Here is a 72,089-nt window from a genome sequence, read left to right on the forward strand (position 1 = left end):
TGAATTATACATAAAGGGAATAGTTTGTAGATTATTCTTGCCTGTGTCCACTTGTGTGTACTGTACAGTTTAGGCCTTAATATATTTGGAGTCCTTTTTCTTTTATTGTTGAGAAGCTGAATGAATACCTTCCTCCCCAGTAATATTTGTTCAATTTTATTTATATGTAAAAACTGAAATATGGAAGGATAGTTTCCAGTTCTGTGTCCCTAAGAAATACACATGAATATTTTATGGATCTGTTTCTAATATTCTGCATAGTTTCAGCAAGATGAAGTAGAGTGATATAAAAAATATCTGATTTTATCATCAGAGTGAAAATCTCTAAAATGGACCCAAAGAGAACATTGGCATAGATTGAAGGAAATTGACTTTATTTCCATCACTCCTGCCTCTTATATTTTCCTTCCACTTGGCTGAGTCAAGGGCCAAGAATCAAAGCCACAATCTCCCCAGGTTTCTGGGTGATGGGAGAGGGCAGAATTATGGAGGAGATGAGCAGAGGAGAAAACAGGTCAGCTCAAGACTCATTCTGTCACCCAGAATTCCTTCCAATGACACCTCCAGGTGACATTATGCATCCCATTTAATGTATCAGAGCTACCAATTCCTTCTCTGTAAAATGGAATTCATAATTACCATTTAAAGATGGCTGTGAAATAATTAATTAATTAATTAATTAATTAATTAATCAATTAAGATGGCTGCAGTTGGAGCATCTGGGTGGCTCAGTAGGTTGAGCATTGGACTCTTGACTTCAACTCAGACCTTGATTTCAAGGTCATGAGATCCAGCCCCACAGCAGGGAGTCTACCTGAAGATATTCTCTCCCTCTTCTCTCCTTCTTCTCTTCTCTTCCTCCCCTCACCTCACTCATGCTCTCTCTCTCTCTAAAATAAATATATAGGGGCACCTGAGTGGCTCAGTGGTTGAGCATCTGCCTTTGGCTCAGGGCATAATCCTGGGGTCCTGGAATCAAGTCCTGCGTCCGGCTCCCTGCAGAGTGCCTGCTTCTCCCTCTGCCTATGTCTGCGCCTCTCTCTATGTGCCTTTCCTGAATAAATAAATAAAATCTTTCTTAAAAAATAAGATAAAATAATATATAAATCTTTTTAAAAAAGAAAAATGGCTGTGATATGGACATACAGGTGTTTAGAGGTTGATATATTAATAAAATTAAATTATTATGAGACATCTGTTTGGCACCACTACATCAGTCAGAAATGGGACAATTCCTCATTTAGTTTGTTGAAAACACAGAAATTCCTCTCTTCAAATGAAGGAAAATGTAGAGTTAAATGTATTCTCAATTGGAGAAGAAGTGCTTCTATCTAAGAATTGATCGAAATACAACTTCTTAAACTGATGTAAAAGATTATATATTTGCTTCAAAGGATAGTATTAAAGTTTTATGCTAGAAATGAATTCCTGAGGAAAAGAAGAAAAAAAACTATGTCAATAGGCTCTTATTTGGAGGGGCCTGAAATCCCTCACACTATACAATTATCATTAATTTTATGTTAATAGTGTTTGTTAACTTAAGTTTCTACTATTACATGTGCTTTGTGGATTTTTGAGTTGAGGGATTAGCTCTGGCCTATCGCCCTTAATTGGATATTGTCTAATTATTAATATTCATTTTTCCAGAGATATTTGCTTCACAGAATTAAAAAAGTTGATGAGTCAACAGTAGCTACTATTCCCCTCTGATTTATAGGCATAAAAGAATATGTAATTCAAATATGACCCTCATAAACAACCCCAGTATCATTATTATAAAACAAAGCTCAATGCTCTTCTTCCAGTTCTTACTTTTCAGAATATTGAGTAAAATAGAATTACTGACTCAATAAATCTCAGGAATTCTTTTGGCAAATGTATGGCTTACTGTGGATTCAACTGTCTATCAATACTTCTATGTTAAAATTTTTCAATATTAAAATTTGAGTAGGAAGGGAAGGAGCTGTTTTTCTTTGCTTAATGGAGAAGGCAATTTTATTGAAGAAAATTATCCCTCCCTAACCAAAATATAGATGGGCTATCCTCAGTAAAGAAGAAATACTCCCTCCAAAAAAGACCAGCCCTATAGAAATTCACAGCCTTTGGTCAGAACTGATTAAAAAAAGAAGATGAAAGAAAGAATTGGTAGTTTGAGCAGAAATCTTCAGAGTAGACAGGAAAGAAGAAAATAAGGGAGGAAAATCAAGCAGAAGAAAATCAAAATAGTCAAGATGAATGATGGACAAATATTAGGGAGAATCTTATCCATGGAAAAGCAAATGTACATGTCTCTCTACATCTATATATCTCATTGTCCATGATCAAATACAGTAAAAAAGAAAAAAAGGTAGAAAGAAAGATTTCTCTCTTGATAGAAATACTGTGCCTGATTTTTATTTTCACGTGGTTTAAGTGAGGGTCTGTGAATTTCTGAGATCAGTTACTTAGAGGAAGAAGATAACTTCATAAATTCTCACCGATAAGATAAAAAGAAGACAGGTCTTTTACAACTTTGTTGCAGGAGGTTTCAATATGATTTTTTTAAGTAACTTTTTAAAAAGCTAGAAAAAAATCTAATAATGATGGAACAAGTCAATTTACAAATTGAAATATAAATATAGAGAGGAAATATTTTTAATAACTTCTATTTATTCATGAGGGACACACACACAGAGAGAGAGAGAGAGAGAGGGAGGGAGAAACAAGGGCAGAGGGAGAAGGCTCCCTGGAGGGAGCCTGATGTGGGACTCAATTCCCGATCCTGGGATCATGCCCTGAGCCAAAGGCAGATGCTCAACTACTGAGCCACCCAGGCATCCCTAGAGAGGAAATATTGGTGAGGCTTTCTATTAAGATACATGTTAAAAAAAATTATCTTTCACCATGAATTGTTTTACTCTATGTGCAAATTCATTTCTCTATGGGAAAACTACCTGCTGTCAAGTCCAGTTATGTTCGCAGTTTTCCTCAAATGTATACCAAGAGCTCCTTGTCATCTGTGAGAGACCAGGAGCAAGTGACAACAAATATGGGATTCAGAGCTAGGATTACAACTTTCTTGTAACAGAGGGAGTGAAATTCCCCCAAACATTTAGAGTTATTGAAAGTCTTTTAACAATATGTCCATCAACTGTGTAGTGACACATCTCCAGACATACATATTTAAAGAGCTCATAACCTGTCTCTTGGGACCTTATATACATGTATCTGTAATTCATAATTTCCTAACTTTGTGATTTGGGATCTGGACCCTTTAGAAGCTGAAAAGTGGAAGTCTAAGAAATTAACAATCATCTTAGTAAAAACTTTCATCACTGAAAATCTACATTTGAATTTATAGAGATGGAGTTGAATCTTTTTTGTAGTCAGAGGAAACACAACCTTACACACTCCTCATGGAGGCTTGAGGATATAGGTTCTCCTGGAGTCATATATGTGGATCTGTGGCTTAGTTCCTGAGTGCTCCCTGCCCCAGCTCTGTCACAGATTACGAAAGAGAGAGAGAGATGAATTTTCTTCCCACCTGATGGGAGCACCTATAAATAGATTTATATCAACCCAAAATTTGGATTTACAGAAAACAGTTTTCTATTTCATGACTCCATTTGGCCTGACAGTAGGTAAGAACCAGCTCTTGCTAAAAGAGTTAGCCTAATGGGTTATGAATAATAAATCTTAAGTTACTAGAACTAGAACTTCTTATTCTTAGGTATCTGAAGACCAGTACAGGTTCTGGTAATCTCTCAGTAATAATCCAGTTTTTTTCACTTATGCTGACCTCATTGGTGTCCTAGAATGGCCTTTTATGATAATCATGTACTCTATGAATATCAGTTCAAAAATAATGATCCAAACATTAACACGACAGACAGTGGTGTTTTCTTTTTAATATTAAATGTTTTTAAAAAGCATATGAATCTAATGTTAGAAGAAAATATGATATTATATATATTGTCTCTGGTGACTTATCTTGAAAATGTATACAGCAGTATGAGATTTTAAACACAAATATTAACTAAAAGGACATTTTTGTTTTACATTCTAAAATTGCAGATAACATATAACTCATTTAATTTTTTGAAAACCAAATAACCATGATGCCTGTAACTAATGTTTTTGATTAATAAAACACTACAATACCTGTAACCTAAATTTGTTTGTAAATGTCTTGAGATATACAAAATATCATAAATAAAAATTATTTGGTTTTTCAGAGAATTATTTCAAAAGACTTTGCCCACATTCAGAGATAGTAGATTATTGGAGCCCATGGATTCCAGTTGATTTAATTTGTATATAAGTTTACTTATTACACATCTACTCAATAGTGCGGTCTAGAGAGTTACATTTTTAATCTATGGCTTGTTCCATAGCCTCTTCTTTATTATGAATACTTTTTATTCATGATGAGATTTTATAAATATTAATAATATTGAAACAAAAATTTCTCAGTACAAACTATCCTCTAGTGGGTCTTTCCAGGTACTTTTCAACAGCATTCTTTGTCCCCAAGCAGACAGATGACATCCTCCCATGGCATAGTTAGAAGGGTCCTGCACTTCTATCCATTATCTGTTTAGTACAAGGCTGAATAGCAAAGTGATTCAGAGAAAAACTCTGGAAGCAGTTTGCAATTTCCTTGCCGGCACAATAAGGGTAATAATAGAACCTATCTTAAAGTATTGTTTTGAGGATTAAATGAGTTAATATAACCAATTTTAGAACAGTGTCTGACAAATCAAAAATACTTTGTAAGTATTCATGATTATAATTATTTCTAGTGGCAGAGGACCCATATATTCCAGAATCTATTTGCTTAGAAGGTTCACATGTGATGGTTAAGAATGGGAATTCTGGGGGCTCCTGAGTGGCTCAGTTAGTTAAGTGTCCAAGTATTGGTTTTAAATGTCCAACTCTTGGCCCTGATGTCATGGCTGGTGAAATGGAGCCCAGCATCAGATTCTGCACTCAAGCGGGAGTCTCCTTGAATATCCTCTCCCTCTGCCCCTTCCCCTGATCCCCCCTGCCCCTCTCTCTCTCTAAAATACACAAGTAAATCTTTAAAAAAGAAAAGAAAAGAAACTTTGCAGCTAAACTGTTTTGATCCAACTCTACTTCCACCCTTATGAGCTGTGTGATCTTGGCAAGGAAGTTACTTATATCTTTGAGAAAATGCCTCAGTTTCCCCTTGGGTAAAATGATATCAATTACAATACTTACCTTACAGAATTGCTACAGGATTAAGTAAACTGTTAAACTTAAACAGTGCCCAGGGGCACCTGGGTAGCTCAATGGTTAAGCATCTGCCTTTGGCTCAGGTCGTGATCCTAGGATCCAGGATTGAGTCCCATATCAGGCTCCCTCTGCCTATGTCTCTGCCTCTGTGTGTCTCTTATGAATAAACAAAATAAAATAAAATAAAAAAATAGTGCCCCAAACGTGATAAAAGCTGAGTAAATATTACCTGCTACACCAGAAACATTAGCATTATTACTGTCACTGTTTTTAATTTTTACCAACTCTGCATCTTTCACTTAAATTCTTATTTTCCAGGGCAGCATTCATTCACCAGGTCAGCTCTCCCTAACTTTTGCCTACTCTTACCATGGTTCTAATTTTACATTTCTGTCTAAGACACTCTCATAAATATGTCTCTCATGAAGCTCCATAAAGGTGGGGGGTAGGGCTGGTCTTTGCTCACCATTTTCCCCAAATTTTGAGGGTGTGGTATATGGTCAGCCCTCAATAAATCTCAGAGAATGAGTTATGTCTAATTTCAACGATTCGTCTTGCTAATGCAAACACAGAGCTTGTAAAATAAATGAAGTGGTGCCAAGGAGGGCATGGGGATTACAAAGTCAGAATTTGCCCTAGGCTTGAAGGTTGCATGGCCTTTATTATCCTAATATGGTTTATCTTTGTATACTACAGGCCCTGAACCAGCTACAACTCATTGCCTTCTGTGCCCAGTTCCAAGAACACGAATCTTCCTACTAAGATGGGACTCACCCTCTCCTCCTGTTCAAAGTCCACACCACCCCCATATATGGTCCAGCTTCATTTCCGCTCAGGTACCTCTTGACTAATCCCAGAACCCCTGTGGCTGCATCATTTTGCCTCATGTTACAAGTTCAGGTCCCTCCAGGATCCATCTACCCTTTCTCTGTACACAGTCCTATGACCTCTCCCATCTCCAGAGCGCTGCCCTATTTCTAGGATCTCACTGCAGCCTGCAGGGGCAGATCAACAGATTAGAAAATCCAGCTTAATTGAAATTGTGAACCTTGTCAAATTCAAATAACAGAGCTAGGCAGAAACGCTAGCCTCTTTCCACCCAGCAAAATAAACCAAGGTTAAGTAATTAAGCTAAAAGGTTTTTTTTTTTTTTTTTATAAAACCACAATAGAGAGGAAGGGAAAGAAAATATTTATTGAAATATTGTTCAGCAGAGGAGCAAGGAGAACAGGCACCTCATTTTCATGAGCATCCAATGTGCAGTAGGCATAAAATCATACAGTTAAATTACAGAATACCAACACTTTAAATCATGCATACATACATACAAACAAGATGTTTAAAAAATAAATGTAACCTTATTTCAAATCGTCAGTGCTTCCCTCCAGAATAAATTTAACAATTTAGTCCTTAAAACCTTGGCAGAGTTTCTATAAAAGTACATGCAATTTTAGTCTCGATTTCAGATACTAAATATATAAACTATATTTAAAATGTCTATACAGCTCCTCCTCAACCTACGATGGGGTTACATCCTGATAAACGCACCCTAACTGGAAAATATCCTAGGTGGAAAATGCACTTAATACACTTAACCTCCCAAAAATCACAGCTTAGCCCACCTGCCTTCAATGTGCTCAGTTACACTAGCCTGCACTTGAGCACGATCATCCAACAGAAAGCCTATTTTGTTGACAATAAAGTGTTGACTATCTCATGTAACTTAGTGAATCTCATACTAAGAGTGAGAAGCCCAACAGAGGTACCAGTGCAGGAGGGCTACCAGTGTGCCCAGTTGTTTACTCCCATGGTTGCCAGCTGACAGGGAGCCCTTCTGCCCAGCATCATGAAAGAGGATCCAACCACATGTTGCCAGCCAGGGAAAAGATCGAAATTCAAAATCCCAAGTGTGGTTTCTACTGAATGCATGTCGCTTTTGCACCATTGTGAAGTCCAAAGATCATAAATGGAACCATCATAGGTCGGGGACCATCTGTATTTTAAACATTATAGCACTGCTTACTATCACAAGTAAACCAAATGTGACATTATACTCAAAACAGGTTATTTGGCGCCCATTGGTCACACTTGCATTGTTTGGCCAGATTTAACATCACTAGTATTACTATTTTACAAACCAAGTTAAAAAAAAATCCAGACAATTTGAAATATCTGCAACAACCTGGCTGACTGAGCACGCAAACTTGCTTTTGCCTGATAAGTCTAAGTTGTTGGTATAGAAGGTTCTTTTGTTTTTTGTTTTTTTTTTTTCCATAAATGTTTCCTCTTGTTTCTCTCTAAGACATGATTTTTACCATGGTCCAGAGCTCTGGGCTGTGGGTGACAATCTAGACTAACATAAGAGGACAAGGAAACTGTGATGAGAAATCTGTGATGAATAGCAGTGAAAGATAAAGTTCAAACCCACTGCAATTCTTCCTCTTAACAATAATTAATTGAAATAGTTTAAACAGACACTGACATAGAAAAGGAAGTGAATTTTGGAGTATGTATGAAAAATATAGATTATTGACTCAGGAGACCATAATGGCCCTTTCATTATCTTCAGGAGTTATTGTATGAAAACACTTTTGGAAAGTTTTTTAAATGAAAATTATTGACCTGATAGACCACAATAGTTCCAAAGAGGGCATTAGTATCCATTTTTAAGCAAGTATTTATATTGTTTAAAACCATTACTGGCATTTGTGCAAAAATCTCTTCAACTCTAGTGCAGAGGCTGCCTGAGAAAGTGGCCCAGTAATATCCATTTAGAAAAAAAAAAAGTCAAACTCACTCTTCCTTATCTCTTCAAAGCAATGAAACTATATACTTTAATAGATTTATTTCTCATTAAATTATATTGGATGCTTTGTTTCCTTTGATTTAGATCTTTTCTAATGTAATCAAATGCCAAAAATAATGTTGAGTGGGCTTTTTTGGTAAGAAAATTAAATTGATCTGCCCATTAACTTGTTGAGTGGTTAGATTTGGTCTTTGTGGTAGCAGATTATATCTGCCATCAATTACTTAGAGCTGGAGGAGATTGAAAGTTATTTTTAATATGAGTGCTGGCCATTGCTATGTGGACAAAACCATATATGCTTCATGTTTTATGGGTTATATGTCCACTCCCCTGAAGTAACAGAGCAACTCAGAGTTACACCGCTGGGTTCCTACTGTGTAGTACAAATGGGACTGTGTGTGCTCCTGGTATTTGACAAGTATGAAATGCTGGTGACTTGAAAAACAGAGTGCTGAAAGCCACATGATATCCCTGTCACTCAAACGTGGTCTGATCTCAAGATCTATTACCTGCTTACTAGACTGTGAGGCCCTTAGATTCAGGTTTATGTCTTTATTAGCTTGCATTCTTTGACTGCAAGCATCAGCAATGATCTCTGGCTAAATGAAGGGAAAAAGAGAAGTTAATAGGAGAATGAGAAGGTACTTACAGAGAGGACAAAATAGAAGGCAGAAAGAGCAGGTTTGCAACAATCAGGAATCAAGAAACAATGGAAAGTTTCAGAGACAGGTCATACTCAAGGACTGTACCCTCTTTCCTCCCTGCCTCCAACGTTGGAATGAAGGGACCAGTTCTAACCAATTTTTGGTCAGGATACTCCTGCCCTCAAAACTTATCACTACGGGAGAGAGAGTCCAGCTGGCTACTTTTATTTCCTATGTCGACACGTTGCACACTCCAGTGTGATGAAAAGGAAGATCCTCTGTGTAACGTTTGGCTTCTGGGGTGGGACAGAATCTTTTATTTATCACCCAGACAAGGTTTCCAACAGAGGGAAGGTAATGTCCCAAAAGGAAATCAAGGGGTTCTTACAAAGGGGAATGGATACTAGGTGGCTAGGAATGTCCACACATAGTAGATACTCAATAAGTATTTTCTAAATGAATGAACAAGGGAGAGGATGAAAGGATGAACAGTTGCGAAGGAGACATAACAACTCTTACTTCCTTCTAGGGTGGTCAAAAGCAAGTCAGATAATGATCACAGGCATTCAAATATGCCTGATGATGGGCACAGAGGTGTTTTCATAGTTTTCGGTGAAGCTAATATGTGAGCCCTTCTTCTAATTTTCTTTCATTATGAAATCAGAGAAAATTGTGAGTTTATAACATTGATTCCTGAATATGTTAAAAATGAAGCAGACTCATAATAGAAATACGTTTGAAAGAAGGCCTATAGCTTTTGTTGAAAATGTTAATGTCACTCACAAAATTAGGAACTATGTTTTCCCATCACATTCACATAAAGTAAGCTAATATTTTTTCTTTCTTTGTTTAATAACAATAGTAAAATAAAACCTGGCATTTATTGATACTGCTGTTATTAAAATTTTACTTATGGGGGCAACAGCCTGTCTCAGTCAGTTAAGCAATCAACTCTTGGTCTTGGCTCAGGTCATGATCTCAGGGTTATGAGATGGAGCCTTATGTCAGGCTCGTGCTCAGCTGACACTCTGCTGGAGATTCTCTCTCTTCTTCTCCCTCTGCCCTTCCTGGTTTTGCTCTCTCTCACTCTCTCTCTCTCTCAAATAAATAAATCTTTAAAAATAAAATAATACTTGTGAAAAAACACATCTTTTAAAATATTTATATTTCCTCATTGCTGCAATGTCTTAAAGTCTCTTTCTCATACTGGTTGTAATACCTAGGTTTAAGAATCATGGAAAAACTGGTGCCTACATCATATAAGGCACTGTCAATGCTCAAATCACTGCTCAACTAGTAAGATGTGATGAAAATATTTGGAATGTACAGTATCAGGCAGAAAATTTGCATCTAAATATGTGACATACTTATGTGGCAGCTTATTTAATAGAATTTCTACTATGTCCTAAATACTTCTTCAGGAAAAACAAGATGTAAGTTAAAATGCTAAAGAAAGAGAGAGAGAGAGAGAGAGAGAGAGAGAGAGAAATTTAAAATATTTGATAGGAAAGTTAGAAATACCATGGGAAAGGAATGAATATAGGATTTTACTGACCACACATCATATCTCCACAGGGAACATCACAGAAGTCCGGTATGGTTTCCTAACCTTAAGAACTTCATCTTCTGGGGTGCCAGGGTGGCTTGGTTGGTTAAGCATCTGCCTTCAGCTCAGGTCATGATCCTGGGGTCCTGGGGTCCTGGGATCGAGCTCTGTGTGGAGCTCTCCACTTAACAGGGAGTCTGCTTCCCCTTCTCCCTCTGTGATCTCTCTGGCTTTCACGGTCTCAAATAAATAAATAAACAAATCTTTAAAAAAAAAAAAAACTTTCCTCTTCTGAGAATTTTTTTGGTCCCTTTTCAGTGAGATGAAATTCTATTCCTGCTGTAAAATTTTTATTCTGTTCCTATATGAAGGTATCAGATATCATTGTCACATGCAACTGTTCAAGTCCTCCTTGATTCCATTCTGTCCCCACTACTAAGCACTCCATTACTGTTTTGGCTACTTTTTGCATTCTTAAAACATTTCTTCTTCTCCACCATTCTTCCTTCATTCATGCCTTCTGCATCTCTCCCTACATGGCTGCATCCTCTCCTTTATAGTCTCATTTCCTCATTTGCAAATGCAAATTTGCAATGGGACTACCTTGGCAGCAGAGTGATCTAGATTATCTCATTCCATAAACCTTTTGATTCTATCTATAAGCAAAGAGGTAAAACAAGTGAAATATCTGGGATCCACCAAGCAAAAGTACTTAATATTTTGGCAGTATAAGCAGCACTTCTCCATTTATGTAAATGGTCATCTGTTTCTTCCACTCATACGTAGAGAGGTCTTAAGGGTGAACTTTAAGACATCACACTCTTGTTTTATTCTTTTCATCTATGATCTAGATTTAATAATTATAATTTTTCTGCCATATTTACTTTGCCTGCTGTATTTGTTGAAGTATTTATTTTTATTGGAGTTCAATTTGCCAACATACAGCATATCACCCAGTGCTCATCCCACCCTCTTGTTTTAAATGCATCAGTGGATTTCTAGTGCCCCTACCATCAAGTCCCAGTTACCTGGATGCCTCAGGCAAGTCAGCTGGTCCCATCCCCACCTCCAACGCTCACTCCATACTCAGGGCCCACTGGAGGACTTTCAGAGCTCCCAACATTCACTCCTGAGCCTGGTGCCTGTCAGTGTTCCCCTTGAGGATTTTTATAGGATGGGAATTGGTCAAACACATGCTGTGACAAGACAAGAAAAAGCCACAAACTCTTGGATCAAGGAATTTGTGCACAAGACCATTCTCGTTGACTCCTGTCAGTTCTGTCACTCATCTGGCACTACACTGTTTCCATTGATCTGGGGACTGGAAAGCTGGGTACTCATTGATGTGCTCCCAATTCTCTTAAATTCTAGAACCTAAATTAATGTGAGTTCCTAGTGTGGGCAACATGTCACTTTCTAATGGCATTTTCTTCATAGAGCAAGTTAAATCAGCAATTGAACAACAGTGTTAGGTGCTGTGGGGGCCAAGGAAGTAGACAAGGTAAGATCCCTTATGTTAAGTAGTTTAAACTTAATTTATGGGACTACCTTGGCAGCAGAGTGATCTAGATTATCTCATTCTGTAAACCTTTTGATTCTATCTATAAGCAAAGAGGTAAAACAAGTGAAATATCTGGGATCCACCAAGCAAAAGTACTTAATATTTTAGCAGTATAAGCAGCACTTCTCCATTTATGTAAATGGTCATCTGTTTCTTCCACTCATATGTAGAGAGGTCTTGAGGGTGAACTTTAAGAAAATGATAGTTTAAAATATGAGTACTTACTCCTCTGATAGAGGACCTGGTTTCTATTTTCTCCTAAATCAACAAGCTTTTCAAAAATTGAGAAAATGTAATTTCTGAGAAATGTTACTGAACTTTCTGACTTATATGCAAGAAAAACAAAACAAAACAAAACAAAAAAAATTTGACATCTATCAGGGTTTTAAACCCAGGTAATAGGTAATAGCAGCTTTTTGCTCAGCCAAACTATTATAAGTTCTTTGCTAGAAGTCTCTTTCATGCTGAATAAGTACATGCATTTTCAGATTTTCAGGTTTCTTTCAATAAAACTGTTTGAGAATTGAAAAATAGAGCTCCTTAGTTGTGGTTCAGAATTAATTGTTCACACAAGGCTTGGACTATATTTGCATGAATTTCTTTTTATTTGGGGGCCAGTGCAGCTATTATTCATTTCTAAAAAATAATATTTCCCCATCTTGTAAAATATAAAAACAGGTTTAATCAGAAACTTCAATTTTTTTAGAATAATCACAATCTTCATTGATTCATTTCCCTAAAAACTGACAAAAACAGTTCAGTGTTTTCTGTTCAGTGCTAATGCAGCAAAGTGCAAATTTTGATAGGATATAGAGGAAACAGTTCTGTTTCAAGAAGATCTCATTAAAAGCCACCTGCTGCCTTAATAATGATGGTATAATTAAAATGCTATCCCCAAATTTGGTATTGCTTAGACATTATGGACAGAAAGAGAAAGCTGATTGAAACTACCTAATTTGAAACTAAGGTAGCAATTTGTAGAAAGAGTGTCCTGAATGAGTTTGACGAATGCAATAGGAAAATACCAAAGGTGCATCTGATTTGGAAAGGAAATGGATGTATTCAACCTGGGAGCACTGGCCCTGGCATGACCCACCAGAACACTGCTCTATTTGCCCTACTTCAGCCCCCCCTTGAACAGGAGACTTACCTTTATTTTAATTTTTATTCTAAATCTACTAATATATTTCTAGAAAGGATTTTTTCTTAGAAGAACCGAATTGGCTGTGTCCCAAGATAATCATTTCAATAACAAAGCTGTGGAGCTGTGGAACGGGAATAAATTAGGAATTAAATAGGGGAATCGTGGGAGAACTTGTCCCAGATGAACAACTGCATGAAAACTTCAATGAAGCCAACATTTCCTCTGTATGAAAGTGACAGACCTGATAAATAACGCAGAAACAATAATCAACAGATTGACAAATCAACTAATGTGATATTTATTAAGTGCAAGGAACTGTTTTGAATGCAGTGAGTGTACAGAGATTACTTTTTCCAACTATCTAAAAGTCTTCCTGCCTCCCCAGGTGACTCCCATAAGCCCATAGATGTTTCAAGGCTATAGCAAGGACCTCTCTGACTTTCTTGGCTCACACAGCCCTGTCATGTCCTGTTTGTTCACATTGGTTCTTTTCTGCCTATAAACATGATGAACTAGCTCTCATAAAGACAAAAACCAAACACCAACCATCTAACTCCTCTCATGTAGCCTGCAGTGAGCCTCCAGCAGCTCCTTCCCCCCCTCCCTCCTCCAAATCTCTCCCTCTTCCCCTCTTTCTCCTTCTCCACCACTGTATTCTTCAAGGAAAACTTGGCCTCCACTCTTACCAGACCAGACCACTGTGACCAACTCCATTACTGTCCTTTAACTGATCACTAACAGTCTTTATGTTATGAACCTTGATAATGCACGTTAACAATTCCTTTTGCTTCTGAGACAGTTCTCTGCCCATTCATTCTTGGCTTTCTCTGAGAATTCCTCTTCAGGATGTTGTCTTCCATCCATTGCCCTTCTTCCAACTCACACACCCTAGTCTCATGGCCTTAATTTTTACTCGTATAAGCTGATGACCTCCTCAGTCCCTACTCCAGACATGATATCGTTCAGAGCTTCTGACTCCTGCTCCACTTCCTGGCTCTGACACTAGGGTGTCCCACAGGTCCAGATCCAGTCTCGTGTTCAAATCCACATTCTTCCTCCCCATCCTTCCTATTCCCTACCCACTATTCCTTAACAACATTGTCTCCCCAGAAACCAAAACTATGATGTCATCTTAAACTCACCATTCTCTCTACCTTACATTTAGTTAATTTCTAAATTCAACTAATTTTCCCCTTTATACATATCTCAAATTATAATCTCCTTTCCCCACCCTCACACAAACTTTAAATGTTGAAGTTGCACAAACTCAGAGTTAAGCTATATCTCATGCAATACACTCTCCCAGGAGAACCTTATCCCAGTACACAACTGTAAATTTATACACAGCTTGGAGATGGCCAAATTTATTTCCTCATCCCAGTCCTCTCTTCCTTGCTTCAGGTCCAGATCTCTGAACTAACTCCTTGACTCTATGTGGAAGTCTTATGATCATGTCCAACCTGTTTAAGCTCATTTTTAAATAGTTAGCAATGGCTAAGACTACCAGCTATCCCCAGGACCCTACATCTTCTTCTGCTCTTGCACAATACTAACTCTTTTGAACCATAGCTGGCTACTTGACCACCAGAATTAACACATTTCTCAACCATCCTCACAGCCACATAATCATGTGCCTAACTCAGGTCCCACCGGACTATGTTAGTTAGAGTTCTCCACAAAACAGGTGGTGGTATATGTGTGTAGACAGACAGATGATAGAAAGATGGATGGATGAATGGATGAATGGATGGATAGATAGATAGATAGATAGATAGATAGATAGATAGATGAGACAGATTGATTTTTAAGGAATTGGTTCACCTCATTGTGGAGACTGGTAACTCTAAAATCTGGCAGGTTGGAAACCCAAGGAAGAGTTGATGTTATTACAGCCCAAGTCCAAAAGCAGAATTTCCTCATCATTGGGGAAAATTAGTCTTTTTTAAATTAAGGCTTTTCAGTTGATTGGATGAGGCCCACTCACATTATGGAGGATACTCTGCTTTGCTTAAAGCCTACTGACTTAAATGTTAATCTCATCCAAAAAATATCTTCATAGTAACATGTAGACTAGAGTTTGGCCATATATCTGGGTATTATGTACTAGCCAAGTTGACACATAAAATTAACCGTCATAGGGATACAAGCAGAAGTCGTATATACAACTTCTAGGAAATGTCCTTAAAGGGAAGGATGCTCCTTTCTCCCCTCACTTTTTCTTTCCTGCTGGTAGGAATATGGATGTAATAGCATAGTAATAGCAGCCAAGTAGTCCACAAGGTGACCTTGAGAACAAAAACCACACGTGTGATATAACAAGATAGAAAGAATATGAGTTCCTTACACCATGGAGGGCCACACTAGCCCACATCAGCCTGAAAATGTTTTGAATATGAGGAATACATTTGTTGCTTGTTAAGAGGGTCTTCTGTTATTTCCACCTAAAATCAATCGTGATTTATAATTTCCTTAACCTACTTCTCCTCCATTGTTTTTCTTCGGGTAGATCATGGCATCAATGTGTATCAGGTTGTAGGAGCAAGAAAATATGGACATTCTTGCTACCAATTTGTCCTTTATAACTCTCCTCACACCCAGAGAACTGCCAAGTTCCACCACTGTTGTCACCCCCTTCCAAGCCACCATCGACTCATTATATTAATGAAATAACTTTCTTATTAGTCTCCTAAAAATTACTCTGCCTCCTTCTCCATCTGCATGTGTAACCAGGGTTCTCTTTTCAAGACATAATTTGGCCCATGTCACTTTCTTGCTTGAAACTCTTCAATGGCTTCTCAAGAATTATAAACCCTTCCAAATCTTTGACTGACAGTTCTGGGTGATCTACCTCCACCCAGCTGTTTTACTTTCATCCCATACTTTTGCTCGTTTACTAAACTCCAGTAAAACATGGATAGGAGTCCCCTCCTCTTCACCTTCTTGCACTTGGTGCATGTTGTTGCCTCTGAGTGACTTCCCTTCCTTCTCCTCTGAACACGCCATTGAATTCTTCAAGACTCAACTCAAGTTGTCTTCTCCAGGGCCTCCATCCAGTTTGGAAAAAGTGACTCTACTTTGTGCTCCCACGGAAGTCCCCCTGTAATCCTATCATTATGATATTATACTAATAATGACAGCCAATATTAACCAAAGGTCTATTATGTGCTATGCACTTTTCTAAGTACTTTACAAATGTTTACTCATTTAAGGAAACAGTATTCTCATTTTCAAGAAAAGGAAACTGAGGTACGAGGAGCTTAAGTGATTTGCCCAAGGCCACATAAGCAGCCTGACCCCAGAGCCCATCCTATTAATGGTCAGGCTGCACAAAACACATTAATGTATGCAGACTGAGTCTATGATTATATGGCTCTTCTATTTGCTCTCTTCTTCCATATTACTATAAACTCCTTTAGGGCAGAGCCCACTTCTAACATACCTTTGTATCTCTATCACCTATGGAACAGTGGTAGGTCATAGTACGTGCTTAATAAACATTTCTTGAACTAAATGGAAAACCAAGTCCCTGGACTCAAGCAAAGAGCAAGATATCCATTTATGAAAGATGAAAAAGTTATTATGTGCTTAATTCTCAGTACACCTTTTCCTTTTTTCCTTTTATGACAGTCTCATGCATATGTTAACAAAATATGGTCCAAACATCATCCCAGTGAGGCAGATGCCAAATGATTAGCCTTTGGTATTCCTGGAAGCAGCATTTTGCTTTGATAATCTATAGTCATTTTTCAGGTAACTGATGTTGAGTGGGAATGTGTTGGGGCAGAGGTGGTCTTCACCATTTCAATCACTGTCAAAAGGGAAATTCAGGGCAACTAACAGATATATATCCCTTGTCTTCTGCTGGCGCTGTGAAAATTGATCTCTGAAATGCTTTGACTCCAGGTGAAAGTAGCTGTATGTCATAAAAGCAGCCTCGCAAAAATCTTTGCGCCCAGTGTAAGTGACAATTTTCGGTGGGCCAGTAGAAAGAAAACTTATCCTTATTTTATGATCGTTAGCCATTGGAGTAGAAAGCAAGCTGGAGAAAGTTTTATTTATGTTGTGATCACTCACTCACCTGGATTACTTCTTTATCTTGTACATATTTCTATGATTTCATGCATCATCAATTCACACATTTTCTTCCCTTCCAGATTTTAAGAAGCTCCATGGGAACAGGGATGATGCCCAGGGAAGTTCCCGGCATGTTGAAGGTACTTAATACATACCTGAATGGAGATTGATGGATTGGATACATCCAGTTACTCAGGATCAGCCTGAGGGGTTCAGTTTTGTTTTAGACAATAAGCAGTTTTCTCAACCACTGAGATTATATTGGGAGGGAGACATTGAATTAGGAGTCTTGATAGCAAGTCTGATGTTTAGAGTAGAATTCACATGCTCACATTCTAGAGTTCATTCTAAACTGAATCTAGAAGTAGATGAAGTAGAATTTGGTGGGCACCTATCCCAGGTAAGGTCTTGTGCCAAGCTTTAGGTATTAACAAAGATTAATACCTTGTTCTCGTGTGTCAAGAAACACACTATCCCTGGACACAAAATTTAGGAGAGTACCAAAAATCCTCACTAATCATGATAAGTTACGGTTTAATGCAATATTTTTAAAAATCAAAATTCATGTTCAAATAGATGATTAACAAAATATCAACGTTTTAAAAAAAGACAAGATCAGTTATAGGTTTGTATCAAGCCATATTGGAGCCTGAGGCAAAAAGAAAAATCAGTAATGCATATTCGGTGTTTATTTTAAAATGTTGACGTCCTGCTTATTATGGATTTTTTGCATTTTTAAAATTTTTTCTAAATATTGCATTAAAATAATTCTTTTGAGCACAGAGGGGTTTTGATGCTCCTTAAATGTTGTGCCTGAGGATATTACCTTGCTTTTCTCACCCCAGGCCTGGCCCAACACATGAGAGTTTCCAGTAAAGTTGGGAGTGGAACAAATGTGGAGAGTAAATGGAATTATTAAAATTGTGGCTCAGCGGTTTAGCACCTGCTTTTGGCCCAGGGCACGATCATGGAGTCCCCAGATTGAGTCCCACATCGGGCTTCCGGTATGGAGCCTGCTTCTCCCTCCTCCTGTGTCTCTGCCTCTCTCTCTCTCTCTCTCTCTCTCTCTCTATGTCTATCATAAATAAGTAAATAAATAAATCTTAAAAAAATTACATAACAGGGGAGTGTTGGAGACACTATAGGTGCTGAGTACCTGGCTCATTGGGATTCCAGGTGCTTATAACTCTGGGGACTGTTAGAGACTAAGATTGGCCCAGTGTATACATGGGATGACAGCATAGTAGGTGGGAGAGAATGAGCAAAACATGAGAAACTGAGGTGAAGTGTCATGGTGTGCCCGGGGGGGGGGGGGGCACAAAGACAGTGGTAATGACAGAGAGATGCTTATGCAACAGGGTGGCAAAGAGGGATGGGGCTAGAAAGAAAGGTAAGGCTAGCTCCTGGATGCCTAATGTACCATACTGAGGTGCTTACACTATCCTTTCTCCCTATCGTCTCATGGTGCCCTGCTCTGTCTCACCTGCAAAACCATGGAACCATAACCCAATAGACTCTGTGGTCCACATTCAGAGATAAACAATTCACCTGACAAAAAGTTCCATCCTAAGGGATCCAGTGTTGGGCTAGCTATATGCTCTTCCTTTTCACTAGGGAGCATATTTTCTTGGTAGCTTTCTAAAAACAATACTTTAATCCAAAACTGTAGGCGTGCTAAACTTCCTGAATATAGCAAACCTGAGAACAGTTGGAGACACATATCCATCACAGGACACTGCTCAGACTACATATGCAAAGGGCGGGTTGCTTCCCATTCTCAAGAGACAAGGACACCTTCAGGATCAATTTTTTTTAATTACAATGTTTGAATGAGCAGTATATTGTTAGTATGGTGCTAAGTTTAAGAAGAGAATAGAAAAAATATATAAAGTATGGAATTTTCTCTTCATTTTGTGGTATGTTAGACATAGTCAAGGGACAAAACAGTTTAAGTGACAGTGTTACTGATACGGATAATGAGGACTCTAGTATTTTGGCATAGTTAGAAAAAAATGTCAGTGATGATGAATAATTTATGCTTCTAAAACTCAGAGCTGATCATCCAAAACCTTTCGTAAGGGGTCCCCAACCCTTCTTTACTAACCTCATTTCTTAAAATACCCTATAATGCAGCCTGGTTTCAGCTCCTCAGGCTCCTCTACACTCTCTACTCCCCACCTGGATCATTCATGACTTGGCTCATGCTTTTCTTTCTACCTGGAAAGCCCTTCTCTGTGCCCCTGCAGGGGGATTTCATTCCTCCTCCACACCCGTGGTCACTGGCCCTTCCCTGGAAGCTTTTCGGTTACCTCTCCTCCAATGTAGCAAAACTGTTCTTGAGAATATTACTTTAGTATGATTTTTTTATATCAGGAACATAGCACCATTTGTCATCTATGTCACTTCCGATTGCTTCTGCTTTCAATGCGCTGAATGCCTGGGATAGCGCCAGACTTAAGAAAAGTTGTTTGGTGAAAGTAATCCACAGAGTTTAGCAAAGGAAATGAAAAATGGTTAATGTGCTATTCATTTAAAGGGTTGGGAAGGGGTTAAGTCAGTTGGAATGTTTTCATCCAGAGATGAGGCTAACTAATTTACTAATAACTGTTTTTCAGGATGTTGAGTGGAAAAGAATGATCAGTTTGAAACCTCTCAGAAAAACAGTAAATCCTTGGGATGCCTGAGTGGCTCAACAGTTGAGAATCTGCCTTCGGCTCAGGGCGTGATCTTGGGGTCTGAGATTGAGTCCCACATCGGGCTCCCTGCACAGAACCTATTTCTCGCTCTGCCTGTGTCTCTGCCTCTCTTTCTCTTGTGTCTCTCATGAATAGATAAATAAAATCTTAAAAAAAAACAAAAACAGCAAACTCTTCATAAATAATGTCACTCTCAAAGGCCTAAGATGGTTTCATGGAAAATATGTTAATATATATGTATCCTAAAATTTATTTTGAACCAGCCTCCAAGGTCGTGAGAAAACTCACAGTGGAAAAACAAACTGTCAGAAATATTATGGTATGAATACAAGTCGGGAGACAAAACACAAAGTGGAAAGGAAAGAGTTAACAGAATTTAAAAACCACATTTTAGGTCATATCTTTACTTCACTCTCCCAAACGTCACAAGCCAAGGGCAAAATGTGAGTCTTTACTTGAAATTTCCAGTGATTTGTCACTGTTTTAAATATTAGCATTATTTAAAACACCAATGTATTTTTTTTTTTGGCCATGAAAATGGATGTGTAAGTGCAGAAAGACCATGCATATGATTAGCATAATAATGGGAAACACGTACAAAGCTTTGACTCGTCTTGACCTCCCTGACCTTCAGCACTTTAGCTGGAGTTAGCAATGGCTCTGGGTTTTTAGACTTAGTATGCAAAGGTGGGTGGAGATGGCATAATTTCTTAAAATCATTGCCCTCAGAGAGTGACAAGGTGTAAATTTCCAAAATGTTTGAAATTTCCATCTACTGGTTCTGATGTGTTGCAATGCAGAGAGCCAAGCTCTAGTTAAGGATTTATCTCAGGCTCCGAAGCCCCAGGCCAATGAAAGCCGTGTGCGCTGTGAAGGTGAACTGCATAGTCTCCAAAGCTAAAGAGCCATCCACATCAATTTGCAGCCAGCTAAGTGGCATCAGCGGTGGGAGAGCTATTTACACTCCCTTCCCGGTCAAGAATTATGGTTCTGTAACCAGGAGGAAAGCAAGGGGAATTGAAGGGGCTGCTCAGAAATATAATGGTCATTTATGGCTAAAGTACCTCCATAACAGTAGGCCCCTAGCTTCTGCAGCATACTTGAGGAATTTGCAATGAAACACATACACACACAAAACACAGCCCCCCCACCCCCGAGACCTTCTGTGACATGCCCATTCATATTGTTAAAAAAGAAAATTCAACCGAGTAAATTTTAAAGATCCTATTGGCTTTATTCAACAATTCATGAATTGGGCAGCATCCCATCTAGCAGATAGAAAGAGCTCCCAGGAGCTGTACAAAATGGGAGACTTTTATAGGCAGGAGGGGGGCAGGAACAAGCAAAGATTAGATTCTTTCAGGCAAGGTCACCTTTCTTGGGGGAACAGCAGGGATCTATCAGGCAGATTACCTCACTAGTGCTGACCAGAAAATTCCAGACTCAGTGAGATTACATTTTTGAGAGAGGCTGAAACTGCAATTATCTTAGGTATTAAGTCTCAGTTTGGTGATGTGGACTTAGCACAAGTGACTCCATTTTGACACTGTTGTCTCTTCTTAACAATATTAAAGCACAAGATGGCATTTGCTTTGCTTACCCAATGGGACAAAGCCAAGAGAACTTCCTGAATTTTATTCTCACCCCACAGATGCTGATTGAGAGGTCTCAACCTACCAATGCCAACTGACCTCCTACCATCTAATAAGCAAAACAAATGAAAAAAGAGAGGATTGGGAGAAAAATAATTAGACAACATTTATCATGCAATTCATAAAAGTACTGTATTTTGCAGCAACGTAAATTACAATATTGCATTATCAAGATAATAATTTGTTTTGTGACAAGAAATCACACCATTATGTGTTGCATCTGTATTATTTTTTAAATTAGGCTTTTTAATTACAGAGATAAATTATGTATGTAAGAATCCCACTTTGAAAATTTTATACAAGGTGTCATCTAAGATCCCATTAAATGTTGGAATCTATTCCTTCCACATCTAAATGTTCCATAGTACTAAGAGTTAACTCTTTCCTAGGGAACCAGAGAGCCCCTTATGCAGCCCTGCAAACCCGAATCCATTTCATACAGACACAACCCTGTTTAGGAATGATGACACCTGCAGGTCAATCATGCAGCTCTGGCCCAGGCAACCATTCAAACTAGGAATGGGCTTGGTAAGGCTGCCCCTTTGGCTTCATTGTGCATACCCTGGACAAAAGCTGCTTTGCTCTACTAGTTAAAATTGCCTGAAGGCTTACAGATGTCACAGAGCTCCAAAAAAACAAACCAAAAATCCAATATGAAATCAAGATTACCAGTATAAATGGTCCTTGAAGCCTAATACAATATTTGGGAACCCATCACATCTGGTTTTAAGTCCTGGCAGGGTAAACAAACTCAGTGGGTCTCAGTTTCTTCATCTGCTGTGGAAGGGCAATGGTAATTCATGTAAAAAACAGGAATTAGGTGAAACAATGTATGTGAAGGAACAATTCAGGATCTGGTGCATAATTAGTGCTAATGACATGGAAACAGTTATTATTCATATTGTTTTTTTTTTTTTCAAAGCAGTGATTTGGGACTTAGTTCAGTCAGAAGCTCTTCTTTGGGTTTCTTTGGTTTCCAAATGGCCCCTATCAGAATCATATTACTACTTGATACTATTTATCAACAAAGAATGAGATGAGGGGCACCTGGATGGCTCAATCAGTCAAGTGACCAACTCTTGACAGTGGCTTAGGTCATGATCTCAGAGTCGTGGGATCCAGCCCCATGTTTGGCTCTGCACTGGGTCTAGAGCCTACCTGGGATTCTCTCTCTCCCTTTCCCTCTGCTCCTCACCCCACTCACTCTTGGTCTCTGAAATAAGTGAATAGGTCATTTTTTAAAAATGAGATGAATATGGCCTCCTTTTTTTAAGTCAAGCAAGAGAAACAGTTAATTTGGGAAAGGTATAAGCTTAGTGGCCAGTAGGGCATCCTAAGCCATTTTAGTTGCAGGCAAAGGAGATGCCAATCCATCCGCATCTACCATCCAATTGTTCACCTCTATAGCTGGGGTGTTAATGCCCTGCCATATGCAAGGAGTGAAACAAAGGAAAAGTATCTCCCTGAAAACAACTCAAGAGGAGAGAGTATACCTGAGAAGAGAGGTTGTAGATTTCCCACATGTTTGCCCAGTTTCTTGCATGGTTTCTGGTCAACCCTACCTTTGATGTCTTCTCTTGAACTTTTCCAAATGTATGGTCCACTTTAAATGGAGAACTAGGTAAATCATGGCGTGATGAAATGTACTTCTATCCCTGCCAAATATTCTTCCAGCTAACCAAGGATCTGAAATCTTTCTCCAACATGTCTTTTTTTTAGTAAATGTAATCCCCTCCAAATTAGTAGTTAAGTACAATTGCATTGCCAGAAATATGGAAGAAAAAGAAAATAGCACTGAGGAAAAAAAATAAGCAAAGGAAGCACACATTTTCAGAAACAAAGAGTTGCTTTGGACCTGCATATGTGTGTATGAGAGGGGAACGTAGGTCACAAGAACTGACGTTCAAACAAAAATGTAATTACATGAAGAAGTGGGTAGGAGGTGAGAGGCAGAATGTACAAAAATTCCCACACTTGGTTTTCAAACAAGAAGAACAAAACTGGAAACAGTGATTTTGAATGAAGAATGAGAAGAAAACGGTGATCTTTGTTTTGCTTCTCATGCTGAAAGTTCATTACTATGGAAGAAGGTAGAGTGCAGCATCTTTAATGAGCAGAATTATTCCAAATCAAGAACCAGAGTTAAAATGGAGCTCATGCACCTGGAGAAAAGGCTTGAAGGGTAGGGTCAGACTTCACCACAGAATTACAAAGAGGAAAGAAAAATAGGCTGAGTGAAGTGGGAAAATAGAGCTGATCGTGTTATGCCTGAGGAGACTCACCAGTTCCAGAAGAACCATTAAGCTAAGAAGTAACTTTGCAATTAAGCTATTTGCTGTTACAGGCTCAAGGAGAAGACATCAAACAAAACCTGTGTCAGTACAAATTATGAGAGAAAAGACTGGAATCCAATAGTCCTGGTACAGTTTTGTAAACTTCTGTGGTCTGACATGTTTCTGACGCCTCTCCCTACCCATTTCTGCTGAAGTTCTATAGCTTTCAGGTCAAATCTGGTCTGCCACCTGTTTTTGCACTCTCTGTGCTTAAAGAATGCCTTTATGTTTTCAAATGGTTGGAAAAAAACGCAAAATGAGAATACTACTTTGTGACTCATGAAAATTATATGAAATTCAAATTTCAGTGTCCATAAATTTGTTTTATTGGAACACAGCCATGCCCATTTACTGCTGTCTGTGATTGCTTTTGCACAACAGCAGCAGAATCAAGTAGTAGTGACAGAAACCATATGGCCCACAAAACTTTAGCAACCCCTGACCTAGAAAAAAGCACAGGATTTAGAACCAGGAGCAGCAAATCCCATTTCCAGCTCCTCACCTACCATACGATTATTGTCAGATCTTGGGCAAACTCAACTCTCTGTGCCTCAGTGACCTGGTCTGTACCCATGTGTGATAATATCTACTTTGCAGGCTTGCTGTCTCTCATGCATAAGGCATTCACCTCTGGTTCTGGCCCACAGTGGTTCTCACCAAGGTATTCAGCACTTTTCCATTTCACCCTCTCTCTCCAGGCGACTTTCTTCTTCTCACTCAAAATTTACATATTCCTTGAACTTCTACCATGGCTCTCTGCTCTAGGATTTGCTCCTGCCAATCTCCCATCATTTCTCTCCGTTGCAGCTCTTCACTGGGGCAGATGATTCCTCTGTCTACATGGTAGTCCCACTTCTCTTAGTTCTGTTTGGAATTTCCCCACTGCCTCTGAGATATCTCCACCTGGATGTCTACTATAGACTGAATGTGGCCCCAGACACATTCTTTCTTATGTGAAGAGCTAATGCTCAATGTTGTGGTATCTGCAGGTAGGCCTTTGGGAAACGTGGAGACCTCACGAAAGGAATCAGTATCCTTATAAAAGAGACCCCGGAGAGTTCTCTGACTCCTTCTGCCATGTGTGAATACAGCAAGAAGATAACTATCCTTGAAAAAGGAAGTGGGCCTCCACCAGACACCAAATCACCAAATCTACTGGTCCCTTAATCTTGGACTTCCAGGCTCTGGAACTGTGAGAAATGTGTTTTTTAGAAGCTGCACGGTCTATGGTATCTTGTTATAACAGTCTGAATGGACTAAGATGATGTCCTATAGCCACTTCAACTTCACCTTCTACCAAAGCAAATAAACCTATTCTCCAAAACTAAAGAAACACAAAAAGCTAAGATTTTGTCCTACTGATATTGTTTGTCACAAAATTTTTACAGTCATTCGGATTCTAGAATCTTGAAGATACATTTCCCTCCTCTCTCCTTTGTTCTATTGCATATCTTCCCCCATCTTTCCAGCTCTATACCTTTGAATTCACCCATAGACTCATGACCACGCTGACCCCTGCAGTCTGTTATAGCAATGCTAGATACATGCGCAAAAGCATAGCTAATCCTGCCATTCTCGTACTCAAAAACTTTCTAGAGCTCTCTGTTGTCTCTCCAATTAAGTCCAAATCCCTTAGCCAGGAACCAAAGGCCACCAGTTTCACAACCTACTTTTCCAAACACACCTTCTACTCTCCTTTCTTCATATATACCATACTCCAGTCAAACTTGGCTATTCGCTTTTCCAGAACATGACTTTCCCTTCCCCCAATGCCTTTTTCTCAAATAAGCATTCTCATCCACCTAGAATGCCCTTTATTCCAGAATAGCTTAAACCTACCTGTCCTTCAAAATTCTGATTAAACACCACTACTTCGGTGAAATTTCCCTGATGAGTTGGAGTCACGGGTAATCTCTTTCCCTCCTCTGAATTTCCCATGATTATTGATTTTCTCTTTTCTTAAGACATTTATTATCTTCTTTCTTGGATTACAACCTTGTGTCTGCATGTTTTATGTATAGACAGGGGCAATATATGGCTGTAAGTCAGAGTGACTTCAATCTCATTCCTGCCACTCTCTAGATGTATGACCCCAAGCAAGTTATTTAATATCCCTGCCTGGATTTTCTTACCCATAAAATGGGGATAGTCATGCATAGCACATCGATATTGGGGGGATTAAATGAGATCATGTATATAAGGCACTTGGCACAGAATCTACCATATGACTGTTTTTTATAGTCTGCCCTTCTTATTCTTTGTCTATTCTACCTCATTTAAAAGGTGATATGTTTTTACCTCACCGAGTGAAGAATCAAGCAACTGAGGACAGGTCTATGTTTTATTCATGGTGGAACCTTCCCTGAAAATGCCCTTAAAGTTACAAACTCAAAAAACATTTGTTCTAATCAATCAAAATAATAATGAGATTACACTCAAATACAAAATGGTGTTTATACAAACTTTGAAGTATAGGTTGAAAATAAAATTGAATAGCTGTAGATGATAACATTGAAAATCACTCAGGAGTATTGTGTGCATAAAGAAAGGTAAGGATATTAATTCTTTCTGATTTCATGATCTCACTAATTAACAAAGGAAGTTACTAGACAGTAAATTAAAAAATACAATATGACCTTGGCAAAAAATTGACTATTAAATTGATCAAAACAATTCTTCCTTGGTAGGACTCAGCAAAGAGCCACAAGTAGACTGCTGAGCTTCAAATAGCCATCTGGCACTTTGAAGATCAATATGTGTCTTGGATCCAATGGGGAGTCTTAACAGACATGGTCAAGCACAGAGTTCATCACTCCTCAACCTAAAGGGTTTACTCACATAATACTGGGGTCACATCTCCTATATTTTCTTTGGTTAATTCTCCTACTCTCCAAAGAAAATGAGACTGGTTGTGTAACTTGACACAGACTTATTAAGAAGCATTGCTTTTTAATTAAAAAGACAGAGAATTATTTATTTACTTAGGGTTGCATAAAAGCCTCACATCTAACATTAGCCTGAAGGGCTGTCTAAAGTCTGATGTATTGGGCACCCAAAGAGCAAAAAATATAACCCAGAGTTATAAATATATATTCACTTGTGTAATTGTACCTTTCTTGTAGTTGACCTTGTAAATTAAAATTTCATACATCCAAGTCAGAATTTTCTGATATGTGGGTTTACAGCGAATATTCCATGGTTCCGGTTTTTAACTATTTGCTGGCTAGTATCCTGTTGATCAGTAAAGATGAGGGACCCTGAAGAGAATTTCATCATTATCTATAGAAAAATCTGAAAGGGACATAAACTTCTAAAGGAATCTATGGTTGCTTAAACCTTTAAGACTTTAGTCTTCCATGATCTTTTAATGTCTATAATGGGTAAAAGTAAATGTCTTTCAGTTTAGGAAAAGAAAGGAAGGGGTGCTGTATTTTGGATATAGGAAGAGGCTAGTTGGGATACCTGGATAGTAGAGCCAACTCAGACAGATGAAGGGATGACTGCAGATAAGTTCCTGAGTCTCATGGAGACTTCTCAGATTGTGTGAGAGAAATTGTCAGGAATATTCAAAAGCCAAAGAGTATCTAATTAAGGAAAAAATACAAGAATAACTGATATTTTTATTAGTTTCAGGTGTAGAATTTAGTAATTCAACACTTACGTACAACACCTGTTGCTCGTCACAAGTGTCCTTAATCCCCCTTGCCTATTTTTTCCATCTCCCCAACCACGTCCCCTCTGGTAACCAACACTTTGTTCTCCACAGTTAGGGATCTGTTTCTTGGTTTGCCTCTCTTTTTTCCTCTCTATGTTCTTTTGTTTTGTTTCTTAAATATCATATAAAGTGAAATCATAGGTATTTGTCTTTCTCCGATTTATTTCACTTAGCATAATACTCTCTAGCTCCATCTGTATCATAGCAAATGGCAAGATTTAATTCTTTTTTATTTCTGAGTAATATTCCATTGCATATCAATCCTAAAATTTGTATGGAACCAAAAAATACCTTGAATAGCCAAAGCAAAAAGATAAACAAAGCTAGAGGCATCACAATTCTAGACTTTAAGTTATATTACAAAGCTGTAGTGACAGGGACAGTATGGTAATGGCACAAAAATACACACATAGATGAATAGAACAGAATAGAAAACTCATAAATGAACCCACTACTACATGGTCAATCAATCATCAACAAAGCAGGAAAGAATAACCAATGGTGGGAAAAAACACAGTCTCTTCAACAAATGGTTTTGGGGCAACTGGATAGTAACATGCAAAAGAATAAAACTAGACCACTTTCTTACAACAGATACAAAAACAAATTCAAAATGGATCAAAGACCTAAATGCGAGACAGGAAATCATCAAATTCCTAGAGAAGAACACAGGCAGTAACTCTTTGACAACAGCTGCAGCAAACTTCTTACTATATACATCGCCAGAGGCAAAGGAAACAAAAGCAAAAATGAACTATTGGGACTTCATCAAGATAAAAATACTCTGCACAGCAAAGAAACAATCAACAAAACTAAAAGACAACATACAGAATGGGAAAAGATATTTGCAAATGACATATCTGATAAAGGGTTAGTATCCAAAATATATCAAGAACTTCTAAAATTCAACACCCAACAAACAAACAATCCAGTTAAAAAATGGGCAGAAGACATGAATAGGTATTCCTCCAAAGAAGACAACCAGATGGCCAACAGACACATGAAAAAATGCTCAACATCACTCATCATCAGGGAAATACAAATCAAAACTACAATGAGATATCACTACACACCTATCAGAATAACTCATTTTTTTAAATTAAGCTTTTAATTCCAGCATAGTTAAAAAACAGTGTTGCATCAGTTGCAGGTGGACAATATAGTGATTCAGCACTTCCACACATGACCTGGTGCTCATGATGACAAGAACACTCTTTAACCTCCATCACCTATTTCCCCATCACCCTCCGTTTCCCACCTCTCCTCTGGGTAACCATCAGTTAGTCCTCTATAGTTAAGAGTCTGCTTTTTGTTTTCTCTCTTCTGGCTCTGGCTCTGGCACTCGCTCTCTCTCTCTCTCTCTCTCTCTCCTTTGCTCATTTGCTTTGTTTCTTAAATAGGAGTAACTGCTTTCTTTGTACCTTTGAGATTTCAGTAGTTCACTGTACCAAGGACCATGCCAATATTAAAGGAAATTAAGGGTAAGAAATGTACTATGATAACAACAAATGAGGTTATTAAGGACTCACTAAGCCTGGCTCTATCCTAAATGTTTTATATATATTGATCATTTAATCCTCAGAACCTAGACTGTAACCCCATTTTACAGATGAAGAAACAGAGGCTCAGAAGAGTTATTTCCCCAAAGTCATGGAGCTACTAAGTGGCAAAGCATAGATTCAAATCTAGATGTAATGGCCATACAATGTTACCTTGTTTTCCATGAACATGTGACATTTTTGAAACACTAAGTTTATATTTAATTATGATATAGAAAGGAAACACAGACAAAGCTATCCATGTCCTAAGATTTTACTGGGTGAAAGGGGACTGTAATAAATGAGAACATTGTTTCTATCTGAAACTCTTCTGTGAGTAATAGAAACCCAAATGTGGGGAATTGTTACCAATGTTAGGCACAAAACTTATTTTGGAGATTCAGCTTGCTTTTGTGTAACTCAAAATATGGTCATTTATTTAGTTGTATCATAATATACTCATAATATACAGAATACTCTTAAAAATCACACTCAACCCAAAGGAACAAAGAGAAGGCAAGTTACAGAGTAGTCTAAATTGGATTTAAACCCAGTATCATGGTACTTAAGAAACTCTGAAAGTCATCATGCACAGGACTTTCATCTTAATCATGCATCCTTGTGTCTAAAAATACTTGCTGATGATTCTTAGAACTGTTAGAGATGCCTCTCGAAAAAAGACTGAGGATGCTTATTAAGAATTCACGCATCTTAATCAATGCTTACTCCATTAATAAATGAGACTCCTGTTTATCAGAAATGGCCTTATGAGGAGATAGATTCTATCCTTTTTCCTGTTAGAGGCTCTGAAAATATGAACACTTTCTTCTTCAGTATTTAAAAAGCAGACAAGCAAACGTTTTAAATGCAGCTAAAGTGATCTCTCTTTCCACATTCTATGCAGATAACAATACCTTCATAATTAAAGTACTATTATTACTATTTAATTGTCTGTTTCATTGTTTAATGAATAGCATCTAGTTAATTATGGTGATGGGGAAAGACAAAGGAGTTTTCTAATGGGGGATGCAGAGCTCTAGTTTTTACAATGTGGGCTGCAAATTGCTTTATTTATACTTCTGAGCGTCAGAACCTAGATTCACACATCCTTGTCAAATTATGAATCTCTTTCAACATGGTTAGAAAATGTGTTTCACAAATTTTTTTCTAATTTTGCATATTTAAATAATATCACATTTATGTCTTGAAGGATATTGAGAATGGCTGTTCTGGATTCATTCATCAAACAATTCTGAGCCTCAAGGCCACAAGTCAGGACCACTGCGTCTTTTTTAATCATTTCCCAACAAGGGCCGTCTTCAGGTACCTGAGATCACAGACTCACAAAATGCACTGAAAGGCCAAGACGAATCTAGTACTGGCACAACTCAGTTGCCCATACCGTTGCTTTCTAGCCCTGAAACAGGATCTGGATCTTGATGTGAAAGTCTCCCTGGTGCCTCTGCCACCAGCATCATAGTTCTACTCATGTGGTTTCATTCCATACTGAATGCCACCTCACATTTTTGCAGCCCTTTGCAACTTTCAAAAGCATATTTACACTTATCATTTTCTTTGATTGTTATGGCCCATGAAGCATGCGGTTGAAATATTACATCTTACAAATTAGGAAACACAGACTACGAGGTTATGAGGTCTGTCTTGATATTACGGCTAATACATGGTACAAACGAATTACGTAAAGAAGTTAGCAACAGGATATTAACTATTGACATTAATGTTTTGGCAAAGCAACAAAACGGGGAATGAGATGTCTCTCTCGGATTTTATGGAGTGCTTCCTTCATGAGCCTAATCATCATCATGCAAAGAGGTGTTGAGGGGGGCGCTGTGTTGTGATACACAAAACTTTGCTGGAATTTGCAAGTGTCTCAGGCAAAAATGGTCTCTGGTGGAGAGGGAGACTCAACCTAAAATAAATGTACCCAAACTAAATTTGTTATGTAAGTTAGTGCTTGTTTTCAGATACGCAAGGCTAATTCTGATTAGGAGATGAAGAGACTAGGTGACATTACTAAGAAATATTTAGGGACAGAGCATTCATTCTATTATTCAAGGGAGAAATAAATCCTATAGGATAAATTATGTTTCTTAATGTTTGTTTCCCCCAATAACACACTAGAAATGTCATAGATAGATATACAGATACATATGTATATATGTATGTGTGTGTGTGTATACACATCCCCAAGCCTGCCATCCTCCCTCCTCTCTCAAGACTGCCACGACTGCCAACTCACACCTTTTACTGTTCCTACACCCAGGCTGAAACTAGCACAAGTCATACTCACCAGGTGTCACAGAATCTCCTTCATAAGTAAATGCCAAAACAGGGTGGAGAGAGAGTTTGGAAGAAATCCAGCACTATAACATGTACTTATTAAGCTGGATTTTCTTTAACGAGAGAATCTTGCACATTGTCACTGTCACTAATACAGATTTCTTCATTTCACAGCAACCTCACAAAGAAAATATGTGAATTTTTTGGCCTTAGTATTGATCTCCACAGGTTTTTCATCTGACATTTTCTTTGGGCTGATACATACTTGTACTTAATATTGATTTTAATATGTTTCTGTGCCGCTAAAAGTTTGGTGTTGTGTTTTTATGTGTAATAGTATTGAACTAGAGGTTTCATATTGATTGTCCTCCACTCCTGCCAAATATTATCTGTAGAAAGTATGTTTCTATCAATTTTTGTTCTCTCTGTGCTGACCCCATCCAATTCAACAGTAAGAATTCAGAGATGGTGTTTTCAGAAATCCCTAAGATGAAAACTGAGTTGTATGGCTTTCTTTAGAGATTTGGGGATTAAAATATGATTTTGATGACTTATTGGCCAACCATGACACTACATGAAAACTAATTTTAGTGGCTCTATTATAAATTTTCTTATGCTGTACAATTTATTGTATTCTGTAAACAAGTTAGGCAAATAAAATGAGTTAGCACAGTAAAGATACACTAGGCTATGGAGCTGTTGGCATTATTTAATATTTTTGTTTAATGACACTATTATGTGTCTACATTATATGCTTCCTAAAAATTTATATTTCTTCCCCCCTCCCTAAAAATTTATATTTCTAATTATGCCATACCTGTAACAGTCATTTTACCCATTTCCAGATACATTCTATCTGTTGTCCAAAACGTAACGATATTGACTCTATCAAAACTCAAGATTTAGAAGCAGAGGTGGAAGTTATCTGTCTCCAATTATCGTTAACTGCTGCAACTTGACTTTCTTCCCTTGACCATTCTAAAAGTTTTAGTAACCAGCTTGGTGATAAGTGGTCTTCTTAAGCAGCAGCCTATATGAATACTCGTGAATCACCAAAATAAGTAAACTCAGATGACAGGTGGATATTCAGGTGTGGAGCAAGCTATCAGAGGAGATCCAAACTCCTAGCAAAAGGGGAAGGCAAGAAGATAGATACACTAGCGAGAATCAGCAACAGGACTCCACAGGACAAGACCTAACCTTAAAAAATGAGGGCTACCAAACCAGCTGTGTGTTAGGTCAAGGAACACAGACATGAGCGGAAAAGAAAAAAAAGAAAATATTTAAGTTGCTAAAATTCAGATACAGAGCAACATATAAAAGGAATAGAGTACAAAGGTGTTCTTGATGCTATGCCAGTGGAACTTGGGTGAGAGTTCTGTATACATTCACACTCAGGGACAGGATGGATCCATGGATTTGGCAATGTATAAAACATGTAGTTGGTAATGAAATGATCCCAGAGGCTGCAGGAGTAGAAAAGTAAGTTATTAGCATTACAAGTTGGTACCTGGTTTCATGACGGCTCTTCCTCTTTGCCTTTAATGATTTTCTATTAAAGGAGAAGCACTAGTTTACCTGTATGATTGATTCCAAGGAACAAAGTCAAGAGTGATGAAAGCCAGACATTTGAGATAAAAGACAATTAATCTGCTTTTAGGTTAAACTCACTATATTTGTGACTGAGATACTGGCTGCCCAAAAGGATTGTTGTTTTCAAAGGGATGAGGTTGAAGATAAAGTAGATGAGGGTCAGAAAAATAGGAATTAGAATCAGGAAAGAAGCAGAGCAGCCTACAGAAAGAAAGATCAAGTTAGCAAGCCAAACATAAGAACTATGCAACATGAGGAAGTATTGATGTAGATGTTAACAGCACAATCCAAGGTTCGGCAGAGGTGCACCACCAATCAATCAGCAAATTTTCCCCTTTATCCTGAATATTGTAAAAATGATAAGGGATATGCAACTATAAAGACATAGTCCCTGACTGTAGAACCATACAGTTTGATTATAAAAAAGATATGTATGTACTTCCTAAAAAACAAAAAATAAATAAAATAAAAAACTAAAAAAAGAAGGAAGTACATTTTTAGTAGTATAATCAATAAGTAGTATTGGCATTGGAAGAGGAGAGCATGTGCTATAATCTGGGATGGAGAGATTTCCTAAAAGTGTATGCGTGAGAAAAGTTGCCTGAAATATCTTGCTAGATGTTTTTCAACAATATCAATGCTATGTCATTTTAGGGTACAGATTAATTTGAGGAATGGAAAGAAAAAAGAAATAAAAGAAGATAGAGATGGGAAATTTCTGTATAGCATTACGATAACTGTATCAGGAGGGAAAAAGAACATTTGAAATCCCAAAGCTTTCTGCAAATTATTTGGGTATGGCATAGCTAAAGTTTTGGTAAAGCTCCAATAATCTCTTCCTCCAAACCTCTTTATTATTACCAAGTCGGTTCATTGACCTCTAGAAAGTATTGAACAACCTGAACTGCCTAATGAGATTAAAAACAAAACAAAAACACAATCTGGAGTTTAAAAGTAGTTTAAGATGGCTCAGGGCTGCTCATGCCCCAGTCACCTTTCACGAACAAATACAAAGCTTCTTGGGAGGAATGCTCCCTCCAGGCAAGCCTCAAATAATTCCCATGACTAAAGTTCTAATGAAAACAGTGTATTATTAAACAATTATAATGGCCCCTGGGTGGCTCAGTCAGTTAAGCATCTGACTCTTGATTTTGTCTCAGACCATGATCTCAGGGTCATGAGATGGAGCCTTGCATCTGTCTCCAGGCTGAGCATGAAGCCTGCTTAAGATTCTCTCTCTCCTTGGGCAGCCCCGGTGGCTCAGTGGTTTAGCGCCGCCTTCAGCCCAAGGTGTGATCCTGGGGGCCCAGAATCAGGTCTCGTGTCGGGCTCCCTGCATGGAGCCTGCTTCTCCCTCTGCCTGTGTCTGTGCCTCTCTCTCAATCTGTGTCTCTCATGAATAAATAAATAAAATCTTTAAAGAAAAAAAAAAAAAGATTCTCTCTCTCCATTCTCTCTCCATCTCCCTCTGCCCCTCCTCCCCTAACTCCCAGTTGTACACACATGCTTTCTCTCTCTCAAGAAACAAATTAAATTTAAAAAATTAAAAATTACAATACACATGAAAGACAAGGTACTTAACCAAGAGTCAGGAGAAACAACAGCAGAATCAAACCTGAAAAAACACCAAATGCTGAAATTATCAGAAAAAGAACATAAAACATATATATGTTTTAAGAAATATAATACATAATTTAAAACATGACAAAAGAAGAGACTATAAACTTAACCTATGAGATTTGGAAATAACAAAATAAAATTTTTAAAAATGAAAAAATGAAATACAAACAAAAATATTAGAATAAAGTGGAAATGTAATACAAATGAAAATACAACATAAAAATAGGAGAATATAACTAAATGTATAAAAAATTTATACATTTTGTATAAAAATTGAAATTAAAACACCCACTAATGTTAAACTATGCTATACCCAACTGAAGAGACAATTAGTGAACTGCAAGATAGATCTGAAGGTATTACTTGAGATATTGTGGCACAATCAAAATGGAAATACATACATAGTGAAACCTGTGGGATGCATCTGTTCATCAAATGACATATACAAGAATTCCTTACCAGTTTTTTTTAAAGATTTTATTTATTTATTCACGATAGACACAGAGAGAGAGAGGCAGAGATACAGGCAGAGGGAGAAGCAGGCTCCATACCAGGAGCCTGATGCGGGACTCGATCCCGGGACTCCAGGATCGTGCCTTGGGCCAAAGGCAGGCGCCAAACCGCTGAGCCAGCCACCCAGGGATCCCCTTCCTTACCAGGTTTATTCATGATACACAAATCCTGGAAGAAAACCCAAATGCTCATTAACATTGGAAAAGATTAAGCATGTTATATTCATTCTGGGAAAAAATGATGAGTGTCTGATATACACAATAAGAATAAATATCACAAGCATGGTTTGGGGCCAGTGGAGCCAGACTAGAGAGAATGCAGTGCATTATTCCACAGTAAAGTAAAGAAAGGAAAATGAATCCACAACAATAGAAGTCAATGTAACTGGTTATCTCAAGTTGGGGTTTTACTGACTGAACATGAGTGCCTGAAATGCTGCATACGTTATTCTGGGTGTAGTCACAGGTATATAAACCTTTAAGTTCTTCTAATTGCATGCTTAATATCAGTGCATTTTATTTATTTTCCTACATGCATTTTTTATCCTCAATGAGAAGGGAGAAATTTGTTGGACATAACATATATATATATATATATATATATATATACACACACACACACACACACATATATAATTCTCAAAAACATTATGTTTAGAAAAGACAAAATTTAATGAGCTAAGCATGCTATTTAAGAGGACAGAAAAAAAGCAAGAGGAGAAAAGAAAAGTAGAAAAAACTATTTTTAAAAAATCAAGGCAAAAATTAATGGATAAGAAAAAGACAATATAGTAGAATCAATATTTTTTAAAAGATGTTTTAGAAGACTGATAAAATCAACAGAGTTCTGGCAAGTTTGAAGAAGAAAAAGAAGTACGGGATAAATCAATGTTAGGAGTGAAGAATGGGCTAGAACTACAAATAGGACAGATATTTTAAAGATAATAATAATAGTAATGACAATTTACTAACATGTATTGAATATCTGACGTGAATTAGGCTTGCTCTAGGTGTTTTATGTAGTTTTTACTTCATTTAATCCTTGCCACAACTCCTTGTGGTCGGTATTTTGTTACACTTTTCTTTTAACAGATATATGCCAATAGTCTTTAAAACAGAGACAAAATTTGTCAATTCCTAGAAAGATATAATCAGCAAAACTGTCTCAAGAAGCAATTTTAAATAACATGAAAATAAAGCTACCCTATGACCGAGCAATTGTACTACTAGATATTGACCCCAAAGATACAAATGTAGTGATCAAAAGGGGCACCTGCACCACAATGTTTATAGCAGCAACGTCCACAATAGCCAAACTGTGGAAAGAAACCAGATGTGCATCAACAGATGAATGGGTAAAGAAGATGTGGTATATATATGATATTACTCAGCCATCAAAAAACCCTAAACCTTGCCATTTGCAAGGACATAGATGGAACTAGAGGGTATTATGCTAAGTGAAAGAAGTCAGAGAAAGACAATTATCATATCATCTCACTCATGTGTGGAATTTAAGAAAAAAATCAGAGGATCATAGGGGAAGAGAGGGAAAAATAAAATAAGACAAAATCAGAGAGGGAGACAAACCATAAGAGACTCTTAATCATAGGAAATAAACTGAGAGTTGCTGGAGAAGAAGGGGTGGGAGGGATGGGATAACTAGGTGATGGACATTAAGGAGGGCACATGATGTAATGAGCACTGGGTGTTACATAAGACTGATGAATCACTGACCTCTACCTCTGAAATTAATAATACACTATATATTAATTGAATTTAAATAAAAATAATAAATAAACAAAAAAGGAATTTTAAAGAACTAAGTAACAAATAAGTTGAATAATTAGCTATAATACATTTATCATACAATTAAGAATCAAGTCATTCCATTTTTTTTAATAATGAATTTATTTTATTTTTTATTGGTGTTCAATTTGCCAACACACAGAATAACACTCAGTGCTCATCCCGTCAAGTGCCCCCCTCAGTGCCCGTCACCCATTCACCCCCACCCCCCGCCCTCCTCCCCTTCCACCACCCCTAGTTCGTTTCCCAGAGTTAGGAGTCTTCATGTTCTGTCTCCCTTTCTGATATTTCCTACCCATTTCTTCTCCCTTCCCTTCTATTCCCTTTCACTATTATTTATATTCCCCAAATGAATGAGACCATATAATGTTTGTCCTTCTCCGATTGCAAGCCATTCCATTTTTAAGTAAACTCTTCCATATAATAGACAAAAGTAGAAAACTCCCTAATATATTTTAAGTTATTAAATAGCAAAACAGGTATACAGTATGAGAAAGAAAACCTAAAGGCAAAATTCATTCATAAATTCAGCTACTAAGATTCTAAACAAAATATAAGCAAGCTAAATCTACTAATGTACAAAAAGATCATTCAGCATACCCACACTGAATTTATACCAGGAATGAAGGTTGAGTTACTATTGGCAAATCTACTGATCAATGTAATACCCTTCATTAACAGATTGAAGGTGAAAAAAAACAATTTAATCAATTAAATAAATGCAGAAAACACATATTTCTTATGTGACTAACCCTTCTAAAACCAATGAAAGAGGGAAGCCTGGGTGGTTCAGCGGTTGAGTGTCTGCCCTCTGCTCAGGGCGTGATCTGAGGTCCTGGGATCAACTCCTAAATCAGGCTCTCTGCAGGGAGTCTGCTTCTCTCTCAGCCTGTGCCTCTGCGTCCCTCTAAGTCTCTCATGAATAAATAAATAATCTTTTTAAAAAATTAAAAAATAAAATAAAACCAATGAAAGATAGATACTATCCTCACTTTATCAATAAGTAAATCAATAATAATAAAAATAGCTGACTTTATTAAGTGCTTATTTTGTGCTATATAATTTGCCACTATTATTTTATTCCTCATAACAATCCTGAAAGCTATGCACTATTATGATATGTATTTTATAGCTCCATTTTTTTTGGTACTCAATTTTCACAAGCTTGAGTTTGAAACAAAATTGTTCTTGTCTTCCCAGCCGAGCAATAGAGAATAATTCGAATCACTTAATTAGAATAGTTTGCTTTAGCTATATCTAATACAGAGCTACTCACATAAGATTTTTTTCATTGGCTGTAGATCCAATTTAAAACTGTTCCTAATTATGAAGAAAGCTGAACATACATATTTGTCATGTATGTGTATACTGTCTTACACTTGAAAGATGGAGATCTTTTGCCATTCCTGTTAGATTTTAAGTATTTCTGCACAGTAGACCATTGATATTTTTTTTACAAAACAAAAAAAGGAGATGCTTGAATTATGCACAACTATATGTATGAATTTCATCTTCCTGCACTTGTATCATCCTATTATAATCTTTCAGTCCATAAAGTGAATGCTTTCAAATGCAGAATATAAAAGTATTTCACATAGATTATTACTTCAACAATGATATATTAATATGAATTACAAAGGCTAAGTAATAAAACTAACATCCATAAAGCTTAGAGAATAGAAGATCTCGAGGAATTTATCTAGGTTTGAAATTTAAGACTTTATTTTAGAGCAAAACCATAAGGACATTTCATATCCATAAAAAGTAATATGAATCAAGAAACAATGACAACACCATATTTTTAGAAGTACAACTTAAACAGGTATTTCCATAGTTGATAATGTTCCCATGTCATAGAGAAACCTTGACATTTTTAAAAAGTCAAGTGTTCTAGAGCTCACTTTTTTTTTTACAAAAGCAAACCCTAAACCTTTCTGAAATTGTTTCCTTTGTGTGTGCACATGTGTGCGTGTGTGTGTGTATGCACATATATTTTCCAAAGTGGTGACTAATCTTAATGCATCTACTCTACCTTCTGTGTCTAGTGAATGCTTTTATGCTTTGCTTGCTCCTGGGATGTTACCAAGCTTTCAAAACCTCACTCAGGTGATGTGAAGAATTAAAAAAAAAAAAAGTTATATATATCCTTTCATGGCTGCCCTCGTAATGTGCAACACAGAACATCACTTAGGATTTAAGGGCTCATAAAATAGAAAGCTTGCTTAACCCCTTGACTGCTCCATGCATGCCAGTTGCAGCACCCTGTGAGATTGGAATTTTATGGGAGTTGAAAGCTGAGGTGTTTGAAGGCTCAGAAGCAAATATTCATTCCGTTACGGTCGCCCGGCCAAAAGCAGCAGCAGATTTTCTTCACTCTGTATTCTGTCTTTGAAACCGGTCAGGGAAATTCCAATTTTGAAAATCAGAATGCCTGCAAACAGATAATAAGTCAGCAAATTAGTAACAAGAAATACAAAGTATATATTTTGTTTCATGGAACAAAAATAAAAAGGGATATATTTCCAAAGAAGTCAGAAATGTCAAAAATAGCATCCTATTTCTTCCTAAAATTGGCATGAGGAGAGTATGGTATTTAGAACTTTAAAAGGAGCAGAAATTAATATTGCAGGCATCATAATAGGGCATCACTAATAGGGCATCACTTGCTAGAAGAGGACCCAGATAGGGTCCAGGAACACAAGGAACGTCAGCACTTTAGGACAATGTGGGACAGAGGGAAGGAGAGACTGAAATCGTCTGAATTGTCTATGTATGTAGATGGGAATCCCAAGGCGGTAGTGAAGCTGGGAATATGACCAACTCCTACAGCTGGGACTTCCGGAGTTGCCCCTTGAAATGCTTTGGCTTCCTCTCTGAACTTAAATTTGACTATACAAGGGCCTTCATGACCTGAATTTGTTTTATTATTATTTAATATAGTGTTCCAATTTAAAAACTGTTGCTCTATTCTGTACAAATCATAGTGCTAAGTGGTTTTTTTTGTAATGAATAAGAAAAAAGTGATGACCCCCAAGGAATCTGGACATTCTGATAGGAGGGATATGAAAATTATCAAAGCAATATCAGACAAAGCTCAAACATAAAATGTAGGTATCACCACATTTAGATTATGCCCATTTATAGTTTATGAAACACTCTAACATGCATCATTTTATTTGTGCTTCACAACAAGCCTGCACAGTAGGTTAGGCATCTGGAAAAACTGAAGCTCAGAGAGATTGAGTGACCTTTCCAGTCACACAGTTTATAAATTGAAGAGCTGGAAATAAATATGATTCCTTTGATCTCAAGTCCAGTTTAATCCCATGGCACCGAGTAGTCAACATGTCCTCATTACATATTTAACACTCCACTCTTCCTGCATCAAAGCCATGGCCATACTGGAGTGGGCAAGAAAGGCCCAAGGAGAGAGTGAGAGAAGGTGGGGAGGACAAAATGGGGACATGGAGGTGGGGAGGAAAATAAAGAAATCTGAGTGTAAGACAGGAAAGGAGTTTCTTCCTATGATGCTCCACCCACCACAGTTTCTAGGGTCCCTCCAATTCCATAAGACTTTCACTCTGTCTAATTTCATGTTTATTTTCTCCTGGAAAAATTCCTTCTGGTGCCTGGAATTTCAGAATTTTTAGATGAAGCATCCTTTGTTTTCCATCTTGGACTAGCTGAGTGAGTGTTGGATGTGTCTTCCCTCTTATCTCACTCTCTATTTTTTTAAACACAAATGAATTCTTTTTGTCCTCCAGAGTTTATCTCTTGCTCTGGAATTAAGTTCTGAAGGGAAACATATAAAGTCCTTCCAGCATTTAAGAATCTGTATCCTTGTTTTGAACTTATGAATTCTCATAGTCTAAATTTCAATATTTTCAAAGGAAATAATCAATTGTTAAAAAGTTATGATAGTCACGGTTTGTTTATAAGATCAGAAGCTTTGATCATGGGACACCCCGGTGGCTCAGCAGTTGAGCGGCTGCCTTCCGCTCAGGGTGTGATCCCAGGGTCCTGGGATGGAGTCCTGCATCAGGCTCCCTACGAGGATCCTGCTTCTTTTTGCCTGTGTCTCAGCCTCTCTCTCTCTCTGTGTCTCATGAATAAATAAATAAATAAAATCTTTAAAAAAAAAAAAAAAGAAGCTTTGATCACATGAAGTAATTGAGGGTGATGAAAATTGAGTAATTTTCTTTTATAGGCCTTTTATTTAATAAATCTATGATTAAAATTAGAAACTATACAATATAATATTAATACTTGAAATTTCTAAAGATAATAAATAAAACACTGAAACCTCATTTTAATTCTTAAACAATTTAATGAAGGGAATACACGTGCTCCGGTTTTTATTAAATAGATAATAACTTGCTGTGAAAATTGGAATCCATGTTATAGAAAGTGAATTAAATTCTGAGTCATGAATTCTCTTTCTGGAAAATGTTTTTTATTTTGGGATGCCAGATGGGAAATGCCATTTCCGAGTGCTGTCTTTGGGTTAGGTGTGTGTTGCCGTGATCTCAAGCTTGAAAGCCATCTTTATGAATGACTTGTCACTCTTTGCAAAGTATCTTCAGCTTCTTTATCTTGTAGAAGAGAACAGAAGGGAAATTCCCTTGGTTCCTGGATCACCTTTTAATAAGAACTAGCTAACTTTTCCTGGGAATCAATATCTCAACGAGGGAGCTTGGGAAGAGTTTAATCAGCCTTTATGGTTCCACTTCATGATTTCACAGAACAGATCTTTGAAAGTCACATCAGTGGCTCTCCGCTTACCGCCTGGGTCAGCAGTTTTGTGGCTTCCAGATCACCACTCATCAATGCCACTTCTTATGCTGCAGGGCAGTCAGTACTTCTGAGAAGGCAATACTATTGGTATAGTAGTGCAGGAGCATATTACACAAAGGATAGAGAGTACAAAACCAGAAGCTGCTTACAAAGGCGTGCTCTGGTAGATTGTATTGCTTTGGCTAAGGCTCCCTATCTTTTGCAAATGGTCAACACACATTCTCTAAACATGACAGCCAAGATAGAACACACAGAGGCAAAACCATCCTCATTTGTCCTTGTGAACGGCACAGTAGAATTTTCCTCCCTACATTTTCCTGTTGCTCTTGCTCAGCTAATATACATGCCAAGTTATCGTTGGAATATAATGGACATTGTTCCACTAGATTGAAAAGTGAACTAAAAATATATTTTAAATGATAATTTGTTGTCCCTTATATCCAAGGTATGGAAAGATTTACAACTAAATTTGTATTTTTCAGTTTTTATCTGGGCCCAACACAAAATCTAAACCAAGTCTAAACAATGATGTTGCTAGATCAACAATGGATGTGTCCCTACACAAGCAAATATGTTTTTCAGAGCAAAGTTGTCAACCAATATTAAGGTAGAAAAAAAAGAGCGTAATGTAGAAAATAAGTTCCCTGACATGATTGTTTAAATTGATCTGAAAATAAAACCATACAAATCAGAGGCACATTATCTGAGAGAGTTAAGTTTTAATTACTATTTTTTTAATTTGCACAGCAAATTAAAAGAAATCCATTACTATTTCTTAAGATCCTGTCAATGTAATTAATATCCTAAACCTTTTGACAGCACACCAAAAAAAAAAAAAAAAACACAAAAGAAAACAGTAAAAATATCTAAGCACTCATCAGGCAAGTTTATTAAAAATAATAATAATCTGAATAAACGACTGCACTTTTGGATCTCATGAAATGTTTGACACCCTGTATTTGAAACATTTGTTTCTGACTTACTGCATGTGCTGCATGCTCCTTTTCAAATCACACAAGTTATTTTCTGGATGGATGACTTGCAGAAGAGAATATACATGTACTTTTACCTTTTAATGTTTGACTGGATTACTAATGTTCTTGTGCTGAGACAATGTTACAAACCAGAGAAGTTTAAGTGCATCAGGTACAAATGCAGTTTTGCTGAGGTTGTGGCAGAGTAATGCAGAACAAAGATCACCAGATCAGTCACGCACTGCATTCTAAGTGATTGTATTATGCTGTACCAGAATATGTTATTGTGCTCTTAGGTTGTTAATAGTCGGCTACCATTTCAGTGACAAAGAAGAGCATGAAAGAAAAAGAAAGCAGCTAATTAAAATGTCAATACCCTCCTCTTTATGAATTTGTTACATATAACATAGTAGAATATGGCAGACGTATCAGACTCGACAACCAGGTATTTTGTCAATACTTTTTGGAAAACACGCAGAAGAATGGAGTATTATTTAGGTGATTCATTTTTTACTTGATTTATCCAATATTTTTATTGTCTTCACAAGAATCCCAAATCAAAATTGTCCGGAGAGAGTAACAGTAAGTCTACTGCTTCTACAGTCTTAAAATTTGGATTGTCAGATATCAAAAGGGTATAGGCAGTCCCTGCTGTTCTATATGGCTCATTTTCCCTCTCTGCTCATTCGAAGTGTCTAATTAGCAGCTACACTTATTTCTCATTGCCTTTAGCTCCTCAATCAAGGATTTCTGCTGAAGGAACCCTGCTGCTGGTGCTAGAGTTAAAAAAAAAAATCATGAAACTCATATTCATGTAATCAGCCTATAAACACCACCCTTTCATCACCAACAGAAAAAGTATGATCATCTCTTTTTCTTTCCACATGAACTACTAAGAGCATCCTTTTCCTCTTTATGTCTGATCTTGGCAATTCTTGTGTCAGGATGGACATAAGGAAGAGGACAGAAGAAGAAAGAAATGGAAATACTTTAGGGTCAAGTGCATTTTCTACAAAGCCTACAAAGACAAGCAAATATCCATCTTGTTGTCAAGGACATTTTCAGTCTGTAAAAATATAAAATATGTTACAAAAGAATCACCTTATAGACTTAAAACTCTAAACAGATTTTGAGACAAAATTTTTAAAACAAAACTGTGTCAGATAAGTAATTGGTTATTTCAGCTACTGCATTTTTAAAAGAAGTAAGATAGATTCATTCATTCAACAATAGTTAGTACGGTCCAATGCACCTGGCACTATCTTAGGCACTGGAGATAAAAGAGGTAGCAGGACATGATCTTTGCATCTAGAAATTTCCAGAAGAGCTAGATATGAAACAGGCAATTAAGAAACACATGTGAGAAGTACAAGTGTTCTGGAAGATATAGGAAAGAAACAAAATCAAGAGACTTCCTAATAGAACTGATAACTAATATGTGCCCTAAATGGTGAGTAAATTAGAGTAAGACAGAAGAAGAAGCACTTAGAATGGTGGAGTAAGGAACTCTGAAAACCTACCTTTCCATTAAATCAACAGGAGCACTTGTAAAAATAGTCAAAACTTACTTTTTCAGAACCGTGGAAATGAACCAAAAGCTTGCAACAATCTGAAGAACACTATACAAGATAAATAGCTGGATCTTAGTAAGAACAACAGATGTGGTGTTTTAACTTGGCATGTCCCCACCACTCTCCCCCCTGCTCTGGGGCAGCCTTGAAAACCAACAGCCTCACAACCAATATGGCTGTAGAAGCCTAGCAGCTGCTGGTAGAATAAAATGGGTTTGTAGCTCAGAACTCACTTTGTACAAACATTTGTAGAAAATAATAATCAGCAACTGTTTAACATCAGAGCTGCCTGAAGCAGTGATCCCAGTTGGAACTAACAAGAAGCTGGCCAAAACATTTAAAAGGAAAAAACAGTACTGAGATGTTCATAGAGGACTTTTAAAACTCCCAACATATTTCTAGAAATCTAGAAGACCAGGCATCAATGCACTACTGTACATATACCCAGGAAAGACCTCAGAATGTCCTGATCTCTCATCTCTGACTGACCATAAGGCTCTGTGAAAGCTAAGGCGGAAGTGTCAACTGCCTACAGGAGCATCAAAGGTGTGCCTGGACACACACCAAGAGCTTCTATTTAAAGCCTGGAAGATTTATTGATTCTATTAATTAGCTGACCACTAATTACACTAACCAAGCAGAGACAGCTGTGGTCACAAATAACAAAGAATTCAGATTATATAGAATTAGTCCAGGAAAGTCACTAAACAAAGAAAGACACACTAAACAAACAAACAAAAAACCTTGTGGAATGAAGTATAGAGAGAAATCAGATTTCCATAGTTAACATATTATATTACCTAAAATATTTCATTTCAACAAAAAAATTATGAGCTATGCAAAGAGAAAGGAATTAAAACCCATACACAATAAAAAAAAAAAGAAACCAGTCAATAAAAAATGTTCCTAAGGAAGTCCAGATTTTGGACTTACTAGACAAAGACTTTAAAACAGGTATTAAATGTATAGCTAAAGAAAAAAATAATGCATGAGTTAAAAAATTAGAACTCCTTAGTATTTGGAAAATACCAAATAGAAGATATCACTAAACAGATAGAAAATATAAAAATAACCAGATAAAACTCTAGAGTTGAAGATTATAACAATTGAAAAGAATTCACTAGGTATGTTAACAGCTTTGAAATGTCAGAAGAAAAAATTAGCCAAACTGACTATATTTCAATTGAAATTATACACTTGGGAGAACATAAAGAATGAAGAAAAATTAATGGGTCTAAGAGAGTTGTGAGACAATATCAGACATACCAACCCATGTATAATGAGAACCCAATAGACCAGTAACTTCTGAAATTTGATCAAAAACTTCAATCTTGTCATTTAAAAATCTCAATATATTCTAAGTAAGATAAACTCAAAAGCATCCATATTTTATATCTCATTATTGTCTCACTGAATTGTCACCAAAGAGAGAATCTTGAAAGCATGTGGAAAAAAAAAAAAAAAAGATCCTTCACGTACAAGAGAATTCTTATCAGAAATAATGGTGGCCAGAAGGCAGTGGGGGATGCCAAATTCAAAGTGCTGACTGTTAACCAAGCAAAATTATCTTTCAAAAATGAAGGAGAAGTTTAAAAACTATCAAGTAAACAAAAACTAAGAGAACTAGCTGACCTGCGCCACAAGAAATACTAAAGAGAATCCTTCGAGCTAAAATGAAAAACAGGGATCCCTGGGTGGCGCAGCGGTTTGGCGCCTGCCTTTGGCCCGGGGCACGATCCTGGAGACCCGGGATCGAATCCCACATCAGGCTTCCGATGCATGGAGCCTGCTTCTCCCTCTGCCTGTGTCTCTGCCTCTCTCTCTATGTGACTATTATAAATAAATAAATAAATAAATAAATAAATAAATAAATAAATAAATAAATAAATTTAAAATGAAAAACAAAACAAATAACAAACAAGCAAACAAAATATTGGAATCTACACAAAGAAATTGAGATCACCAATAAAGTAACTACATGGGTGATTATAAAGACAATAAAAATATATTTCTGTTTGTAGCTCTTTTCATCTACCCAATTTTATCTACCCAAAAAAAGATAAAGTAATAATCTATGCACTGTGTTAATGGATCACAATGTACAAAGATATAATTTGTATGACAATAAAGCACAAAGAAGTGGAAAGTGAACAGAAGTATATAGCAAGAAAATTTCTGTATACTTTAGAAACAAAGTTTGTATCAATCCAAATTAGATTGTTTTAAATTAAGAGGTTAATTCTGACCCCCTGACTAACAACTTATAAAACAACTAAAGACAGTATAATTTTTTAAAAAGGAAATTAAAATGGTACCCAAGAAAATATCTAATTAACACAAAGAAAGTAGTAATAAATAATTTATCTGTTTTCCAACCACACTGGGATGACATTGGAAATAAATACCAAAATGAATTTTAGGAAATACACAACCAACACACATAACTCTGAAGGGCAAATTGAGAACACACAAGGTGGGTGATTCCAGAAAGCAGATGATTATTCCCAAGCCTTGAAACTTCATGAGTTTGCTCAGCTGGATTGTTAAATTGTTTGAGACTGGTGACTTCCTTTTCTGTCCATTTTCTTCTTTATTGAACCAGAAAGCCTGTAACTATTATCCCATGCCTGTCCCAGCATAATTCTTATTCTTTGGTCTCACAGGTCCACAGATGGAGAGGAATAGTTTGCAGAGTAGATTTCATGTAGAGTCTCATCTATACTGAAGTTAGATGATTTGGGTGATGAGATTTGGGACATTTAAGTTGATAATATTTAGATGAGATTTTGGACTTGAGTTGATTTTGTAATGGGTTGAGATTTTCAGGAACATTCATGTAGCATAAATGTATTTTGTCTTTGGAACGGATGTGAATCTTCAGAGTGGTATGGGTTGGGGAGACTGGTAGGTAAAATGATAAGCCTGCAAAGTTTTCCATGACCTCATCCCCACAACCTGTGAAAAAGGACTTTGCAGATGTGACTAAGGATACAGTATATGCTCTATTTGCATTTCCTAGGAAGCTGAGTTTCTATATAATCAGTATGGATAACATATGTATGCCATTTTATAGACTTGGAGAATAATTTTGCTAAAAATTGCTAACAAAATGAGGTTTCCAGTTTTTACACATTGACCCATATTTTTAAAACTAATTTCTATAATTTACTTGGGGCTACATTCTTGATCAGAAGCATAGTTAACAGTAAACTACTGGGCTTGAGGAAAGTTGTAGGGTTATCCTTTTGGTAAACACAATATTCTAGATACTGATTCAATCATCATAGAACTGCCCCTTAATATTACAGTCATTTTTTAGTACTGTTGCCTGTGACTTTAAAAATTTTAAAGGTCTCCACCATATCTTTTTTTAAGTAGATAATCAGATGTCTATTGTTAGAGAGATTATTTGGTCCCAGGAAAATAGAATTCTGGGTTGTGTAAATGAGATGAATATTGCTTAAGTACCAAGTCAAGAGAAGGAACTCTACCAATATGAATGGGATGTATGCCTTCACAGTCTCCCTTCCTAAAGCCATACTATCAAGAACTTTAAAGATCTGAGATTTTATCCTATCTTCAAGCTAACAAGTTATTGTCACAGTCTTATGGAAGCTAATACAAGACAAAAATCTCCTGGGTCACAGGCAAACAACCGTATCCTTCACAGCAATGGTAGTAGCCAGAGGGTCAGCCATTGTGTCAGTTCCTGGAGCCCTAATTCCCAGAAGGAGATATGGAGAAGTCCAATTCATGCCTGCACACACCATGGATTGCATTACAGAAGAACCCAGAGTCTAACCCATTACAGAGGAACCCAGCATTGCATTACGGAAGAACACAAATCTTTTCTGATGGACAATAAGCATGTGTGCTCTTTATTGCAAGAGAAATATTCTATCTTCAAGGTTGTAAATAAATCTGCTTGCCTTAGAGAGAGACACTGGCTCTATCTTTGGAGTCTGTTCATGATACAAAGATCATTGAAAAGAAAATCGAGAACAAAAGTAGACACTGCCTCCTAATGTACTGCTCTCATGACATACAGGCCATCAGAGACTCATGGAGAATTATTTCCCAACTCATTGTAAGATAAATTTTGTCTCTAAATTTACAATCCTTGGATTGTCACCACATTGTCACATTAGGTCTTTCATCAGTGAAACTTCACAGAACGCCACCTAATACTTTAGTTTAAAAGAACCTTCAATTTTGAATCCTTTTTTTTCTTATTCTATACATACTTAGTGATTCTCAAGTTTGAATCAGGCAATTACATTACCACATATACCTTCATAGTGAAGTTGTCAACAAAATACACACGATTTCCAGGAATGGATTCCAACAATTAATTAATTAATTAGAAAATGAAGATGCATATATTTTTATATGTAGCATCTTTGACATGACATTATAATTTTAATGACCATGACTCAACCTAAAAATCCAGTGCGCAAAGAGCTTCAGAAAAAATATAAACAAGATATTTTGTTGGCTAGACTATACATCAGCATCAGTAGGAACAGTCATGAAGTGGTTCTTAGAAATCTTTTGACCGTAAAAATCACTGAGGTCATAGAGCTTGTTAAAATATAGATTCCTATGTTTCTCTGTGGATATTCCAATCCAGCGGATAGGGTCTACAACTATGAAGCTGTATTTTAAAGGGCACCATCTGGTAATTCTGATGCAGTTGAGCTGACTGTGGTTTGAAAACCAGAAATGAAGTGAGTACGGATCCTAAGTGAGACTTCCCATTCACTGGAGATGATCATAGGGGCACAAGAACTTAGGCTACAGCAAGACTGGAATTGCTTGAGTTAAGGTAACTTACGAAGGAAGACCTTACAGTGCTGTAAGACCCTGGAGATGTCACTGCATTTCACATATAGTAGAAGCACAGAAAAAGCATGAAGACCTCATTCTTGTATTCATCAGTGCTTCAGTATCATTTTATGTCATCAGTAGTTTGGACTCTTGAAGCTATTAAGCAAGGTTATCTTCCCAGAGACATTCGACAAAGCTACTATCTGATGGTAGGGCTGGGTAGGTCAGAGTTCTATGCTGCTTTGCTTAAGGACACAAGAACCCCAACAGCTAGTGAGAAAACTCTTCCCACTGCAAGAAAGTTCCACTTTCACAGGCTTTGAACATCATTGAGAGACACTCAAGGTCCTGATCAGGATAAGCCACGATAAAACTGTAAAGTGCCTGGGGTGGGAGGTCAGGGTGCACAGGGAAAGTCAGCACTTTCCTCTCTAGGTTTACACCAGCCCTATTCTGTGCTCACATGGAGCTAGGAACAGCCAGCAGTTTGGGGGGTTTTTAAATGTCTTTCAAATGTGACCTTAGGGTCACATTGCTTCTCCACTCTCCCACTGTACTATACCAATAAACAGGCCTCTTTCCTGCTGAAAATCCTTCAGTTATTTTCCCATTGAAATGAAATCTAAACTCTTTGGGTATGACAGACAAAACTCTGTAGGATCTGGTCCCTACTAATCATTCTAGTCAAATATCTCTCCAACTACTACTCTTCCAGGCCCCCATCTACAGCTCACAGACACAATCTTCCTAGTACATACTAAAGACTTTGGGAGCATGACCAACATCAGCTTATCTGACAAACCCGGTTTCCCTTATCCCCCTGCAGGCTGAGTAGACTGCACTAAACATCTTCAGTGTCATTCACTTACTGTCATTCACTTACTATGGAATGTGAACAGTGCCCCCTGGAGGTGGGCAGGGTGCCCTTTGCTGCCTTTGCACTCTGATGTAGGAGTCTCTCTTCGGGGATCTCCGACTCATTGTTAGTTATTTTCTCTCTCCACCCATCACACTGTACTACAGTCTTCACCTGACTGGTCTATCTTCCCCTCTCCACTGTGAGCCTCTTGAGTAGAAGTACTGAATATCAGATAGTAAGTATTCCATAGACAGTTGATGGATGAGTGGGTGATGAAGCAATCAATCAATCACCAGGCTTCTCATTTGCTGAGAACTGAGCCCTCAAGACACTCGAAATTAGTCAAAATGTAGTACAAGGGAGCAATAATAAACCTGAAGAAGGCTTAAATCATCATGTAATATCATGACCCAAGGAAACTTTATACTGAGCTAACCATCTTCATTGGCAATAAGAGTGGAAAAGCTGTCACTGGACTCCATTCCTGCCAATAATTAGCAGAGTCAAGTTTCCAGCAATTGGCAAGGTTGAGAACTGGTTAAACAAGTGCACTGTGTCCTTCAGGAGTCTGGCAGAAAGCATGAGTGAAAACCTCAAGCTGAAGAAAGAGCTAATCTGGTGGTTATGTCTTGTTTCCATCACAGCATTAATACCTAGGTCTGTTGGGCATGTCACACTCAGTTCTGCCATCAGTGCTTTTAAACTACTCACTAGGAAGCCCGAAGGTGGGTCTAAGCCCTTTGTCTTTGAACTGACACCATCTAGCAGATTTGGGACCTGGTTTTCACAGGGTGTCGAAATGGATGGATGTCAAGATGGCTCAGCAATTCTGAGCTGCTATACAGTTAAGGCCTATCATAATATCAATGCTTTGCTAAAGGCAGGCTGAAAACTTCACCTACAAGAATTCCCTGATGAAAGCACCCCTAGGAAGAGGCCCTCTTTCCAAACATAGGCTTGCAAGTTGTTCTGCACAACTCCACCTTCTGTGCATTCTTTGAAAAGGTACTGAGAGGCACCCACTTCTTCACCTCCAAGAACCTGTTACTGAAAAATGTTGAAAGAGAATTAAGTTCCAAAAAAATCACTCCATCTCTCCGACCCTCTCTTTCTTCCATTTGACTTTAAAACACGAGCCAGAATGTGCTCTGAAGTATTATATGTGAAAATACGGGGCTTGAAAATAGCATAGAAATGCACAGTTCAAAGCAAAAGGAGTTAATTAATAAGCTGCCTTCTTTTCTCTTTTTCTGCCTTTTCTTCCCACTGAGCAGCTCTAAATACTTGATGTGGAGTTGGGTTTTTATTTTTATTTTTTTAAATTACAGCCTATGCATCATGCAGACCTCTCCCTGAGATATATTGGCCTGGTACATAAACAGCTTGTGTGCTCCAGGGGCAGTATATATTTTATTCCGGATGGAACCCATGATAAGAAACTGAATTTAGAAAGCATTTTGTAGGAAACTAAAGTCAGCTACTGAATAAAATACAAAGAAAGGGCTTTAAAATGTGTTCTTATTCATTAGAATTTAATGCCTCAAAAGTTATTTTATGTCTAAAGTGAGAAGGACAAGAGTAAAAGAATAGGCTTCACAAAACTAAATCCCCTAAAGACATTTATATTTTTCTTCCAGAATAAAGTAAATTCTAAGAGATAAATAATTTCACATGAAGTAAGTGCACTCACTGCATGTTCAAAGAATAAACACAACGTGTTCCGTTCTTGCTCCTTCCAACCCACGGCAGCATGTGCTTAGCCTCCTCTTAGAATTACAGTCCTACAAAGTTTTATGTTGTGAAGGAAAATTGAACTTTAACTGATTGGAATTGCTGCTTTATTATACACTTTACCCTGTGGTCCCCTAACAAAGAATACATAGCTACATAAATGTCTAAGTAAATGTTACCTTCCCAGACTTGAACTCCAGAGATCACACTTTCCACTGTGCCCAGCACCCTGGGTCTAGGTTGAATGAATACATGAAGGTTAAGAGGAGGTTAATCAATACGGTATAATCCATTATGAAAATATCTATGCCTCTTGTTTGTAAGGGAAAGGTGAGTGAGAAAAGGGGATGCTTTCAACTGAGAAGGCTCGCACTTTGCTCCTAAAACAAAGTCCGTGGAGTGGCAGCATCAGCATCACTTGGGAGCTTGTTTGAAATGCAGAATCTCAGGTCCCACCTCTGATTCAGAGCAACTGGATCAAACTTCAGGTTTAACAAGAGCCCGGGGGAAGCCTGTACACATTAGATCTGAGGAGCCCTGATCTGGGATTCAGTGTTGTCCTCCCTAGAGGAGCTCAGGAACACATGGTTGGCAAGGGACCAGGTAGGCAAGGATCAATTTAGAGCATGATGCAAGGCTGTAAATATACGAACTTGGGCGGGTGGTGGCAACCTTACACATTTTTTTTAAGATTTTATTTTTATTTATTCATGAGAGACACACAGAGAGAGGCAGAGACTTGGGCAGAGGGAGAAGCAGGTTCCTCGTGGGAAGCCCAATGCAGGACTCGATCCCTGGACTCCGGGATCACCACCTGAGCCAGAGGCAGACACTAAAGCACTGAGCCTCCCAGGGGCCCTGATCTTACACATTTTTGAGATTCAGAGGAAAGAGAAGTCACAGTCGAGAACAAGATGTTGCAAATACCTACAAAGGTGAGCATTCATGTGGGAGAGGTTTGGCAGGTCAGAGGTAGAGGAGAGGACATTGCCAGAGAAGATTAAGCCAGCTTTACATGTGTACTGCACAGCAGAAGCAAAGGCACAGAAGGGGACAGGTGAGACCTGTTTGAGAAGCTCTGAGTTTGAAAGAAAGAGAGCATTCACTCAGCCATTATCATCTGTGGGAGCCCAGAATATTTTTAACATGCTGAGCCTGCGCAGAGCTTTCCCTCCATATACTTAGACTCATGCAAAAAAAGTAGTGAGTTATGGACCGCAGTGCATCCCCCTAAATTCATGTGTTGATGCTCTTGAACCCCACCGTGACCATCATTAGCCAGCCCTTAAAGAGATAGTGAAAGCTCAGAGAGGACACAAGGTTGCCTAACTTATGTTAGGACATAGGGGACATAGGGGGCCTCACTCTACTACTACTGGTATTTTGACAAGAAGAGGGAGAGATACCAGGAATGTTTGTGCACAGAGAAGAGGCCATGTGAGCACAAGGTGAGAAAGTGGCCATCCACAAGCCAAGGAGAGAAGCCTCAGAAGAAACCTTCCCTGACTCCTCAATTTTGGACTCACAGCTTCCAGAAGCATGAGAAAACAATCCCTGTTATTTAAGCCCATGGTGTTTGGTTACAGCAGGCTTACCAAACTAACACAGTAGAAAGCAATGTTGATGAATAAATAAAGTTTGAACTGAGCCTTCAGTTTATGAATAACCCAAGCAGGATGGACTGAGATTAGGTTGCAAAGAGATAAGAAAAAAAAAAAAAAACATAGCCTAGTATTTAGGCATTACTAAACCAACAAGGTGGGAAGGGGGAATAGAAGCAATGATGCAGGAGCTGATGCAGAGAAAGAAAGCTTCAAATTACTGAATTTTAGAGCAAAATAGGATGCTACCTTCAATATCACTTAGGTCAACCTCTTTGTTTAACTGGAAGGGAATATGTCGCCCAGGAAGATAAATAGCAATGCTGACATCAGGGGCTTGTGACTTGCAAAGCCACGCAAGGCCTCATGCTTAGATGTACCCAGTATTCGCTCTCACACTCTGCTGGTGCTCCCTTTAAAGTTCTTAGTAACTTGAACAGGGGGCCCTGCACTTTCATTTTGCACCAGATCCCAGAAATTACCGAGCTGTGTCTTGTCAATAGTTGGGTCGCAGTCATACACGAAGACTTCATTATCAGAACTCTACCCAGCAGGCAGGACTACCAGCCCATTTCTGGTGCCTTCTTGTGTGACCTCAGAGGCTGCTTGACAACCAACCCAGAAAAAAAATGGGAGGAGGAGCCAAACACAACCACCCTGTGAAGCCTCATAGACTGAAGGAATCATCAACAACAATATCACAAATATGTTCACATGAAGTGGAGAGACTCGTTTTAAAGGAAGGGCGACCAATTCTGTGGAGTGCTTGGCGGCAAGAGCGGTTTTGTTTGCTTTTGTTTTGTTCTGCCTTGGGTTTGTGTTTGCTTGTTTGTTTTGTTTTATTTGCTTTTTGTCTGTTTTTATTTTTGTTTTGCTTTTTGAACTAAAAACAGCCCTTCACATAATATAATTCAACAAGAAGAGGCGAATTCAGAATGAAGGCTGTTTTAAAAATATGTGTAATAACTTAGAATCCATCCCCAGAATGGCTGGTGAATTCTTAAAAAAAAAAAAAAAACACACACAGAAAGAAAAACAAAACAAAACAAAAACCCCTTGAAGTGGGTGAAAAGTGGGTGAAATCTCTAGGGTAAAGAATTTAAAGAAAGAGGAGCAAAAGGCAAACGTGCTGGCATGGAGAAATGAATAGTATAATTGGCCACATGCAGGGTCCCTGAGCAGGAAAGGGAAAAGGAAATACACAGCCTGAGAACCAAGAAGCAAATCAATGTAAAACAATGTGGAATTCAAGAGTGTCGAAGAAGAAGGATAGTCAGTAGGCACCAAGGCAAAGAAAAAGAGGAATGAGAAAAATATCAGAATTGGCCATCAGGAGCTTGTTGGTAAACCTGGCTGCATATTCCATATTATCAGAAAGTTTAGACTAAATTGTGTGGGATTAAAGTCAAAATTTGAAGTTTCAATAAAAGGTAAGGCCGCTTCTTTGGATCAGTGAAAGTAATCAGAAGAGTCAAGTAGAGAAGGGAAAAAATGATCTTTAGATGGGGGCCAGTGTGTGTTTGAAGGAAGAGAAGAAATGGGCAGTGAGAAAGGAGATTAAAACCGTTGGGAAGGAAATGCTCTTGCTAGAGCATGGGAGATGAGAAGAGAAAGAATGCTGGACCCAGACTCACAGTACAGAGGCTAGCTTTGGAAAGGAGAAATATCTGTACTTTCTCTGTGAAAAAATCAAAAAAGGAGAAAAGGGTAGATATATATAAGAAGAGTCATTTTGAAGGACAATGGGGATGTTTCTGCCTAAAAGTCTTCATCCGTGCAAAATAGAAATGAAAGTCACTTGCTGACATGTTTGGTTGTAATCTACAATTTAATAGTTTTCTACAAATATTGGGGGCTGAATGGGCAGTCTATCCGAGACATGTTATGAAAATGGAATTTTTAATCATCCCACATAAACCCCTTTCCTAGAAACAATGTTATGCCGCATACTTGCCAGGGGAGCATAAACAAACTGCTTATTCAGCAGTATGAAATATAGCATCTTTTGAATATTTCATGGCAAGGTTTCAGGTATAAAATTTCAGGAGTTGAAATCTGTAGAGTAATAAGAAACTGAGAAAAAAAAAGAAAAGAAAATTATCAGCAAAAAATATTGTAGAGAGAGGCCAAAACTACTGAACTGACCAAATTATGGAAAGAGAATAGAATTATTTATTATGAGCCCTTGGAGTAAGAGGCTCCAAGGGCAGATACAAGTGGACACACGAGACACACACACACTCTCTCTCTCTCCCTCTCACTCACACACACACATTTACATGCACATACACACACACACCTTGACATTTCTACTTCTACATAAAGTACCTAATACAGTGTATTTGTTTTGAGAAACACAGATAATCTTGTGTAATTTAGAATCAATCACTTGCCATTCTCATTGGATACCATGAATTCAACATATTCTATTAGAGATGGGCTTTAGGTAAAGAAGTTAGAAGGGTTTTCTTAAGAATTTTTGGTTCATTTATTAGTCATCGAAGATGTTTACTTTCATGTGAAAAAAAAAGGCCCAGATTGCTTAGCAACTTTAGCAACTTTCTCTAACCCTCTAAAACAGCTACACATATGGTGAAAAGTTCATGACCTCACAGTATCACATAGCATCAAGTCCAGAGGGAAACCTTTTGTCAGAACCTGGGAGGCATTTCCAATGGCAGCAAGGCCAATAGGGCTAGATTAGGAAAATCTATCAGTGACCTACATTCACGACAACAAAGGAAGCAGCCCACACAGGAAGAACAAAATATAATTCCCCCCACCCAGGCTATTGACTACTCAGATCCCAGGGTCTAGGTTTGTAGTTAGCCACATGCCCTCCCCTAGGGGGAGCTCTAAGATGTCTCATTTCTCACCCACTTTGCCACCCCATTCTACAACTAACCTCTTCACCTCCAAGAAAGGGATGTCCGATGTGTGTCACGAGGATTTCAGGTGAAAAAACAAGATGAGAGGACACAGGGCTTTTAATGAAAGTAGGGTAAAGTTTGAAATTATTTTCCTAAGCAGACCTCTTTGGGTTATTTCTTTTCCTGCTAGATTGTTCCACACCTTTTCCCTCTCTTCTCTCTAACATGTTAGGGAGCTTTCTAAAAGAGCAGTGCCAACCTGGGCGGGGTTCAACAAGAGAGAGGGCATGGAGCAGAGTGCTTAAATCTGCTTTACCTGTAGCACTTTATCACAAAGGCAAAGTGAGGACCTCTATACATCTCAGCTCTACACCTTATATTTCTAAGAAAGCTATGGAATTCACACCCCACGTCCCACACAGCCTTTCCATGATTCCTCTAATTTTTTTTTTAGCTTTAATTGCTTACATTTAATATATTAGAGATTTGATCATTAATTTTGAAAGCACATAAACAGAAGCTTTTAAATGAATAATAAAATATGTTCATAAGATTATAAAAAACATACAAGCTGGATTTTAGGAGATAGATATGTTCTCTCAATTGAAAAGAATATCACATGAAACTACACCTTAACTGGCTTGTTCTTTCTTTTCTGATATCAAAGTCTGACAAATATATTATTTGGTACTAGTGAAAAAAGAATGTGTAGGAAGGGTTAGAATGTCACTGCCTCTATAGCCCCAAGTTCAGGAAATTGCAAGGGGTAGTGACATGATTGAACTATCATTTAGCAAGTAGAATGCATTTATGACACTCTATCAAATTCTCTATGTTCATCTCTCCTAAATTCCCTCCAATTAAAAAAAGTGAAGAGGGAAGAAGTTGTACAATTTAAGATGAATATCTGTAGAAAATCCGATCTTCTACAATACAGGCAGATGGAAGAATAAACAAAGATCATTGATTTCATTTGAACATGAAGCTTCATTAGTATTTATTAGACTATGTCCTCAATCAATGTAATTACAAATGAGGTTCAGGAGTGTCATTCCAGTTGCGTAATTTTAAAAAATTTATTCTGGCATTGTGGCTAAACATCTACAGATTAGCCTTACTCCCAAGAATCTAGCAAGGCTGGAGGTAGTCTTGGAAAAATACAGGACACTTTAAAGACCATGGGCATTAATGTCAGGCAGAACTAGGTTTGAGGCTTGTGCCACATATGAGCGATGTAATTGTGGAGAAGTAAAATATCTTCCCCAATCCTCTCATGCATCTGACCCTCCTGATATGTCAAGTGGAGCTAATATAATGCCTTTCTCATCATATGGGTATGAGAATTAAATAGAATAATGCACCTAGCGCAGAGCAAGTTTTTGGTTAGTATGGACCATGCATGACTTGTGGACTTCTCTTTAGAAGCATTCATGATGCAGACTCAATCACAAATTTCAGGTGAGAGGGTAGCCATACCTTCCAGGAAATCCACAGAGTAGAGTCTTGGCAGAAAAAGAGGAACTGGTCATCAGAGAGAGGACAGGCACATTCCAGAGTTTCTGGAGAAATGGCATGGATTGGCTCTGGACCAGCATCCTTGCAAAAAGAGAAGTATCAGTGCTCTTCCAATTGCTAAAACAGTAGCTCTTTTCTATGTCAAATTTCTATAAGAAAAATGTCATTACCTTGCACTGCTGACTACATAGGTGGTTATATATAAAGTTAGAATCAGCAATTAAAATAGTAAATATTTGTGCAGTTATCTTCCTGGAACTATTGTTATTCCTGACCAAATACTTCTATCATGATCAACAAATATCAACAAAAAGGACCTATAAATCAACTGTATAGGGCTTCTTATAGACTTCAGCACTTTTATTGAGGCCTCCTTCCAGCCACCACAACCAGCTTTCTGTATCCTTCAGCTACCCCCAGAAACAATATGATTAAGTGGGGCTGATGGAAAGGAATTAACAATGAGTTACTATAGATCCCAAAGTATATGGATTGGGTAAATGTCTGGCTAAGATGGAGCTAGAAAAAACTCTGTGAGAGGAACATGCAGGATGGTGGATTTTGCATGGATTTATTCAACTCAGAGAATTCTAGAGAAAACACTGAGCTGTAGAAGGACATGATTGAGGCACTGGAATAGAATAACATAAAGAGAAGGGTGGTAAAAAGGAGGATGAACTAAGGAGAGATTTCAATGAAACTAATGATGAGATACAACACAGTAAAACCCCCAGAATTCAATGTCATAGGATGCAGAGTAATGTTATTACAAAGGGGTCAAAATGTACAATCCAAATCGATACCACTCTTGGATGCTGTTTGGTACCACCTGGAGAAGGCTATCCACTCTTCTTAGATATTGACAGGGACAATTCTGGATCCTGTAGCAGGCCGATTTCCAAGACCGTGGCAGTAATTTCCGGAATCTCCTGGGTGAGTAGTACTTATTTTATCTATCCAGTTCAGTAAAATGGAGCTGAGATAGTCCTGAAAACAGGGAACCACCTCTCTTCCTCTGTCCTTCCCAAGAAGCCTCGGATTTTTTTGTTGGCCTTGCTTTCCTGTAATCCCAAGAAGATAAGAACTTGAACTACTCTTGATTGAGAATAGGCTGAACAGAGGGGAAGTAGATTGTTATGCAAGGGTTAGCATTATGGTGGAGCAAATTTTTGTGGGAGTTTATATTCAAATTAGAGACAGTAGATAGAAAGATCAATCTACAGAAAACTGAATTAGTGATATTGAATAAGTCCCAAAGCTCTTCTAGATTTGAAACAGAGGAAAAGGACAAAGAGAAAGGACCAAGGAAAGAAAAATTAATAGACAGACTTGCGTAGGTTGAAAGTGAATTAAAATTAAAATTATGGGGATCCCTGGGTGGCGCAGCGGTTTAGTGCCTGCCTTTGGCCCAGGGCGCGATCCTGGAGACCCGGGATCGAGTCCCACGTCGGGCTCCCGGTGCATGGAGCCTGCTTCTCCCTCTGCCTGTGTCTCTGCCTCTCTCTCTCTCTCTCTCTCTCTCTCTGTGTGTGTGTGTGTGTGTGACTATCATAAAAAAAAATTAAAATTATTAGAATTTCTGGGGATTTACAGAACAATCAGAACAGAAGGGAAAGTCAAAGGTGTATGTAAACATAATTACCTTATTATCTCAATAAACAATTTGCCCACAGATTAAAAGAATTCACTATACTTAAGACAGAATCAAAAACCCCAATTCTGAAGGAAAACTAGAAAATGATTTTTATTGAGAGGAAAAGATGAAAATATATCTTACCAATATTCAGCCAATGAATACAATTTAGAAAGGTGATGTGTTAAGCATTGATTATCTAAAATTAGGCATTTTTCAACCATCTGTAAAATACTATATTTTATTTTTTAAGATTTTGTTCATTTATTCATGAGAGACACAGAGAGAGGCAGAGACATAAGCAGAGGAAAAACAGGCTCCCTGCAGGGAGCCCGAGTGGGACTTGATCTCAGGACCCAGGGATCATGACCTAAGTCAAAGGCAGACGATCAGCCACCGAGCCACCCAGGAGCCCTACAATACTATGTTTTAGAAAAAAAGGGAAGAATTATAGAATTTTGAAAGGAAAATGTGAAAATTCAAGAATGTTATGCCCAGTCAATGTTTTTGATTTTGTATGTGTTCATATGTGAAAGCAATAGAAATACATTTCAGATAGAAATACATTTCATAAAATATGCCACTCATTCATTCCTCTAAAAAAATACTTAAAGATGTTTTCCATCTGACCAACATTCAATGTACAAAAGTGGGAAAGTTGTTCTATATAAAGACTGTTGGAAAGAAGTTGATAACCAGTTAAATATAGATTTATGTCTAGGAAATTGTAGCAAATTAGGTTATAAAATTGAATTCACATGACAATAATTATACTCGAGGAGAAATAACTTAGTAAAAATATACATTTGTAAAGCTGGGATTATATATAAAATAAAAAATGCAAAAATTTGAGAGAGAGCTTATGGGAGCTTTTGCACATGTGTGCAAAATTCCTATGCAGAGAAGGGACTCCATAGACATCCATTTATTCCTGAAATTCACAGAGACAAATAGGAGGAGGAAAAGTAAAAAGGTAATTCCTAGTAGAATTAAAAGCTAAAAAGGATAAGAGCATAAAAATAGAAGTCCATGCATCAAAATATAGAAAACAAAGCTAACATTAGGAAACATAAAAAATAGAAAGCAGGAAAAAAATGACGGATGACTCAAACTATGAGTTTTTATATGATAAGTGATTAAAGCTTCCCATTAAAGACCCAGATTAGGCTATTAAATAGAATCCAACAACATTTTTCATATGAGGGAAATTCTAAAAGCAGAAACACACATCAGATTAAAAATATGATTGTATAAATATTTGCAAAAGAAATGCAGATATGAGATAAGAGGGTTTGACATTGTTGATTTCAGACTACATGAAATTCAAAATTTTAAAAATGGCAAGTGTGTAAAAGAATCTCATACTGACAAATATGAAACATATAATGACAATACCAAAGTGAATATATGTGTACCATCTACCATTTCATCAAACTATTTTTCTTTAAAGATTACTTTTAAGTAGTCTCTATACTCAATGCAGGGCTGGAACTCACAACTCCGAGATCAAGAGTTGTGCACTCCCCCAGCTGAGCCAGCCAGGAACCCCTCATCAAGCTATTTGAAGCAAAATTTTTAGAAGTATAGATTACACAAATATACTTTAAATCATATTGTTGAATATTGTTGATATAATAAAATATTAACTTATGTTTACTACACACAAACATAAATTATATAAGTAAATAAATTGTATGATGCACAGAGGAACAAAGGGAGAAAGCCCATAAGCTTCTGACACAATATAATGAATTGAAAGATTAACAATAAAAATTTGGGTGTTTCTTTAAATCTCCAAAAATAACTTTGTAAATGAGAAGGAAAAAACATAACTGCAATTATAGACTACTTAGAAAGTATCTAAAGGATGTGTACTATATATTTCCTCTTAATGTATATCTCTATATATCTATAGCCATATATAAGACAGATTAGATATAAAAAAATAGATGATAGGCAGAAAAATATATGATAGATCGATAGATTTTTAAAAAGCCACAAATCGGCTGATATCCATAGTTCACAGCATATTTTCTAGTTGGGACATAGTATAGTTAACATTCATAAGTGAAATGATTAAAAAAAAGAGATACTCTTCAAATGACTTTAGATCAGATAAGCACTCATACCTAAATTAAATAAATATACTTCTCAGGAAGTCTTTCTTAACATGGTAAAAAATAACTATTTAACCAACAGCCAACATTACATGAAATGATGGGCACACTAGACACATTCCCATTAAAATGAGAGGAAAGACAAAGACATCTTTGAGCACTAATATGATTTTCCATCTGTGTAAATAATGCAATTGCACACAACATAAGAATAGGAGATATCCCACCAGAAAAAATACATATATATATGATATAAATATCATGTATTGTGTATTATATAAACTATTATAATAAAAATACCATAATATATATTATATATAAATAGATATATTTGACTTAGAAAACACACAAGAATCAAGTGAAAACTATTATAAACAACATAATATGAATAGTTGGGTGACTGAGAACAAAAAAATATATTTAAAAATCAATAATTGTCCTATATGCTAGCATGTTGACAAGTTAGAAAATGTAATGTTGAGGATCCCGTGGTGGCTCAGCAGTTTAACACCTGCCTTCAGCCCAGGGTGTGATCCTGGAGTTCCAGGATCGAGTTCCACATCGGGCTCCCTGCATGGGGCCTGCTTCTCCCTCTGCCTGTGTCTCTGCCTCTCTCTCTCTCTCTCTGTCTCTCATGAATAAATAAATAAAATCTTAAAAATAAAAGAAAATGTAATGTTGAAATAGAGCCCATTTACAATAGTGAATTTACAGTAAACACACTGCAATGAGGTGTGTCAGCATTACTGATAGACATAAGAAAATGTATGAATAAATGGAAATATGATCCATATTCCTTTATTGGGTTAGCTAAATGTTTTAAATCTGTTCAAATATAGAAATGATGTACTTCTAAAAAAAAAAAAAAAGAAATGATGTACTTCTAATTGCTACCTTAATGGCATACTGGGAGAGAGTCTGTAGTTCTAATGTTCACCTAAAAAATTGAATGCCAGGAATAACCAAAGAAAGGAAGAAAAACAGGAAATAATGAGGTGGTACATGCCTTAACATACTAAAAAGTACGTAATATAAAGCTGTGATAACCAAAACAGGAGAAAAATAGACTAATGTATTGATGCTTGAACAAATAATAAAATGGCAATGAGAGTAGAAACCAGAAAGACCATATCAATAAATTATTCTGAAACAATTGATTAACTGAAAATCACAGTACATGAACTAAACCAAAATGAAACTCAGATCGTTTATTTATAATAAAAACCTAAAAGACGTTATAGGAACACAACTATCTGATCTTGCTCAAAAGAAAATGAGATAGATAACATAGGGAGAAAAATCAGTAGATTTTGCTATGGAAAATTTAAAACTTTTCTATCTCAACATATAACACCAGGAGTCTATTTCCAGAAGTAACTCTTTCTGCTTCCCCACTTTTGAGTTTTGCATAAATAGAATGACGCAGCATGCACTCTGCTACACAAGACCTCTTTCATTCAACATTCTGTCTGTGAGATCATGCATGGTGTCATGGACAATTGCAGTCACTTAAGCTTTTTGCTCTGTCATATCCCATGGTGACAGGAAGGAGGTGCAGGGGGAACCTCTGGGTAATTTTCATTATCATCTTTTTTGTATATATTATTCTTTAATAAAAAGATACAAAAGTGGAGCACCTGGGTGGCTCAGTCAGTTGAATGACTCTTGGTTTGGGCTCAAGTCATGTCTCAGGATCCTGAGATGAAACCATACATTGGACTCCATGCTGGGCTGAGCCTGCTTAAGATTTCTTTCTTCCCCATCTCCCCAACTCTCCCCTTACACTCTCACTCACAAGGGTGCACAAACTCTCTCTCTAAAAAAAAATAAAAAAATAAAATACAGTTAAAGGAAGCTTTAAAAATGACTCTTTGAAAACAAGCTTAAGATGTAATAAAGTAGGGGCATCTGGGTGGCTCAGTTAGTTGAGTGCCTGCCTTTGGCTCAGGTCATGATCCTAGGGGTCCTGGGATGGAGATCCATGTTGGGCTCCCTGCTCAGGGGGGAGTCTGCTTCTCCCTCTGTCCCTCCCCGCCCCAATTCATGCACACATGCATGCACACACACTCTCTCAAATAAATAAATAAATAAAATCTTTAAGAAAAAAATGTAATAAAGTAAACAATTGGAAGTCAGAAATGAATAAGAAAAATTCCACCAGAACCCATAGATACCCTAAGGAATCTGCCAATTCATGGTGGCTTAGAGCCTGTGTTTTAAAAGGTCATATTAGCGAAGAGGAAAAGAAAAAACCTGAGGCCAGAGTAGGGAGGTCTGGATCAGAAACTATATGAATCCAACACCCCTGCAAAGTGATACTTTCAATGGATGAAGTAGGGGGGAAAAATCAGCCCTGGAAATAGACTTCTCAATTTCACCCTTAGCTCCAGATAAAGGTAAAGGGATACATGTCCTCTAAGAATTCCTAACTATAGGCTTGTATTTGGGGCTAGAATTCATAATATTTTTGTGGCCTGAAAAATCCAAACCAAAAAACTGATTTTAGAGTGGTCTCAAGGCACCAGACAGAGCAAATGGAAATCATTACTAGTGCAACACTTGATAGAATTCAGTTTTTAAACATTCTACAAATAAAGTCCCAATGACCATAATGTAATAACTAAAAAGATAAATGAGGGAGCAAATAACCATGATTAAAAAACCACGGAAAAATCTTCTACAGAATCAAAGACACACAGATAAAAGATATTGGAATTAGTAGAAACAGAACACAGGTGGATTAACATGTTTAAAGAAATAAAAGAGAGGCTTGATAGTACGGTTAAAGAAGAAGAGATCTGATCAAACTTGACCACGGAGATATTATAAAGAAACAAATAGAACATCTAGACATAAAATTATTACTGAAATCAGAAAATCAATGAATGAAGTCAATAGCACATTAGACTCAGCTGATGAGAGAATTGATGAACCTGAAAAGGGAGAAATATCTAGAATGCAGCACAGAGTCTAAGTGTCACAAAATACAAAGGAAAGCTTAGGGAATATGGAGAGATTAAGAAAGTCAAAATCACTTTCTTCTTTCCAAGAGGAAAAAAATAATAAAAATTCGAAATTCAAAAATGAGTGTGGTCAAGAATATTCCAGAAGTGGTAAAAGACATCTGGGAAATTCAGAAATCCCAGTGAAATATAAACAAAAGAAATCACAGAAAAGCCACCCCTGGAAATATTTTCATGAAACCACAGAACTCCAAAGACAAAGGGGAAAATATTGCACTATTATTCAGCTCAAAAGAATTCATATTACAATTACCCTGAGATATTATTTCTCATATATCCTATTAGCAAAACCCAAATGTTTGACAAAGCACTCTGCTGGGGAGGCTGTGGGGAAACAGGCCTTCTCGTATATTGCTGGTGGAATACAAAATAATATAAACCCTATGGAGGGAATTTGGCCATATCAAACAAAATTATAAATGGACAGGTTATTTCATCTAGCGATACTACAATAAGAAACAGTCCTCAAAGATACACTTGCAAAAATGTTAAAAGATTTTACACAAAGCTATTCATTAAAAAAACTAATTAACAGGGGTGCTGGCATGGCTCAGCATCTAAACTGAGACCATGGCTGGCATGGTATTAAAGCATCTGCCTTCAACTCAGGTCATGATCCCAGGGTCCTGGGATCAAGCCCCATGTATGCCTTCCTGCTCAGTGGGGAGCCTGCTTCTCCCTCTGCCTCTGCCCTTCTCACTCACTTGTGCACACTTTCTCTCTCTCTCTCTCAAATAAATAAATAAATAAATAAATAAATAAATAAATAAAATCTTTAAAAAAATTAATGCATAGACAAAAAATTCAGATATCTGTCCATAGGAGACTAGTTAAATAAACTATGATATATACACATAGTAGAATGCTGTACAGCTGCTTAAAAGAATAAGAAGCATCTCTATGTGCTCCTATAGAATGATCTCCAGGATATTTTGTTAAGGAAAAAGAGCAAGGTGTAGAGAAGTGAGTATAGTATGTTATCATTTAACTGAGAATATAAGAAGAATTTTTAAAAATAGAAAGATAAACTAAAAGGCATACATATGGACAGAAGAAGGACATAAATTTCTCCAAATGCTCCTTGTTTTGGAGATTAATCTGGACCCACATATCTGTCTTAAACAATTATAAAATAATAATTAAATTTAAAAGTAATTATGAAAAATTAAAAGTATTATGCGTGAATAGTATGATCACCTATGAAAAAGCCCCCAAATAGCCCAAATAGTGGAATTAACAAGAAACTTTTATATTTGCCAAATATAAGATCAACAGACATAAGCAACAAGCAGAAAAGGACATCTAAAAAAACGATGAGATTTACAGTAGCAATAAAATAAAATAAGCCACTTAGGAATAAATCTGACTGAGAGATTTGTAAAACCTTTATGCAGAAAACAGGAAACTCGAAGAAAACATTAACAGCAATCAGCACATTGTTCATGGATAAGGAAGAGTTAGAGACCATTTTTCCTAAATTGAACTAAAGGCTCAGCAATTCAAATTCAAATATCTATAGGTTTGAGTGCTTTGCTTTTTTCATTTTTGGATTTTTTGTTTTTTTGGTTTTTTTGGAAATTTGGTTTGGCAAGATGATTTATAAATTCATACAGAAGAGTACCCGTCACCCAGAAGAATTAAAAAAGGCCAAGGAAATGCAAGTTGTCCTACCAAATAGCAAGAGTAGTTATAAGGTTGAAAAGGTAAACCATGAGGCACCTGGGTAGCCCAGTGGTTGAATGCCCGCCTTTGGCTCAGGTCCTGATCCTGGGGTCCTGGAATCGAGTTCCACATCAGGCTTCCAGCAAGAAGCCTGCTTCTCCCTCTGCCTATGTCTCTGTCTATGTCTCTGCTTCTCTCTCTCTCTCTGTCTCTCATGAATAAATAAATAAAATCTTAAAAAATACAAAAAAAAAAAAAGATAAACCATGTGGAATTGAAGAAGGTTTGGACAAATGGACAACAGGAACAGAACACAGTGCCCAGAAGTAGAAGTAGCATATAGATAGATAGATGATAGATAGATAGATAGATAGATAGATAGATAGATAGATGATAGATAGATGATAGATAGATAATAGATAGATATACAGAAATCCAAAATATGCTGGAAAAATATGGCAGAAATGTAGATCAGTAGAGAAGCTTCTCAGTCAATTGTTTTGGAGCAAATATTCATCATATGTAAATTTTTTAAATGAATCCCTTCCTTGAACCATACACAAAAATAAGTTCTAGGTGGACTAAAAACTTAACTGTGAAGATCAAAACTGTAATATTTTCAGAAGATGCTATAGGAAGATATACTTATAATCTTAGAACAAAGAAAGATTTTTTAAGCCAAACACAAGTGGCATGAATTCTTACAACTGTAACAGCAAGAATGGAGAGACTCAACTATATTAAAATTAAGATTTCCTATTCAGAAAAGGCACATACAGACAAAAAAACATAGAAAACGTAAAAAGAGAAGCCTTAAACTGGAAAAGGTGTTTGCAAAGCATGTAACAATTAATTAGTTATTATTATTCAGAATCTGGAGAGATCTTAAATGAATCAATAAGAAAATATACACAATAGAAAAATATTCAAAGGAAATGAATACAGAAGAGGAAACATGGATGTCTAACGTATACAAATTGAAATCACAATAAAATACCATTTCAAACCCATGACTTGAGCAAAAGTGAAATAATTGGACAGCAACTATATAGCAAAGATATAGAGCAACTTAAATTCCTATACATTGTTGAAAGGAATAAAAATTGGTACAATTTGCTTGAAAAGCAATTTGGTGTTACTGAATAAAGCTGTACACGAGCATATAAGGAAGCCCTCACCATATCTCATGTTTTGTCATATTTCTAGAAAGATGCCTGGGCATGTACACTAGATAAAAAGCACAAGGGTGGCATGTGTTGACAGCACTGTTTATAATAACATAACAATGTAAATATTCCAAATGTGTGTCAATGAAATAATAAAAAGCAGTGGAAATAAATGAACCTCAGCTCTTTGTATTAGCATGGATGAATCTTTAAAAAAAAACTGTAAACTAAATTAATAATAAGCCACAGCACATACAGTGTTATGCATATAAAGCATGAACGCAGGCAAAATTAAGCAATATGATGCTTAGTATACAAATATTTTTAAATTATAAAAAAAAAAGCAAGAGAACAAAGTATACAAAGTTCAAGTTAATAGTTACCTGTAGGGCCAGGAGAAGGGGAAAATGATAAGGAAGGAAATATAAACAGGGCTTTAAGGTAGTGATTACTTACTAAATTTTAAAGCTGAGTTTGGGAATCCTAGGTGTTTATTGCATTATTTTTCTTTAACCTACATATACATTTATATGCATGTATGTACTGTTTTTTAGTATAACACACATAACAGAAACATTTGTAATGTGTATAATAAATCATTAATATCTTCACCATATTGAACCCTACAAATCATTAGGAAAAACTAAATCACCATTAGAAAAAGGTGAAAATAATTCATCTTTACTACTCTTCTAAAATGCAAATTAAAATGCCTAACAAGGTAGTATTTTTCATCTGTGAAATCAAAGTTTTGTTTGGTTTTGTTAATGACAGTGCCTATGGTTGTTGAGGGGATTGTGTAATACTTTCTCTCACTATTCATGAGAAAATAAATTGGTACAAACTTTCCAAAAATAATATATTTCTATGGTTATATTCATTTACTTCTAGGATTATATTCATATATTCAAGACTGTTTGTTATTATTCTTACAGCATTATTTATAACATTTATAAGAGTAAAATATTGGAAACAATGTAAAAGTCCAGAATATATTGGGAAGATTAAATAAATTATGATATAGCAATATGATGGAATCACAAATAACACATAAAAGTCATGACTTTGCAGAATAAAGTAATAGGAAATTCTAATGATATATTAAATTGGAAAAGTCAGACACCAAATTATTTTTGCAACAATATACAGTTAAAAAAATAATTCTCCAACAGTTAAATGTGTTGAGTATATTAAATATATAGAGAAAAAAATGGCAAAGAGAAATACCTGTTATAAAATATTCACAGTAATTTTCTCTGGGTGGTTAGATCGTGAATAGTTTTATTATTGTCCATTAAAAATTTCTGTAATTTCTTTTTCTACAAGAGCAGGTATTATTTTTATAATCAGAAAAAATAATATACTAAGTTTTAAAGGTTTATGAGTGATTACAATGTGCAAAGGGCTTTTAAAATGTGGTGAGGGACACAAATATGTTTTAGAAGTTCTCAAGAAGCCCACGGGCTAGGTTTCAGGATAAGGCTAGTGGAGAACACGCATAGTTCTGGGCTGAACACAACACATGCCACAAAAGAGGCATATGTGGAAATGTTGGGAAGAGAGAAAGTTCACACTAGCTGAAGAGGCTGAAAAAAGGTTAGGAAGGCCTGCTTTGTGGACATTTAGGCAGGCAGCATTTATAACTGGGAAAATGTGTACTCTAACACCTCCTGCATTGTGTATGTTCAGGCCTGCCTATGTGCACACATGTGTGTTTGTATTCAAACAGGAAGCGAGGTTTCTGGGAAAAAGTAAATAATTATACTGAAGAATTCTCTTTCCATTAGTATGGGCCTCATCTCATCCATCTGGATTAATTTTAAATTAATACTTCAATCAGAATTCTGTGTTTTTTTTTAATTGGAAGCCAAACGAACCATTTTTCCTTGAAAAAAACTGTTCCACGTCGCCAGAAAGAGAGATTGCTACTTAAAGTTTAAAATATTATATGCAATATTTTTGCATATTAACTATAAAAATCATGTGTTAATTAAATGTGCTAATCAGTCCTGGTGGCTCTGAGAGATCTAACATATTTTCGCAATCTATATTACAGGGAAAAATCAACTCTGAGGTGACAAATACCCTAAGGTTAAACACTGAATTACCCACTTGTAACTGATGAAAGAGGAACCATGCTTATTTTTATGAATACAATTGAATAATAAATAAATGGAAGATCTCCATAGTATGTCAATGACAACATATATCACTATACTCATCCGCTAGAAGATTGGTCCACAGCCAACCTTATACATTTATTGATCTCCTATGTTAAACACAGCGTGCTAGACTCAGGGTGGGGAAGGAGTTGGAGTCAGATGTTTCAGGTCTGGGGGTGGAGAAGGTCAGTTTCTCAGAGGAGGACTCATAAGCACATGATTTATTAAAGAAATGCTCCCAGAAAAACAACAACAGTGAGGGGAAAGGACAAGGAGAGAGTAAACAAATGCATATCCCAGGCAGTCTTGGCACAGTGTTAAATGCTACCTGATTCCTCAGAGGGGTTCTGGAATGTCAAAAATTATCCCAATCTAAGGCAAGAGTGCTGTCTGTCTCCCTCCAAAGAGTTTAACTCCCTAGTACTACTGGCCTTCCCTCCTAGGGCAGAGCTGTTGCAGCAGCTCCAGGCCATGGAAGATAAAGAGCATTCATAGGGGGCTGTGGAAGCCGCAGGGCATTGGTGCAGGGATCTAGGTGGAAGCCCAGAAGGGTCCACTCCAGAAAGCTCTTTCTCCAGAAAGCAAAGAAGAGGAGAGAAGGAAACCTAGATGCATTCTTCTTCCAGTGACTGGTGGCAGGCAGTAAGAGGCAAGGCAGCAACTATGCCTGGAATGATCCCAGAGTGAGCACAAGACAGAGGTTCTACTTCTGGCCCTTGGTTCCAACCAGGCTGCTCCCTGGAACTTTTTCTTCTCTTCTGCACAACAAGGACAATAAGGATGCCTACCTGAGAATTTAGACCAGTTTCCAGGTAATTTAGGAAAATAAATCTATCAAGCTAGCTTTTCTTTGGCCCTTTGTTTTCAGTGAAATCTTGGATCTAAAAATCATCTAAAATTATATTAAATGCATAACTATCACACTTATGTAAAAATATTTGTACACTTAAATATGAAATATGATGACACTTCTCAAATTAAGAAAATGTACATTTAGTGTAATGAGGTATATTTTAAAAGCAATGTTTAAGTATATTGTATATATAACACATCCACTATTAAAATTCATGAGGTATTTATGATCCCAAGTGGTAGGTATTACAAAAATGTAAAGAATATTGTACATAAACATTTTCAATTACAAAGTTATTCAGTTATGGAAATAACTGATACTTACATATCTGAATGATGAACATTTAATTGGCACCATGCAAAAGACCCTTCTTGCTGTTTAATCCTCAATACAGTCCTGAAGTTAGTTATTAACATAAGAGAAATTAAGTGTAGGGCATTCCAATAAAGTGCCAAAGGTTGGGTGGCTAATACATGCCTAAATCAGAACAAAAGCCAAAATTGTCAGATCCCCAAACATGGGTTTCTTAAATCATGTCCTGCTGCACCATTTATAGAAATTACTTTTAAATATATATCCATCTCCTAGCAGCTTTATTCATAACCTAAAACATGGAAGGCAAAGATTAGAACAAACTCTCAGAAGCTGAAACTCTCATGTCCCATACTATGTTAGAAGAGTGAACACTTTCTTCTATGGCATTCTTCATCTGTCACCTTCTGCCTCAACATTCTTCATTAGGCCCATTATCCATGTCTGACATAGGCCTGCTCACTCCTTGTCATCAACCACTCAGATATGCCTCATATTTTAGCATGACTCAAGATTGTCAATTACTTACTCATTGCTCATTTGTCTAGAATTTACAAGAACTGAAGTGGAGATCTCATAATTTTTGTTATGCACTACAGCTCTGACTCTCCCAAATGTTTGCATCCTGACTCTAAATAAAAGGCAAATATGTCCCTTCATTTTCCACCTTTAAATATATACAAAGTTGAGGCGGGGAAGGGGATGAAGAAGCAAACTCAGACAATTATTGGTTACTAATCACCTCTTCTATGTCAGTAAGTATTTATTAATGGTTTTGCCTATGTTATCTCATTCCAATCATTAAAACAATCCTGTGTATTAAATTTCATTATCTACATTTTACAATGAGGAAGTTTATTAACAAAGATGTGAACCTAGCCCTGTCCAAAGCCAATGTTAATCATCTCTCCTCTCCTCTAGAGTGTAGCTTAGACTTTTAATTTAGAGTTGAAATGTTTTTCAATTGTTTTTTCCTCTATTCTTTGATAAATATTAACTATCATTGGTAAAGGATGCCAGTACCAAAATCATAATTACCGAACAATATTCTATTCAGAAGACTGAAAAGATGTATCAGGAAAAAATAGGTAGAGTCATCTCAAAGAAATAGAATGAATTACCAGACTTTAAAACTTAATTTAACATGATTAAATATATTAACATAAAAAATGTACCAACTGGGACGTCTGAGGACCTCAAGTGGTTGAGCATCTGCCTTTGGCTCGGGTTGTGATCCTGGGGTACTAGGATCGAGTCCTGCATGGGGTGCCCGGTAGAGAGCCTGCTTCTCCCTCTGCCTTTCTCTCTCTCTCTCTCTGTCTCTCATGAATAAATAAATAAAATCTTTTTTAAAAAATGTACCAATCAAAAGGGGAGCTATGTACTTTGCGAGTCTAGAAAAGTGCTTTCAGTATCCCTAAGTCCTATCCAGGAAGGAGAGTGCTTGGCCAAAACAAGTATCTAGCCTCATTCCAACCCCACTAGTAATAATATTCTTGTTGTGGAAAAGAATACATTAACCTGCCTTAACCTTATGCTATCAAATATTTGAATTGTCTAATTCCTTGTCTTAATTTCTTATTCACTAAGCAGAGTTTTGATCAAAACTTGGCTTCTTAAGTAGATGTATCTGTACAAAGAGA

The 72,089-nt window shown here is 37.1% G+C and overlaps 1 long non-coding RNA gene across 1 annotated transcript; it reads left to right on the forward strand.

Moving 5' to 3' along the window:
• The first annotated feature begins 5,934 nt into the window (after window positions 1–5,934).
• Window positions 5,935–19,734, forward strand: LOC140595695 (uncharacterized). The gene is made up of 3 exons (XR_011997510.1): window positions 5,935–6,071; window positions 17,091–17,150; window positions 19,626–19,734. It is a non-coding gene; the product is annotated as an uncharacterized lncRNA (long non-coding RNA).
• Window positions 19,735–72,089: the final 52,355 nt, after the last annotated feature.

This window comes from Vulpes vulpes, chromosome 1, assembly GCF_048418805.1.
Source record: "Vulpes vulpes isolate BD-2025 chromosome 1, VulVul3, whole genome shotgun sequence".
NCBI lineage: Eukaryota > Metazoa > Chordata > Mammalia > Carnivora > Canidae > Vulpes > Vulpes vulpes.